Source organism: Urocitellus parryii, chromosome 10 (genome assembly GCF_045843805.1).
Source record: "Urocitellus parryii isolate mUroPar1 chromosome 10, mUroPar1.hap1, whole genome shotgun sequence".
NCBI classification, from domain to species: domain Eukaryota; kingdom Metazoa; phylum Chordata; class Mammalia; order Rodentia; family Sciuridae; genus Urocitellus; species Urocitellus parryii.
In genome coordinates, this window is record NC_135540.1 from 45,840,788 (window position 1) to 45,912,876 (window position 72,089).

At 39.5% G+C, this 72,089-nt stretch overlaps 1 pseudogene; it reads right to left on the reverse strand.

Annotated features, from left to right (window-relative positions):
* Nucleotides 1-17,792: 17,792 nt before the first annotated feature.
* LOC113192029 (MAP/microtubule affinity-regulating kinase 3 pseudogene) lies at nucleotides 17,793-19,790 on the reverse strand (annotated as a pseudogene).
* Between the last annotated feature and the right edge of the window lie 52,299 nt (nucleotides 19,791-72,089).

Below are 72,089 nucleotides of genomic sequence, written 5' to 3' on the forward strand. Positions count from 1 at the left end.
TTGAAGATACCATGCTGTTTTGTTACTATTACTTTGTATTATTTTAAAAATCAAGTATTATGAAGCCTCCAGCATTGTTCTTTTCGCTCAGGATTGTTTTGGCTGTTCAGAGTCTTTTGTGGTTCTAAATACATTTTGGGATTTTTTTTCTAGACATATATTAAACCAAGAAAATATTAAAAATTTAACAGATCAATAACAAGCAAGATTGAAGCAATAATAAAAGTCTCAAACAAAGAATAACCTAGAGGGGCTGGGGATGTAGTTCAAGCGGTAGTGCGCTCACCTGGCATGCGTGCGGCCCGGGTTCAATCCTCAGCATCACATACAAACAAAGATGTTGTGTCTGCTGAAAACTAAAAAATAAATATTAAAACACACTCTCTCTCTCTAAAAAAAATTAATAATAATAATAAAATAACCTAGAACCAGATGGACTCACTACTGAATTTTATGAATTTCATCAGACTTTTAAAGAAAAATGAATACTAATGTTCCTCAAACTACTCCATGAAATAGAAAGGGAGAAGCCTTACAAATTGATTCTACTAAGCCAGCTACAAAACCTGATAAGGAAAAAAAAAAGAACTATGGACCAATATCCTTGATGAACATAGATGCAAAAGTCTGTGATGAATACTTGCAAATTTAATTCAACAATACATTACAAAGATCAGACACAATTCCAGGGATATAAGGATGGTTGAACACATACAAATCAATAAATGTAATATAGCAAATAAATGAGAATCAAGGGCAAAAACCACATGCTCATCTCAATAGATGCATAAAAAGCCTTGGATAAAATTCAACATTCCATATGATAAAAGTCCTAAATAAACTAGATGTAGAAGGATCATTCCTCAGCATAACAAAAGCTGAGTATGACAAACCCATAGCCATACTGAAAGCATTGCTTCAAAAATCAGAAACAAGACAATGATGTCCACTTACCACTCCTAGTCAATATAATACCTGAGATTTTAGCCGGAGCACTCAGACAAGAGAAATAAAAGGGATACAAATAGAAAAGAAGGAAGTCAAATTATCCCCATTGTAGATGGTATGATTCTCCATTGAGAAGAAGCTAAATACTCCACCAGATGACTCTTAGAACTGATTAAAACAGTCAGTAAAGGAGGGCTGAGGATATAGTTTAGTTGGTAAAGGGCTTGCTTTGCATGCACAAGGCTCTGAGTTCAATCCCCAGCACTCACCCCCTGGAAAAAAAAATTCAGTAAAGGAGCAGGATACAAAAATCATGTCGCTTTTCTATACACCAATAAAAAACTCACTGAGAAAGAAATCAGGAAAACTAATCCACATTAACCTCAAGAAGTAAATAAACAAAATGCCTAGGAATAAACCTAACTGAGGAAATGAAAGATTTCTACAATAAAAATCATAAAACACTCAAGAAAGAAATCGAAAAGGACACCAGAAGATGGAAAGACCTTCCATGTTCATGGATGGGAAGAATTTACATCGTTAAAATGATCATACTACTGAAATTCTTGCATCCTTAAGAATACTTAAATTCATTCCTTTAAGTCTTGAATGCTCATCTTGTCTTTGAGAGTTTTCTACCTCATGATTTTCAAACTGAATAGCAGTTCTATTCTCAGTAAAATCTCATTTTGAATAATAGTATGTAAATAGTAGACATTCTCAATGGATTCCTTACCTATTGGTAAATACTTTATCCTTTTTTAAAAATTATACTTAGTTGTAGATGGACACAATACCTTTATTTATTTATCTTTATATAGTGCTGAGGCTCCAACCCAAGGCTTCACACATGCTAGACAAGCTCTCTACCACTGAGCTACAGCCCCAGCCCAAATACTTTATCCTTTGAAGAACTTCTGACCAGATATGATGGTACACACCTGTAATTCTACCTACTCTGGAGGCTGAGGTAGAAAGATTGCAAGTTTGAGGCCATCCTGGGAAACAGTGAGAGCCTGTTTCAAATTTTTTTTAAAAAATTAAAAATTGGACATCATCCTTTCTTCCCAAGAACCACTGCTAAGGCACAGTGAAATCTGGAAGCTTCATTGGAATCCATGCCATTTTCTAGTTCCAAAATAGGGGCAAGTTACTTAATGTGGCATCCACAGCTTCAGATGTAAAATGAGGTGACAAGAGTGCTGAGTTTAATGGGACAATACAGGTGGGGTGCATTGCACATAGTGAGAATTCAGTTATACTGGCATCTATTTATTTTTAATGGCATGCCTTTATTTTATTTGCTTATTTGTTTGTATATGGTGCTAAGGATTGAACCCAGTGCCCCACACGTGCTAGGCAAAAGCTCTACCCACCAGCCCCAGCCCCAGCCCCAGCCCCGACTGGCACCTATTTTTAACAGTGCTAGTCACTGTCTGGTTTGAGTTGTTGGATAGTTGTTTTACATGAAGAGATTTTGAAAAGCTGCATCTTTTATATCAGATTAGAAGGTTGGGACCAAACTTGTTGAACTCAGTTGAAAACCACATGTCACCTAACAGATTCAGCTCAGATAACTCCTCTTTAGATGCTTTGGTGTAACCCCTGCTGATAGAGTTGGCCCAATTCCTAGTCACTGTGAAGCTAAAACACCAACTGTACTCAATAATTAGTGATGCTTTGGATAATAAAACTATAATGAAAATCAGCTTTCTCTGTGTTGTCTTAAGATGTTAGTCTTTTGTTCTTGTCTCATTCCTGTATTCACTTCCTGACTTGCAAGTGGACTTCCTTGCCATATAGAAGGGAAAAAAACAACGCTCCCATGTATTTCTCTGCATTTGACTAGATAAGCAAGGTTATTCTGAGTGCCCTGCTCTGAGTGAAGAGCTGGTCAATGAAGAAAGTATTCCTATGACTTCTAATGGAAAAAGGACAATCCATAGGCACTTGAAAACACGGAAGCAGATTTGATAGGTAGAAAAATATTTTGCCTGGACATTATTAGTAAGATTAAAAATTGATAACCAATATTTTTAAAACAAGTAAATTGTGCCTATACATAACTGTAAAGTAATGACAAGAGAAGACTTAATTATGGAATCATCTTGGGAAGGTACTGGGAAGTCAGGAGGTAATCTTGGGGCAGGCGGCATCCTTGGGGCTCATGGTTATCTGGCTTCAAACTTCAGTTAGAGTTAAAGACAAAAAAAAATTAAACTTGAGAGTGCTTTGAAAACACAATTTACAATCATCTTTGTTTTATTTCCAATTTCCACATATCCATAAATCTGTTGCTAGGCTTTCTATTCTGTTCCATTGCTCCACAATGACTCTTCCCTGTTCACATTATCATAGATTTTTAATAAGCTGTGTAGTAAAATGAGCTCTTTTTTCTTTTCCTTGGCAAAATGTTCTTGGTTCTTTCTGGTCCTTTGTGCTTCCACATACATTTTAGAAATAACCTTTTAATAAAGGGAGAAAGGGCCCTTTTGTGATTCTTATTGGAATTGCATACAATTTATTCTATTAATCTGGAGACATTTGATAGCTTTAAGATATTGAGTGCTCCTATCCAAAAGCATGATGTATGTTTCTACTTGAACTTTAATTGCGTAATTATTACCAAAGGAGTCTTGCGCGTCTTTTGAAAGATTTATTCTTAAGTATTATTGTATTTTTATTGCTTTTTAAAATAGTATCTTTCTTAATTATGTTTTTATATGTCTATTACTAGTTAATAGAAATGCAATTGAATTTGTGCACTCACATCCAACATCTTGCCAAATGCATAAATTAGTTCTAATAATTAGACTGTAGACTTCCTTGGATTTTCAATGTAGACTATCATAGAATTTGTGAATAATGACAGTCCTGCTACTTTCTTGGTAATCTATACCTTTCACTTGTTTTAATTTAGTATTTTTTTAACTTACTCCACTCATAGGATCTCTAGTATATTAAATAGATTCAGTGCTACTAAGTATTTTGTCTTTCTAATTTATAATGAAATGCTTTTATATATTTTGTAATTGCATGTACTATTCTCAGTGAGTTTTGGTAGAAACTCTTTATCAGGTTAATAAAGTTTTTTTTATATTACTAGTTTTCTAAATTATTTTTATCATGAAGGAATACTCAATTTTATATGTAATGGTTTTTAAATTAGATATTGAGAGGATCATGCGGCTTTTCTTTTAAAATGTTAATGCAAAGAATTAAAACAATAGACTTTTATCAGAATTGTACATGGACATACCATTTTGCATTTCTACCAGCAATAAATGAGAGTCCCAATTGCGTGAACTCCTCATCCACATTTGGTATTTTTATTGGTATATTTAATTTTAGCTCTTTATTCGGTGTGAAGTGCATTTCATCTTTTATGAAATCATGAGCTCTTTAGTCCCTGCTGTGAGAGAAACTAACAAAAATTAGCTAATGTGGGCTGAATCACACCAAGATATTGGTAAGTTGGTACATCCATCAACTTGCCCAACTTGTTCAGTCCAAAGTCAAGACTAACAGAGATTCAAAAACTGGTGTGACTTTTCTAAGGACTTAGTGAATCCACCATCTATAAACTGTATCTGAAAAATAAATAAATAAACAAACTGTATCTCTAATAAATTTTAATCCATTATTTGTACATTAAATTAATAATATGATCATTTATTTTTTAACCTTGAAAAGGCTTTCTGGCAGTGAGTAAGAATATAGGCCAAGGCCTGGCTTTGAATCCTAGCTTCAGCACCTATTACATGTGTGACTTTGTGTAAATTCTGAAAGATGAACCTGAGTTTTCACATTTGTAAAGTGAGCATAGCAGTAAGATCCATAGAATAGGGTAACTTTGAGAATAAAGTTAAATAAGCCATATATAGTTCAATCTAATGTCTACTTCAAAGCAATTCCTCATTAATTTGTTATTATTTGTCAAAAAAGTCTGGATATTAGATACTTTAACTGGCAAAGGAGAAATATAGCAGTCAAACAAAGCCCTTTCAGAAATGTATAAAAACTAGACAAATTGAAAATAATTTAGAAAAAAAAAAGAACTAGAAAATGCCTTGCAAAAGAAAACGCCATGCATGGTAGGGCATGTATGTAATCCCAGAGACTGGGGAGGCTGAGGCAGGAGGGTCACAAGTTCAAAGCCAGCCTCAGGAATGGCGAGGCGCTAAGCAACTCAGTGAGACCCTGTTGTGGGAAGCCATTCTGACACGTGATTGGGTGGCTCCCGTTAAGGGTCTGAGGCGTTCTGGCTGTGTCGGAGCTTTCCCGGCCCTTTCCTGATGAGAGAACCCATCCGTGTGGGGGTGTGCCTGACCACTGACCCCGGGGGCCCAATCACTGACCCTGACCTTGGAGTGCGTCCCCCCTCAACCTTCATTGGATGGAATTCTCCCCTGAATCTCTTGTTCCCCAATAAAAAGCTACTCCCAGGCTGTTCACTCTCTCTCTCTCCTGCTAGCCCTGAGTAATCCTTGCTGCCCTGCTGGGCGGTTAGAGGAGGGAACCAGAGAGGGGAGCCGTCTTGGACCTGGCAATAGAAATAAGGTAACTGAGTCTGTGTGTTTTATTTCGATCTCTTCTAACTAACTTTATGCCAAAAACCTCATTAATGAAACCATTGCGCAGGCCGCATGGTGGACCCTGTCTCTAAACAAAATACAAAACAGACCTGGGGATGTGGCTCAGGGGTCAAGTGCCCCGGAGTTCAATCTCTGTACCTAAAAACCCAAAACTGGAAAATAAACTCTGTCTCAAAATCTAGCACTTTCCACCTGCCTCAAATCAGCACCTGCAACAGTGAGAGCACTGATCTTGAATTTCAACCTGTATCCATACACTTCACAGAGACGGTCCAGTCCATGCCTCTCAAATTCAGCTGCACATTAGAATTCCCTGGAGAACTTGAAGAGTTCATGCCCAGGCTATTTCCCAGATGGCTTACATTAGAATCTCAGAGGGAAGGATCCTGGCATCAAAGTTTTAAAGCATCCTGAGTGATCCTTGGTGTAACCAGGATGAGGAGTGATGAGCTACAGGAGCACCATCCTGGCTTAGTTGCCCCAGAACAATAGAAGGCTGCCTGATGTTCTCCCAGGGATCAAGAGTGTAGGCAGTCATGTTGAAGGCAGGCAGTGAGACCAAGCAGGCTGGAGCAGGAGTAAGACTGTAACCAACATCCTGCGCAGACTGCACACTGGTGGGAATCAATGCCTATTGGGAACTGTTTAGGGATAAATTGTGTCCCCTCAAAATTGATATGTTGAATTCCTAACTCCTAGTACCTCAGAATGGATCTGTATTTGAAGATGGAGTCTTTATGTTTTTTATTTGTTCTAATAAGCTATACATGGCAGTAAAATGCATTTTGACATGTTGTACACAAATGGAGCACAACTTCTCATTCCTCTGGCTATACCTGGTGCTGAGTCACTCCAGTAGTATAATCATACATGTATATAGGGTAATAATGTCTGTCTCCTTCTGCTGTCCTTCCCATCCTCACAACCCACCCTTCCCCTCACGTCCCTCTACACAAATTAAAGTTCCTCCATTCTTCCTGGTGATCAGCATCCGCTTATCAGAGAAAACAGTTGGCTTTTGGGTTTTGGGGATTGGCTTTTTTCACTTAGCATGATATTCTCTAGTTCCATCCATTTATCAGCAAATGTCATAATTTCATTCTTCTTTAAAACTGAGTAATATTGCATTGTGTATATTTACCAGATTTTATTTTTTTATTCATCTGTTGAAGGTCATCTAGGTTGGTTCCATAGTTTAGCTATTGTGAATTGAGCTGCTCAATCATATATCAATGTGGCTGCATCACTGTAGTATGTTGTTTTTAAGTCCTTTGGATATAAACCGAGGAGTGGGATAGGTATGTCAAATGGTGGTTCCATTCCAAGTTTTCTGAGGTATCTCTATACTGCTTCCCATAGTGGTTGCACCAATTTGCAGTTGCACCAGCAATGTATGAGTGTGCCCTTTCCCCTACATCTTCACCAACACTTATTTTTGCTTGTATTCTTGATAACTGTGTAGTTTTGATTTGCATTTCTCTAATTCCTAGACATGATGAACATTTTTTCATATGTTTGTTGATCAATTTATTTCTTCTTCTGTAAAGTGTCTGTTCAGTTCCTTAGCCCATTTATTGATTGTGTTATTTTTTTACTTTTATTTATTTATTTATTTTGGTGTTCATTTTGGGTTTTTTTTTTTTATGTATCCTGGAGATTAGTGCTCTATCTAAGATGTGTGTGGTAAAGATTTTTTTTCCCATTCTGTAGGCTCTCTAATCACCTTATTGATTGTTTTGTTTGCTAAGAAGATTTTTAGTTTGAATCCATTCCATTTATTATTTCTTGATTTTACTTCTTGAGCTTTAGGAGTCTTATTTAAGGAAGCCCGGTCCTAAGCCAACATGATGAAGACTTGGGCCTACTTTTTCTTGTATTAGGCACAGGGTCTCTGTTGTAGTGTCTAAGTCTTTGATCCACTTTAAATGACTTTTGTGCAGGGTGAGAGATAGAGGTTTGATTTCATTTTGCTACATATGGATTTTGAGTTTTCTCCAATGTATGTTTTTGGCACCTTGGTCTAGTATGATATAACCATATTTATGAGGGTTTGTCTCTGTGTCTTCTACTTTGTACCATTGGTCTACATGTCTATTTTGGTACCAATACCATGCTGTTTTTGTTACTCTTGCTCTGTACTATAAGGTCTGATATTGTGATGCCTCCTGCTTCACTCTTCTTGTTGAGGATTACTTTGGCTATTCTGGGTCTCTTATTTTTCCAGATGAATTTCATGATCACTTTTTCTAGTTCTATTAAAAATGTCATTGGGATTTTAATAATAGGCATTGCATTAAATCTGTATAACAGTTTTGGTAGTATGGCCATTTTGACTATATTAATTCTGCTTAGCCAAGAGCATGGAAGATATTTCCAAAAGATGGGGTCTTTAAAAAATTAATTGGGGGTAGGCATGGGCCCTACTCCAGTATGCCTCTTATAAGAAGAGGTGACCAGGACATAGATATATACAGAAGAAAGACCCTGTACAGATACAGGGAGAAGATAGGCATCTGTGTGCCAAGGACAGAGGCCTCAGAAGAAATTAACCCCACACTTTAGTCTTGGAATTCTAGCCTCCAGAACTGTGAAAAAAAATGAATTTATGCTGTTTAAGTCATCCAGTGTCTGGTACTTTATTATCATAGCCCTAGAAAATTAATACAGGATGGTAGGTACCATGTTGATAATTTGATTGTCAGAATATCTATTGTTGTTACTATTAATTAAATTATGATGTTTGTGATTTTTTTTTAAAAAAAAGATCATTCTAATAATAGGAAAAGGTATAGAATAGAATTTTTTTTCCTTTTCATCTCCATAATCATTCCCCTGTAGTATTTAATATTAACATTTTTTTAATTAAACCATATCCTGCCAGAGTGCCAGAACTTATATCTTTACTGTTCAATGAGTCCTGATTGGCACCCATGTGCCAGATATTGTGTAAGGGGCTGGCAGACAAAGAAAGAGACAGTGTTAATGCAAATCTTATTGCTGACAAGATGGAGGTGTCTGACTTCTGTCTGTGGGGTTAAGACTCCTAACAGGAATGAGAAGGCTGATGCTGGGGACAACCAGACTGAAATGAACATAGGAGCCAAAAGCAATTATAATCAATGTGCAAGTACCTGGTGCAGGGAAATAAACTTTGTGCTTAGTCCTGGAGGAAAGATACCAAGTAACAGATCTAGAACAGAGGGCCAGGGCATGGGTACCAGCAAGGAAAGAAGTCAGAGCTGGGACAGTCCCTAGCAGGACACTGATAGCATAAATTGCAGAAGAGAAGGGTTTTAGGTCCTGGGCTGGGAAAACAACTGAACAGGCTTCAAATCTTAGGGCCTCTCATGACAAAAATACATGTGGGGAACTGGGCAGTCATCAATGAAAAATTACAGCATGTAAGTATTAAGCCCAAACTGGCATGGGAACACTGGGGAGGGAAAACTGGGAAGTTGGAAGGGGAGGAGGTGAGGTTCAAATGGGATCTCAAAGAAGAATGTTTACCAGACAGGGGTGCAGAGGACCCTTCCGGGGAAAGGGGAGCACAGTGCAAAGCCATGATGTCATGGGGACGAGAATCTGCTCTGGGAAGAGGGCAGTCTGCTGTGGCAGGCATTAGTTGTTTACTAATGAGAGGAGGCTGGGATGGTACCAAAGTGAGGCTGTACAGCACCAGATGGAAGTGAATTCAGGCTGCACCCTGATATCCTGAGTTTGATCAGGGAGGAGACATGCTCAAGGATGGGTTGTAGACAATGGTTGGCTGATCCTACCCAGGGCAGGGAGGCAGACAGGGCGACATTCTGAAGAACTAAAATCTTTACTGCCAGCACAGGGCCCTGATCAGCCACTCCCTCACCTTCTCTAAAGCTTGCCTCCTTCCATTTTGCAGTTCCTTGTTTCATGCAGATCACTATCCCTGAGCAAGGCAGGTGGAGCTACAGGGCCTCAGGCCCCTGTGGAATATCCCACACAGACCACCCACCAGGAATGACTCAGACATACCTCTAAGATCTAGAACAGCTGCAGTCTGGCTTATGGCTGTGAGCCCTTCTCCATGTAGGGAAGCTCATGTGTCCCACTGTACCATCCCACAGCCCACTCACACTCTAGCAATTTGGAGCCTTGAGGGGAGGGCTTGGGCCTGAGGCCTTCCTCTCTCTCTCCAGGATTCTGTGGATGGCATTTCTCTCCGAATTCCCAGCATGTAGGAAAGAGCTCCTCCAGGGTTATCTCTGGTCAAGGATCAAACAGCTGCTCCCCACTGTCTCCGCAGAATGAATGGCTTCCACTGAAGCAACGCTGACAGTCGCACAGAGCAGATAAGCATGAGATTTGGGAGGGGGCAGCGTGGTTATCTGCAATACTTTTCCTTACCCGAGAGAGAAGCATTTATCTGAGGAGTACTGTAACCATGTACTTTCAGATAACAGCATTTCCTGGGGAATCCTGCATATCAGCAGTGATTCTCAATCCCCTGAACTTAAAAAAAAAAAAATCAGTATGTATTTCTTCGCCTTATATGGCTAAGAGGACATATGAATGCAAGTGGGTGAGGGGAGGAGGATTTAAGAAGAGCGCGTTCAAAAGTGTGTCCTAGTCTCTGCCCTTCGCAGGGTAAAAGAGACAGACTTGAGAGTTGTGGATGGGAATTGTCTTACAATGATTAGGCAGGCTTCTATAAAGTATGACTTGAAGGCCCTAAAGACCACTTTTCTGCTTCCCTTCCCCAGTGACATTGCCACCAATTCCCTCATTAACAAGTCCTTTGGGTGAAGTTCTCTGGGCTGCATGCAACTCTAGGGCTCGGGCACCAACAAGGGCTCCTTCTCATCCTTTAAATGTGGATGCTCCCAGCTCCTTTGTTACACATTCGACTCCCTTGGAGATTTCTTTTTTAAAATTTTTTGCTCTTGATACATGTGATGATTCATTTTATGTGTCTACTTGGCTAGGCCACAGTACCCAGATACTTGACTGAACACCAGTTTAGATGTCACTGCAAAGACATTTTTTTAAAATGAAATTAACATTGAAATCACTTGTTCCTGAATAAAGCAGATTCCCCTCCGTAATGTGGATGGGTCTCATTAGTTGAATGCTTTGAGGCCCCAGGGGAAGAGGAATTCTGTCTCCAGCCTGCCTTCAGATTCAAATCCCTGCAGCCCCTTTTCCAGCCTATTGATATGTCCCTCAGAATCTAGACTTACCAGCCTCTTTACCTATCATAGAAGTCAGTTCTATAAAATAAATCTAAATCAATCAATCCATCAATTTCTCTTTCTCTTTCTCTCTCTCTCTACACACACACACACACACACACACACACACACACACACACACAATTGGTAGTGTTTCTTTGGAGAACCCTGACTAACATAATATGTTTGTTAAATTTAGAGGTATGAGTGAAGCAATTTGGAAATAATTGTAGATGTAATACAGAACTCAGCAAAAGAATAAATGTGCTAATGTCCTCACTGTGGAATAAGCGCCATATAAGTAAGGTATGGGCAGGGTAAGAAAGAATTCTATGGGAATGGATGGAGAGTCGAGATATTTTGCAAAGTTAGGATTTCTAACTTTTGGTATGTATGTGTATATATATATATATATATATATATATATATATATATTCAAGTATGAGTTTATATACATTTTTATATTACCTAGTTCTCTCTCTCTCTCTGAAAGCACCAAGAAGCAACAAGCCTTAGTAGCAATGAATGCCCTAGTGCCCAGACTGTGGTCTCTAATGTTCCCTACAAAAAAGGACCAAGAATACTCAAAAGATATCTGGTTTCATCCCTGGAGCGTGGTGGGTGCAAGATGAGCCTAGAGTAACTTGTTAGGCTAGAAGGCTAGAAGGAATGCACAGAAAAAATAATGGAGTATGTTGCTCAGGAGAGAGCTTGAACATATTCCACTGACCACATTGGATGCAACTGGAGCACCAAAATATCAAGTCCAATAATATATTATAAACTATCAAAAAATCAAATCCATATTGATGGATAGGCATCCATGTCAATGATGTAAAACATACATAAATAAGTAGGTGAGAGGGGAGGGCTCTTGCTTACAGTACCATGCTGAGGGCTGAAGGGTCAACGTGGAGAGAGTGCTGAAGAGGGAGAATCATCATTTTGCAAACACAGGATAAAGATTAGGTCAGCAAAAAGTACCAGTAGATGCTAAATCCAGCAGGAGGTTTTGTTGAGAAACAGGATACTGCTGGGTGTGGTGGTGCACACCTGTAATCCCAGTAACTCAGAAGGTGGAGGCGGGTGGATCACAAGTTTGAGGCCAGCTTCAGCAACTTAACGAGGCCATAAGTCATAGTGACACATGTTTCAAAATAAAATTTTTAAAAAGAACTGGGGACATGGTTAAGAGGTTTGAATGTTTATTCATTCAAGGGAGAAAAAAATAAAAATAATCATTTGGTAGAGGTCAAAATTGCCTTCACAGGTGGGCATTGTGTGCCTCCTAAAGTGGTTCCCCATGAGGGACACAACCTCACCTCTCAACTTTATAGCTGAAACTATGTCTCTCTAGTCTAACCACAGAAACATCAGACAGACACAAAATGAAGACTTGTGTTTTTAAAAAAGAAAAGAGGAAACTCTGTCTTCAAAAATATCAAGGTCCCTCTGGTGGAGGATGTGGATAGTAGGGAAGTTTGCACGGGGAGGGGGTATAGGTGGTACAGGCTGTATTCTGCACATTTCTCTCAATTTAACTCTGAACCTAGAATTGTTCTAAAACTGTAAAGTTTTTTCAAAATCCACTGTCATAAAAGATAACGGAAGTCTGTGGACATGTTTCAGATTAAAGGAGACTAAAAGAGCATAATAACTAAATGCTATTGCCGACCCTAGACTGAATCCTGTACTAGAGGAGAAAGAAGTACCTTGGAGAACATTATTAAATCAGCAAACAAAATTGGAGTAGGGATGCCAGATTAGACAAGAGTATTTTGTCAATGTAAATTTACAGAGTTGATAATTGTACCATAGTTATGTAAGAGAATATTCCTATTCTTAGGATCACACATGGAAGTAATTAAAGGTTAAGTGCCATAATGTAACTTTCCTTTGGTTCAGATAAAAAGAATTCTTCATTCACATGCACATAGATGTGCAGCCAAAACACACACACACACACACACACACACACACACACACAGAGAGAGAGAGAGAGAGAGAGAAAGAGAGAGAGAGAGAGAGAGAGAGAGAGAGAGAGAGAGAGAGAGAGAGAGAGAGTAAAGTTCGTTGGGAGAAGAGTGTTACAGGGAAGAGAGACACTGGTTCTCTGTGCCTGTGGCAGAGTCCTTTCTAGCTCCTAGGCTAAGAGTAAAATCCAGTAAAGTCTGGATTAACTGGTTCTCTGTCCTGAAGAAATGACTACAACATCTGAGGTAAGTTTGGAGTGCTGGTTAGAATCAGCTTCCTTTCAGTGTCCCTGTGGTACATGATGCCCAAGTCTAGCCTCATCCCTTGTCAGTCAATTTCCCAAACAGGAAACAAAAACAGCATAAGGAGAGTAGACAACTGAGGACAGCTCTACAAGGGGCCATTTACAAAGACGAGGGGCAGAGTTCAAGAAACAAGAAAAGAAGGTGCAGCTCTCCACGGCTAGCAGCATGGGGAGCCAGTGCTGCCAGTACAGTGGGTGTGGAGGAGCCGTTGCAGAACCTACGCCCAGAGAAGAGCTGTGTGGAGACCTGGCATGGCCACCTCTCAGAGGAGCTGAAACCTTTGAAAGAGGGAGGCTTCTGACTGCGCAGCCAACACTCAGCACCTTGCAGGAACAACACTCAGCAACGTAGTAGTTATAGGGACAAATTTCCCGCCCTTCCTTTCCTGTACCCACTGGTCTCCTATGGGTTCTCCCATTGACTGAATCCACCAGAAAGTAAGCAGCCAAGAGCCTATTTTTTTAATTTGTTCTAATTAGTTAGTTATACACATAGTGCATAAATAGAGTATAACTTCTCATTCTTCAGGCTGTACATAATGTAGAGTTATATTGGTCGTGTAATCATATACGCACATAGGATAATAATCCGATTGATTCTACTAACCTTCCTACCCCCAAGAACCTGTTTTTGCAGTTCACAGGTCAGCCTCCCAAGGCATACAGGAGGTTGGAGAAGGGTAGGAAGAGAATCTGGAAGGGAAGATGGATTTAGCAACCAGTGGCATGTGGCTGCAGAGCCTGTTCAGCTTTGTCTGTGGAAGCATAGAGAGCTGACACTTGACATCACCAAACAAAAAAGTTCTAATTGTGTGTGGGAGATTCTTAAAACTGGGGTGGGGAAAGAGTTTAATAGAAAAGTTGAAAAAATAATTACAGCCTTCTTAATTATTGAAAATGGGGTTTAAACATCCTTATTTTCTTTAAATAAGTTGTTTTCCAAATTGTCAACCATACCAATAAAAAAATGAAAATAGGGAACTTAGTTAACAAAACAACAGTAAAATCAGCATGGATGGAGACACTCTCCCATTAACTTTTCCTGGAAAAAGAATACCTGTCAGCTTTGACCAGAAGGTTATAAATTTCTGAAGAACGCCACCAAATTGTGATGTAGGGTCTGTGGTGACCCAGTGGGAGTGCTCCTCAACCCTGTGCTGAAATAGAGGGCAGGGTGGACAGGCTGAATGATGACTGAAGACAGCTGGGTGAGGAAGCACATTTAACCGAAAACCATGGCCACAGACTAAAAGATGGGAGGTGGAGCCAAGCTACAGTGCGTCACAATGCAGGGCCACTAATTCAGTACCAAGGCAGTTAGAGGGCCATGTTTTAATTACTGTCTGCTGTTTGGTTTGGAGGCTGGACTATATAGAAAGCAAGAGGACGGATCTTATTTCAGCCTTGTTAAGACAGAGGCTGCCTCTCTACAGCCCATTAAGTTCATTCTTGTCAATAACCAAATCCTATTAAGAATTCCCTGCACCCAAAGCCTCTCTGATTCCTGCCCCTCTGGCCTTTCCAGCCCCACCTCCCGCCTCTCCCCAACCCATTCACAAGGATTCCCCTGAGCCTACTGTGCTGGTTCACACCACCGTGCCTTTGAAATTATGTTGGACTTCAGGTTAAGTAACAAAGGGACAAAAGAAATAGAGAGCCTAACTTGGAGTTTATTCTTCTGTCCTGGATCATCCATAGGGGAGTGTACAGAGCTGGCAGATCAGCGCTGCTCCACCCAGTCATTTGGAGAACCAGGCTCCTAACGTCTTGTTACTTTGCTGTCTCCTGGAGTATAGTCTTCATCCACAGGGTTGAAATGGGCTTGCCTTCATGTCTGGCCAAAAGAGACAACTGGGTTTGTCCCTAAGGAGAAGACTTGGAAGTTTCACACATAGTTGCTGCTCTCTCTGGGGGTTTGAACCCAATTCCACGCCCATACCTCACTGCAAAGAGGCTAAATGTATAAACTCCAGCTCAACCCAAATACTCAGTATTCATGAAAGGGGGATAATTAGACCTTTCTGCCATCCAAGGACTATTTTCTAAGCCTTTGCCCACCTTGATCACTTCCTTGATCTCCCCTCCCTGCCCTTTGTGCCTTGGTGATAATAGGCCTTCTCTGCTCCTCAATCTGGCATTTTGTTACATCCTCTCTGTTATAATTATCTGTGTACAACTTGGGCTGGAACTGAAGAAGCAGCCAGCAATAAATTATTGGAATTGCTCCTGAGTTTAACAACTTTTATAGTGTCTATAAAACCTCTCAGTTATTGAAGCCTTCACTTGGCCACTCTGCAGAACGGTATTGCCATTGAGGAAACACTGTTTGCAGACCTGGTCACACTTTTTTATATGCTTCTAAAACAAAGATCTTCTGTGACTAGGAAGTGTTCTATCCCAGGCACTGACATAACTCTTCTGCCTCCTTGTTGCTCTCTGCAGTAAGTGGCATCCTACTAAATGCTGTCCCTATGGGACCTGTTCAACTTCAAGACCAGAAATCATTGTAACCATAAGATTCTCTCATCTGTATATATATTAAAAAAAAATGTACACATTGACCAAAACTTGGCAGCTTGTTTGCTGCAGAGAGCCGAATTCTTGTAATTAAGAATCGCTGAAGTGTTACCATCAAGGGGGCTCAGGTTCATTGTCTCTGCTCAGCAAAGAATTAAAGAATAGGACAAAAAGCAAGCAGCAAGTTTACGGCAAGAGAAAAAGTAACAGATTTCTCCAAAGAGAAGGGGCCTGGGAGCCAGGAATCCCATAGTAAAATACTGACTTATTTTTCATAGATTTGGGACTTTCCTTTTTCTGTCTCCTCCCTTCTCCAAATTCTCCTTATACCCCCATCCCCCTTTCCCCATGTTATAAGGCTTAGAGCACTCTGCCCAAAGTCCCTGCTCTTTTAAACTCAGTATAGTAGGTATCAGTCCTTTCCTAGCTTCAGGTTTTAAGGGATAATGTTTTTGGTGAGGAAAATAGGAAAGATCCTTAAGATGAATCTCAACAGGTGTTGCAGTCCATGCCTTTCCCACTGTATTGTTATCTAACCAAACTGTGGGGATCACTTCTGTCTCTATTAAAGGTAGGCAGCTATATTCCCCAGGTGGCAACAACCTGAAACTGAATTGAGATATAGGTCTCTTCCTAAGATAGTGGTTGGGGTATCTGGCATAATGAGAAAGGAGTGACAGAAGTAGAAATCATCCCATGAACTAGCAAGAATTCTAGTAAAATACTGTTTAAGGGGCTAGCCCAGTAGGACCCAAACAGTTACTTTATCTTAGGACCAGGGTCCAGGAGAGAAGGACAGGACTGAGAATGAGATTCCCGTGTTGAAAAGAAAGTTTATCTGGCGCCTGTTCACAATCTAGTTTACTTGGGGCTCCTCAAGTTGTGCTTCAGGCACAGGAAACCCCTGGGAAACATCATTGGGAACTGGTAGGCAATGGTCTCAATCCTATCAGTTTCCAAGGACATCTAGCCTTTCAATAGTGTCCCTGACACAGCTGAAAAGGCCTGAGAGGAAGCCTAAGAGGTGACTAATGCCTCTGGGGACAATCCTTTTTAAAATGGCCTTCTTTCCCACATGAGAAGTAGGAAGTGGAGGGTAAAACTGAGCACCTGCTCATGTGGCCACCACCAATTCTTCAAGTCCTTTGTCCTTCTTTGTTGTCCTTTTTTGGGTCCCCACTATAGAAGACTGTTGTAGCAGCCTGAACCAACTGGTCCAAAGTTTTTCCTGGTTCCACAACCGGTTTTGAGAGCTTCCTTTGTATCTCTGGGGTAGATTGGGTTGAAAATTTGTCTCTAAAAATGATTTCCTCCATCTGTGACCCTGGCATAATAAGTTTTTGGTAATGGAGCTTCTGTAGAAAGGTTACCAGTGTCTCCTTTTCTTTTTTTTACTGAGAAAAAGTGAATTTTTAATCATCTTGTGAATCTACTTAGAAAAACACACACAAGTAATGCAAAAAAAAGTACATGTATAAAGACAAATTTGGTGTGAACATACTTTGTATATAAAGATATGAAAAATTGTGCTCTATATGCGTGATAAGAATTATAAAGCATTCCACTGTCATGTATTAAAAAAAAATAAAATCAGGGCTGGGGAAGTGGCTCAAGCAGTAGCACGCTTGCCAGGCATGCGCCGGGCTCTGGGTTCGATCCTCAGCACCACATAAAAATAAAATAAAGATGTTGTGTCCACCGAAAACTAAAAAATAAATATTAAAAAATTCTCTCTCTCAAAAAAAAATCAATTTAAAAAATAAAAAAAACACACAAGCAATGTTCACAACTATAAACATTTTATACTTTAAAAAACCCTACAAAACAAACAAGACAAAAAAAACCCTATAAACCTATATTAATTATCAACGAGTCTTAAGCTCAACTCAGCAATAATAAAGTATCTTCCTCCTAGGTAATTGTAATGTTTCAGCACCAAATGATCTCCCACAGACGTACTAGTAACCTTGCACACACACACCTTCCACTCACACCATCAAAGAGACACGTGCAGGTGGTGTTACAGGCTGATTCTAGGGCAATGGAAACAAGACAGAGGCACAGGGTTACTCGTGCATTCCTAGAAAAGGCCAGCTTCCGCTCCCAGGCATGCGCCTGTCCTCAGACTTCATTGTCATTATTTAGAAGATGCAGACTTATTTGCCTAAATATCATTCTATATTTTCCATCAGTGTTCAAGAATCCACTAAAGTGCTAGTTAATTTACACTATAATGACTGAGTTACAGCTTCAGTTATTGGCAATTTTGGAAGCAATATTTTTGAAAGCCCTGGATGTCTCCGATTTCTGCTTGAACAGGACCGGGTTCCGAGAGTCTTGGCCGCTTATACACCTCCATCTCCCACTGCATCAGGTTCTGTGCATGCGGGTCGCCAAGGATGCAGAAGAGCAGGAAGCGCTCGCTCCCCTCCCCTTATAGTCGCAGCTGTTGGGGTCTAGTACTTCGCGGATTTCCCGCATCTTGTCACTGGGATCCGTGGAACTAGTGGTTTCTATGCTCCAGGTGAAGTGCAAAAGGAGAAATATTTTGCTTTTTTTTTTTTTCCTTGTCCTTTTGCTCAACAGAGACCTTGCAACTTGTGAGTTTTGAAGTTAATTTACTAAAAAGAGGGGCTGGGATTGTGGCTCATAAAAATGAAATAAAGATATTGTGTCCACCTGCAACTAAAAAATTCACTAAAACGATTAGTGGAGCCTCTGCTGGGTCAGTGGCATAGCTTCGTGGGACAGGCTGCGCGAGGCAGGAGGGCCGTTGGATGTTGCGGTTCGCCGTTCCGCCGGGCGGTGGAAAGTGTCCCTTAGGAGATGGATTCTGCCCAGGGTGGCGACACTGCTAACCCTGTGGGTTGGACAACTGGAGTTGTCTGATCCGGAAGGGTGCTGTTTTCCTTGCCATTCTGGATCGCTGAATGTCTGTCCGCTGTGGTACTCCGCGGTGTCATCCCTCTAGATGCAGTGCTGCTGCTGGGGACAGCGGGGCTTTTCTTGGGTTCAGGGATATCTGCCTTGTTGGGATTACTTGTGTTCCCACGCATGGGCCTGACTGGAGCAATTCCCTTTCCTCCCGCCGCACTGCCACCTGATTTCCAGGCGGGCATTCCATCTTCCTTGAGGTCACTATCTGCAGTGCTGCTCTGACTCCTCTTGGGATATGCCACAACTAAAGGAATAGCTGGTCCCGCATGGTCACTGCACCGTCTGGGCTCCTGGCTTGAAGAAACACTTTGTGGTGAGAAGACTGGCCGGTGCTGTGGCTGAGGTCGCTGCTTGGCTGCATCTTAGCAAATGAAAGGTTTCTGCTAGATCTGGAGATGTCTAGCTCTGGTTCAACAAAGGGTTTAAGTTCATCTTCCTTACGCCTGCGTTGATCCACCTGTCCTTCATGATTTCCTCTAGAGTTCCTCGCCTAATTGGGTTTAGCACCAGGAAGCGTTTGAGAAGGTTTTCACAGTCAGTGGACATGTAGAAAGGGATTCTGTATTTCCCTCATAACACTCTCTGATTCCTTCAGATTTTACCAGTCACAGGGAAGCAACCTGCTGACCAAGGTGTACACCATAATGCCAAGACTCCATATGTTGACTTATGGTCTATCAGACTTCTTGCCCTGGGAGATCTCTGGGACTGCATATGGAGGACCACCACAAATCGTGTTTAGTTTACTGCCAAGAGGAAACTCATTGGTAATACCAAAATATACTATTTTAACATTCATATCCGCATCTAACAACAGATTTTCAGCCTTGAGGTCCCTGTGAATGATCTGCTTTTGGTGGCAGTACTGTGCTGCAGACACCATACGTCTAAATTTAGCTCTTACTTCTTCTTCCTTCATTCTTCCATGTGCAACCAAATAGTCAAATACTTCACCTCCACTTGCATACTCTGTGATTAAGAAGATTGTTTTTTTCAGTTTCAATGACTTCAAACAATTTCACTATATGTGGATGATTTAAAATCTTCATTATTCTTAATTATCTGAAGAGGTTTTGTAGACTTGTTGAATTGAACTGAGTTTTATCAATTATTTTTATTGTAACCCTCTGCCTGTGAGGATATGTCATGTCAATTTCACTTTTGCAAAATTCCTCTTGCTGATCATTTTCAAACAGTCTGTAGTTTCTGATGTGAGGCTGCTCATCTGCACAGGAAGCTATGGAGTTTCTACATTGTGGTCCAGAGTTCCCAGTGTGGGAGGTGATTTCTTTGTTGCCTATCTCCATGTGAGGTATGCATGGTATGTGCAAGATTCTTCAATGAAAAGAACAAGTCAGTACTTTCTTATGGGACTCCCAACTCTGGGAGCTCTTCGCTTTGGAGAAGTCTATTACTTTTGCTCTTCATGTCTTTTGATGATTTAACAGAAGTAAAAAATAAACTCCTAAATCTACTCAACTAGTAAAGCTAATAAATGCCTGTGGGTAACACTGGCAGGCTTAGGACAGGAAAGGGCTAGGCAAGGGAAGGGGAAGCAAGAAAGGAGTTGGAGATGAAAGGTTATAAAAAATAGCCTCACTAATTAGAACAAAATTTTTGAAAAAAAGAAAAAAAAATAGCCTCAAATGTCTTCCACAACAAAAGATGCTTGCCTGGTTTAAAATTATCCTCCTAGGTAACTCTGGATGCAGAAAGTAAAGGAGGAGTGATTCTAGGTTTACTCATTTCCAAGATTCTCATTCTAGAAGCTGTTATGTAGTCATAAAGGTACTAAGTACATAAAGAATGGTTATATACAATGCTGGGATCAAAAGTTCTGGATTCAGCTCACACAAACTTCATTATCAAATTTCTGTCAATACAGATTTTCATGTCAAATGTCCATAACAAAGCCCCCTACTATTTAGACTCTACTCAAAAGCAACTGCCTAGCTATTAACAAGAAATGACAGAAAAAACATATCCTGCTTTGTTTGAGCTTCTTTGAACACCAAGATCCCACAAAACCCACAGAAACAATGCCTTCACTAGTTTACTAAAGCTCATATAAGGGTTGGGGTTGGCTCAGTGGTAAAGTGCTTGCCTGGCAGGTGTGAGGCACTGGGTTGGATCCTCAGCGTCACATGTAGATAGATAGATAAATAGTTTTTGATAGATAGATAGATAGATGTATTGTATCCATCCTCAACTAAAACTTTTTCTTTAAAAAAAAAAGAGAGAGAGAGATTAGTTTTTTTTTTTTTTTTTTAAAAAAGGGTTATATAAGGGTACAAACCATCCATGAGAAGTTTAGGCGGCTAGAGTACAGTGCTAAAGAACCCTAGGTTGAAGAAAGAATTGGATCCTGTTAGTTAGCTGTCACTCTAATGAAATGCCTGAAATAATTAACTTATTAAGAGAAAATGTTTATTTAGCTCACAGTCCTGAAGGTTCCAGTCCAAGACTGGACTGAGCAGAAACAGAAGTAGAAGAAGGGGAAGAAGAAGAAGGTCCTTTCCCCTTTCAATCACAGTGGCCAGCTGGGCATAATTGAAAGGTTTGATTTGAGCCCTTTTTAGTTTTTCCAATTCACAGTACAAGAAGTGATGTCTGTCCCAGTCATCCCTCTCCCTGTCAGTATTCCAAAGGGATTCTGTGACCTGGATGGCTTGGTCACCATTATGGATATCCCAGCTTCTTCCTGACATTGTCACCTTTCCTCTCTGAGATGTATAGTAATCCTTTCCAGTATTAATGGCCTTTTCTAGGACCCTTGGTCTTCCCAGAGAAGGCAGAGTTTGTTTTGAAAGTAGCATAACATCTTTTTTATGCTAAGTTTTAAAGATTTGACAGCTGTTGGGAGGTTTGAATATGTTGTTTCAGGTTTTTGATATAGTTACGTAGGTTCTTTTTTATGACCTTTAGTTCAGTCAGTGGGAAAGGAATGTGTATCATCTCTGGTCTAAATTCTTCCAGCATTTGCCTGAGGGGAAATACACCCTGGGTGAGGAGCCTCTTGGGAGTCCCCTAACCAAGGGAAAGGTTTGCCCCTGGTAAGGAGGGCATGGTTTTGAGCATGATTTCTTTGTCTTTAGTCCCATTAGACTAGGACAAAAGGGGAGAGTGGGCTTGGGAACTGGAACCTCCTCTTTGAGTGGAGCAAGTGGGCTCTCCTTTTCATCTGATGAAGGCTTATCATCCCCTAGTAAGAGATTTTCCCTGGGTGGGTCTGGGGGTTCAGTTTAGAGCAGCATACAGTTGCCAAGGTCTGAGTGTCAAGTTTACAATCTTTTGCTAGTTCAGGGTGATCTCTCAGACAACAACAACAAAAAAATGTAGATAAGGAACTTCACTCTATTTACCCCCCTGTTTATAGAATAAGTCTAGTTGTTGAATGGTACTATAGTTTAGAGTCCCCTCTGGTGGCCATTGTTCTCCATCTCAGAATAGGTACTGAGGCCAGGCTTCAATGCAAAAAAATCAAGGATTTTTGTTTTAATGGAGGATCTAACCCATTCCAGTTTTTGAGCAGACAGAAGAGAGGTGAGCCTAAGGAATTCTGGAAGACTTGGATCCCATTTGAAAACAAAAAGAAAGAGGTCTTGGTGGGGGTCTCACAATGCCCATCTCACTGTTTTTTTAAATTCGGAAGGGCAGCCCTGGTCTGGAGATAGAGACGAGCCAGGCTTATTCATGGCCTGAGGTCCAGATCCCTGATATTTCTTTTTGTAACCAAGATATCTTTGGTGTCTCCATTCCTTGAATACATGTATCTCCCAAAGTACAGCTGATGCAAAAGGATGGATGGCTGCCAGGAGGGAAAGGATTGGTAGAGAGGGCACCCTCTGGCAAACAATTTTTGTCACCTTTTACCTAGGGAATCACTTGCCAGCCCAGTGCAAAAAAATTCCACCCATGAATGTGGTGGTGAAACCCACCTAGTCCTTACTTCCCAAAATGAAGAAGATGGCCAGCTACTATCATAGCTGCCTCTTCCTTTCCCCCTCCCCATTCCCTTTTTATGTCTCTCATACTTTTGTAAGATAGGAGAAGTTGATAGCTTAAATATCTCAGACAGGAGGTTCTTCTATACTGGGACAGCTCTTCTCTTCTTGCCATGGATAGTTACTCCAGCAGAAGGGACAAGCAATTAGTGGAGGACATAAATAACCGAGTAGGAGCCTTACATCTGAAGACAGCATTCTGTTCCACAAAGAGAAGAAGCTGTACCAATGTTCTCTAGCACAGTGGAGTCCATCATTTTGGACCCCCTCGGGAGTCAGAAGGAGTCAGTCTGGTAATTCAACCATGCTAACCATGGGAAGGGCCTTCCCCAGCCTCAGAGAACCAAAGAAGTACAGGATTATCAATGGTCACTTTCCCAGTCTCATCAGACTTTTGACATGACTATTATAGACCTTTGAGCTGGTCCCTGATTCCAGATGAGCCCCCAGTTTTGCTACCATCTAGGGATTTCTTCATTGTCTGTGCTCAGCAAAGAATTGAAAAACAGGACACAAAGACAGCAAGCAAGCAGCAGGGTTATTGTAAGAGCAAAAGTAATAGACTTCTCCAAAGAGAAGGGGTCCCAGAGTTGGGAGTCCCATCAGAAAGTAGTGACATGTTCTTTTCATAAGTTTTGAGCCTTCCTCCTTTGTCTATCTCCTTCCCTTTCCATGCTTCCCTTATTATCACTCTTTGGTACCTCCCATGTCCATGGGTCTATTTTAGTCCTTCTGTTGGATACCCTGCTTATGTCCACCAGTAAGGAAGTGCACCTGATTCGGTCACTAGGAAGTTGACCTTATGGGGGACCTCCCCTGGTCTCTTACTGTCTGGACCTTCCCCTACCTCCCTCATTGCCATCTTGTCCTGACTGCCTATGCACTTCTAAATCTCCCTCAGAAGTAGGCACTGAGTGGTATAGGATGAATGACTCACTCATTCATCAAATGAATGAATCAGTAAGCAAAAAGATAAATACAGTTGGCCAACATTTGATCCAAGTCAGTGCCAAAGACTCTGGCTATTTCAGTCATCTTAATAATCTGATGTCATCTGCAGGCTGAGATTCTGGTCATGGGCTTCCCACTCAGCAAAGTGGATTGAATCTGACTATGCACAGAATCTGATCTTCATGAGGGGATAGGACAAGTTCCATGCTTTTTAGAAATCTTGGAAATTAAATGGAATTAAATCCTATAGACTGCATGAGAGGAAGGTGATCAGAGTAGATTTTGCTTTTTCTGATTCATAGGGAAGTCCTGCTCTGGCTACCCCCAACCCTTTTACTATGGTCTCTGTTTAAGAAGAGGGGACAGCAGAACCCACTGGCCTGCTGACACTTCAGAACCAACCCTGCACCCCTGCAGGTGATGGAAGGCCCCATAGCCATTGTAACTAATGGCTGGCATTGCCACCCCAAACAGCCTGGTCTGTACCTGGATGGTTAGGAGGACAATACAAATAAGAAAAACAATCTGATGATATTTAAAAACAAAACGACCAACTGGCTACATCTGGACCCAATAAAGACAGCCCAGTCTTTTGTCCTGTATACATTAATATCCAGTGACCTCTATGAGGATCAGTGTTTCCAGGAACAATGTCTCAGAGGCTCTATAAGATCTAAAATCTTCCTAGAGTCAATCATGTTTAGAGTTCTATTCTTTCCAAAACTGGAAACATAGACTTTTGTTTTTATAAACAAAAAATCTAAATGAAAAATTCACTTTACTCTATTCCCTGAGTTTCCAAAGTTCATTCCATCATAAAATCTGGTTTCTTCCCATACAAAATAGGGTCAGAAGCCTGGTAAACTTCTAAATCCCTAATCTAAAGAAATTCTATCCATGAATCATTATCAAATATGGTGTTTAGAATATTTCTTTTTTCTGAGAGTAACAGGAAATATCCTAAAATGTGAATTTTCATACTTTAGGGCCATGCTAACAAAATCAATCACAACCTTTGAGTCACTCCAAAAGCATCCATTGAATTATAATAACATATGTGACACTTTCAACGAGGGGAGAAAATATCATTGCAACTGGGAAGATTCTCATATCCATAGAAACACATAAAGTTTTGTTAAAGTGAAAGAACAAGTTGTTGAGAGGAAGGAAGGCCCAAAATGTCTTGTAGCAAGATTTTCAATCTGGTAAGATAATCCACATTATGACATAGCATTTTAGCTGGTGTCTGACTTTGGGCCCAAATAGGACTCGCACACATCTGGATTGATCTGGTGAAGGGTAGACATATCTAATGAACATAGGTTTACATAAGAATTGCAGTTTGTGGCTGAAAGAACAAAAGAGATCACATGTACAAGAGGGATCAGACTAGGAACAGAGCCCAGTATGATGCCCAGCAGCTGGTTAGACATGAGAAACTCAGAGGACACCTGTTATTTAGTAAAATGGACACTCTGCAAGGAGAAAGCAAAGCTGATAGGAAGCATCGTGGAGTGGAAGCTGAGGTCTCAGCTTAACCTCTCTCCATGTAGATGTTGCTGCTCCACTCTTCCATTTTCCCATTAGTTGTAGAATTGGTTTGGGCTAGATGATCTCTCTGGAGTTTCCAGCTATAATGTTCTCGGGCTCTCAGGAGAACTGTGAGCAGAAAAAAAAAAAATGTGGTAAGATGGAACATCAAGACCAGGAAATGAGTGGAAAGAAAGAAAGGCATAGGAAAGAAATAGGTGGGATATCTCCTTTATCAAAAGCAAACAGGTCCTGAAATCCATTTCTCTGGACACAGAGGGCAGCCGTTGCAGAGGAGTGGTGGATTTCTGTCATGTCTGTAGATTCCCACAAACTCTTGTTTCCATGGGAATGAGAAAGCAAGGCTGCTTCCAAACAGATTGGTGGTTTTAAAATCCCATCTCTTCTGAAACTTTTCATCCATCTGTTTCTATTGTGCTGAACTCTGCTTTGGAGCATCAGAATAGAAAGGCAAGTAACAGCAGAAAGAAAAAGACATTGTTCCTATTCTGTCACTATATTCTATTCTAAAGGTGGAAAATGGGGAAAAATAAAACCAAATAATATGATACTGAAAAATTGAACATCATTATTTTCATATACCATGTGTATTTACAAACATGTTGTGATAGGTTACCAAAACATTCTTAACATTTGTGTCTCCCTCCAATCTTTACTTACCCCTTGTTATTTCAGTGGGTGTTATTTTTGTTTCTTTTTTTTTTTTTTGTATAATTCCCCTAAAATGCTCCCGTTCTTCGATTTTTTTTCTTGATTTTTCTTATTACCTGCAAAACAACCTATGTAGCATAATAATAAAGGAAAAGGTATATAGACAATAAGAGAAAACATCCTCCAAAATATTCACACAATACTAAATTCTTTTGGGTGTGTGTGTGTGTGTGTGTGTGCGCACCCCAGGGATTGAACCCAGGTGTGCTTAATCACTGAGTCACATCCCCCGCCCTTTTTACATTTTATTTAAAGACAAGGTCTCACTAAATTGTTTAGGGCCTCCTAAATTGCTGAGGTTGGCTTTGAACTTTCAATCCTCCTGCCTTAGTCTCCCAAGCTGCTGGGATTACAGGCATGCACCACTACACCTTGCAATACTAAATTCTTAGCATACTAGAGAAAGATTAGGAAAGACGATGATGGAGAGAATGCCAATCATATTTTTGGCCTTTTGATAAGCTACTCTGTGTGTTCTTTATTATGAAACCCAATTCTTTTAAGAAAGATAAATAATCAATAGTCTTCTTTTTGCCATTCCTTGTTTGTTTTATTCTAACATGACTGACATGGTCTGAAAGTAAGTATATGTGAAAGAAAGATATAATTTACTTGAGTTAATTGCAGAATTAAATACAAATAATGGTGATAAACAAGGGAAATGTATATTGAAAGTACTACTAAACCAATCTTTCATATCTTTTTATACCCCTGCTTTTTGGCAGTGCCTCCCAGCCTGACTTCCTGCTTGGTTATGTGACCTGTCTTGGCCAATGAGGTTATAAACAACGCTGACAAAAGAAAGAGCTTCAAAAATTATTCACATGATTAAGAGAGCCATTGTGGAAAATGGTATGGTGGTTTCTCCAAAAATTAAAAATATATCTACCATATAGTCCAGCAAACACACTTCTAGGTATATATTACAAAGGAAATAAAATCAGTATGTCAAAGAGACATCTGCATTCCATGCTCATTGCCCACGATCCACAATAGCCAAGATGTGGAACCAACCTAAAAGTCTGTCAGCAGATGAATGGATAAAGAAACTGTGGTTTATATGTGCCATGGAATCCTACTCAGCCTTAAATAAAGGGAAAATCCTGCATTTTGTGACAACATAGATGAACCTGCAAGAGAGTATGTTAGTGAAATAAGCCAGGCACAAAAAACAAATACTCTATAATCTCACAAGTGAAATCTAAAAAAGTTAACCTCAAAGAAGCAAAGTAGAACTGTGGCTGAGTGGGGGAAGATTGTCAATGAATACAAATTTTCAGTTAGGAAAAATTAGTTCAAAAGATCTGTTGTACAATGAGATGACTATAGTTAATAACAATGTATTGTATACTTGAAAATTGCTAAGATGTGTTCCAAACATGTGGATGAGAACATATGTGCCCAGCCTCTCCAGAAGACATGTCAGACAACCTGTAGACTGAGGGGAACCAACAGTTGTTTTCTACCACATGCGTTATGTGGAAGTAATTTGTTATGCAGCAATAGCTAGCTGATACAGATTAATAATTGATTGAGTATTCACTACATACCAGGCATTCTTTTATGCTTCTTTCATGCATCATTTGATCTTTGTAAGAAGTCTGGCAGTATTACAAACTCCATTTTAAGATTCCATTTTTAAATTCAGTACATTAAGGCTAATGTATAAAATCTTCAAGATGATTTTAATATGCCTTTAATGTCATAAATATTCTGTGCCATAGAGAGGGAAAATAGTATTTTTTTTATTTTACAAATGAAACTCAAGGCTTGCAGAAGTGCTGAAGATTATGAAGGGTACAGTAAATGGCAAAGCAATGCCTTGAACCAGGACTTTCTGATTTAAAATCATTAGTGCTCCTTCCACCACATGCCTTATCAGAGCATACTGGGTTTGGAGAAGGTTATTCAGGACTGAGGAAATACAAAATAAAATGACATATGAATATTTTTGTCACCTTCTGAGTGGGTTTTGTGTTGTGTAGGTTTTCTTTTATTGAAAAGTTCACCTTAATAAAGATGGAAATGAAAAATTATTCCTGTTCTCTTTTGTTCAAAGTGTGGCAGAATAAGGCTTGGCCCATCTAAAAGAACCAGCTCTTCCTATTGTACAGTTTCTTCTTCCTTCCAGAGCACCATAAACATGGCATTTAAAAATGATCTGAAGGACTATATCATTCATTCCTTTAATCAATGATAAAATTGTGCTCATAATAGCTTTTATTCTAGACTTAGATGACTTCTGTTTGGCAGTAATGAAAAATTAATATTGGGCCTGCCCTCCCATTATAAACAACTGTAAAACTAGACAAAATATGTGTCCCAACTGTTTTCAGGCAGGAGGAAAGAGAAAATGGACTGGGATTCTTGAGACACAGAATATGTAAAGAGTGAGCCCATGTTCACACCCACTTTTTGCTTAGAGACACTTTCCAAACCGAAGCATGAAAGATGGAGCCCAAGTAAAAGGAAGTGGCCATACTGACCTGAGGAGGCAGAGTAAGAGTGTGGGTCTGTGCATGTGGCTGGAATTTACTGAACAAAGTACTAGACAGGACAGAGTTGTACCAAAGGGAAGCCATGGAAGTCTGCATGAGAATTCACCTTGTGAATTGTGCATGGGCATGTGGGATGTCATGAGGCTTAGCAAGGAGTGGCTACTGAGGACTGAGAGCTCAATAGGGTTACCAGGGGTTGTACAATTCTGAAAAATATTGGAGTTCTATCCCTACTAAAGTGCAAAGAATAGCACCTTGGACATTTAGTTAAGACTTAAGAAAGGCTCCACCTTAGGAATAATGACCATGCATCAGGAAAAGGGCCATACCTTAGGAGTAAGGTAAACTGTCAACATAAATATAACCTAACAAAGCCTAAATCAAATTTGAAAATATTTAGAGGATCCTCCAATAATTTGCCTATCTGGCAGATCCACACTCCAGCCCTTTCAAAGGAGAATTCATAATTTAAACTCCCTAAAAAGGGTCATCCACAATGTTCAGCACACAATATAAAATTTGTAAACATTCAAAAGAACAAGAACAAGATGTTGGCCCATCATCAAAAGAAAGTCAGTCAATAGAAACATATTCCAAAATGATCCAGATGTTTGAGTTATCAGATGAGGACTTGAAAACAACTACTGTGAACTTGTTTTAATAATTATGTAAAGAGATATAACCAATTGGGCTGGGGATGTGGCTCAAGCGGTAGCGCGCTCGCCTGGCATGCGTGCAGCCCGGGTTCAACCTCAGCACCACATACAAACAAAGATGTTGTGTCTGCCAAAAACTAAAAATAAATATTAAAAATTCTCTCTCTCTTTTTTTCTCTCTCTCTCTAAAAAGAAGAAAAGATATATTCTTAAAAAAAAAGAGATATAAATAATGAGTAAACAGATGGGAACTTCAACCAAAACATGAAACTACAAAAAAAAAAAAAAAAGGAAAAAAGAAAGAAAGAGAGAGACAAATGGAAATTCTAGAACTTAAAAACACAACTTCTGAAATGAAACATTCCTGGATGTGTTCAACAGCAAATAAGAAGCTAGAGAAGGGTCAGTAAACTTGAAGACAAATCAATAGAAATTATTCCAGCTGAATGAAAAAGGAGACAATATTTAAAAGAATGAAGAGCAACTTAGTAACTTAAGAGATAATATCAACTGGTTTAATGTACATGTGTTTGGAGTCTCAAATCAAGGGAATAAAAAGAATATACTTTTAAAAATAACAGAAGAAATGTTCAAATACTTTCCCACATTTTGTGAAATACATCAACAGATACAAGAAAATCAACAAATTATAAGCAGGATAAATTCAAAGAAAATCCTATGTAGACACACCATAGTCAGACATTCTAAAAATTGAAGACCAAAATCTTTAATTCAGCTAAGAAAAAAAAATATTATGTTACAGAGGATCAACTGAAATTATGAAGTCTAACTTTTCATCAGAAACTATGAAACCAGAAGACAATGAAAGTGCTAAAGGAGGAAAAGGTCTATCTTAAATCATATATACAGTTAAAACGTACTTCAAGAATGGAGGGTGGGGCCAAGGTTGTGGCTCAGTGGTAGAGCGCTTGCCTAGCATGCCAGAAGCCCTGGGTTTGATCCCCTGCACCACATAAAAATAAGTAAAATAAAGGTATTGTGTCCATCTACAACTAAAAAAAAAATTGGAAATAAAAATGAAGGTGGCTGGGCACAATGGTGCACACCTCTAATCCCAGAGGCTTGGGAGGTTGAGATAGGAGGATTGTGAGTTCAAAACCAGCCTCAGCAGAAGTGAGGAGCTAAGCAACTCCTTGAGACCCTGTCTCTAAATAAAATACAAAATAAGGCTGAGGATGTGGCTCAGTGGTTGAGTGCCTCTGAGTTCAATTCCCAGTACCCCAAAAAAACAACAAAAAAATGAAGGTGAAATAGACATTTCCAAGTACATGAAAACACAGAGAAGTCATTATCAGCAAACCTCCACTATGACAAAAATTGAAGAGAGTTCTTCAGGCTCAAAGAAACTATCATCTAGAAAGAAACACAGCTCTGTAGAAGTAAAGAGGAAATGTAAATATGTTGGTATGTTTCCTTTTTTAGGGAAAAAAATGCTGTAAATGGACACAATATCTTTATTTTATTTATTTACTTTTATGTGGTACCTCATATGTGCTAGGCAAGCACTCTACCATTGAACTACAACCCCAGCCCCTTGCCTTTTTCTTAATTACATTAGAAGTGTTAAAAGTTAAAAAAAATGTATTTTGGTTTGCAATTTGTGTGCACATAAAAATATGTGACAACAGTACATAATACATGATTGTGAACATACTATAGACTTTAATTTCTGATGTCTAACATTTATTGTAATTGAATGTCTTTTTAGCATGCCTACAGTTTGCCATTTACTGTTATTAGCCAATCAGATGAACAGAAGAAATAAAAGGCATGGTCCTTGACCTCAAGGAACTTATAAGGAACTCAGAAATGTGCCACACTAAAATACCTTAATAGTAATTCCAAGGTACTAAGTGAAAGACCACATGAGTTAAAATGTCTAGACTCTCCTAGGCTTTATAACACCAGGGACTGATAACACTCACTCCTAGCCCTTCTGGAGATACTTACGAATCAAGAGGAAAGGGACTAGGATTCTCCTCATTTCTGGAGTATGGACGTCAGCCCCACCGGCCAGGCATCTGTGTGCAATGAAACTACATAAAAAAAACCCGCAAAGCCTCTGATCCAAGTGGAGAGGAGGTGACTGGGGAAGAGTTGCAGAATCCTGAGTTGTGCATTAAGTAACTTCATGAACCCGGACTGTTCTTAGACTCAAAGGAAAAAAAAAAAAAAAAAAACATGATTTCTGCATCTGTTTTCAGGAAAAACTTCAAAGAACCTCAATTCTGGTATGTTTTTGAAAGTTTTATATCCAGCTTGGCTAAACTTTTCTTGGTCTTTCTGTTCCAAAGAATCTTTTTTTTTTTTAAATTTTTAATTTGTTTTAATTAGTTACACATGACAATACAATGATCTTGACATATCATACATTTGAATCAGATGGGGTATAATTACTCATTTTTCTGAGTGTACAGGTTGCAGAATCACATTGGTCATGTAGTCACGTATACACCCACAGCAATAATAATGTCTATTTTATTCTGCTGTCCTTCCATTCCTCCCTCCCCCTCCCCTCCCCTGGGAATGTTTTATATTTACATTTCTTCTTAAATTTTCAAATTTTTAGGGAAAATTATAATGTCAGGTGTTCAAGTAAAGGATAAAACATAATGGTTTTTACTTATTTGTTCATACTGAATATTAAATAGCCAAAGAATATTACTAAGCAGTAATTCTCTGGAAGGATTTTTGAAGGAGTCTTTCCCCCCCTTGCCACTGAACACATTCACATATTCATGCACACACATCCATCTGTGCTAGTATAAATATTAATTTAAAATTTGGCAGCATGATTATCTTAAAAGATGAAACAAGTCACCAATTGCCAAATTGGGAATTAATGGCTCCTGCCACTTAAAATTATAATTAGATTTTTTTGAAAGGTATAGAAATTTTATTTTAATTTTTGTTCTAGGAGAAAATTATGTAATTTATATCTTAAAGAAGGTAAAATAAAATATAGGATAATTTTTATAACTGTGTCCTCAAAATTCATGTTTCATAATTATTGAAGTGTCAATATACATTGTAGAAAATTTTGAAAACACAAAAATAATTAAGAAAATTTAAACATTCATAATCCCCTCACTCAAAATTAAGCAATGCTAACATTTTTGTTTTCCCACGTGGTCTTTTCAGCATACACAGACATATTCAGACAATAATATAAAAAGTTATTTAAAAATAACTTTTAGATTATACTGCATGAACAGTTTCTAATGTTTCCTTTAATGAAACCTATCATAAAAGATATTTCAAACACATCATGTTAGGTATCTGTCATAATTATTACCTATGTGCCATTATGGTAGCCATACTCTAGATGATTACTGTATTCATGATCCTGTGCAGCTCCCTCCCACAATAAGTACAGCTAATCTGTGTAACCTACAAGATACTAAAGCAACTTCCTGATGGCGCAGGAAGGCACTAGTCTGCGTGTTCCCTTAGGAATTTGCATAGCAGTGTGAGACAGGGTAGGTAGGACACAAGGAGAGTGCTGGGAGCCACAGCCAGTCAGAATGGCGGTTGAGAGGCCAGCCACTAAGATGATGCTGGGTTGATTCAATTGTATATTAGACCTTTACTGCCTGCCTCCCCCGCTACTTTGGAGCTCTCAAGGGGATTCCTGAAGAGTTCCAGTTGGTTGGTGAAGTTCCGGGGGTGGGAATTCCGGTTGGTGTGTGGTGTGTTCCTGGAGGAGCGGTGTGGGTGGCGTTCGGGAGAGTTCCCGGGGAGCGTGTGTGGAGTGTGCTGGTGGAGTTCAGAAATAAAGTTTGTTCCTGCTTGAGTGGCTCGTGATTTGTGCCCAGCCAGACTTCGGCAGGAGAGGGGGAGTGACTGGAAAGCTTTGGTTGATTAAGAAAGGGCACCCATAGAGTTGCTCAAAGGGACTAAGGCCCGAGGCAGCTCTAGAGGCTGCCTGAATTCGGGTGAGGGTCAACAGCAGGAAATTGGGCCAGGAAAGCCTGAGTTCAATAGCAAGAGTAGTGAGGCCTTTGGAGACTAGTTGAGCAACCTGAGAAGTGAAGGTGATGGTTGTCTGACTGGATGGAGGTGGGAAGTCCGAACCTGGGAATGATCTGCTCGATGAGGATGGAGGTGATGGCGCCAGCAATTTCCCTGGAGGTAGGGAAAGCATCTATCCAACCTGAAAAAGTCTCAACCGTATCAAAGTATCAAAGGTGAGGCCATAAAGGACACCACAGGTCCCACCATGCTCTTTTCTGGATTATTTCACTATGGGAGAAGAATGGCTGACAAATCCTGATGATTCAAGCATTCCTGTGGAGACCACTTCAGGTGGAGGAAATCTAGGCTTCCTGTCAACAACCAGCATTAATTTCTCAGGTATTCAAGTTGGTCACTATGAAAGTGGATCCTCCCACCCAGGACAAACTTTCAGATGACTGTAACCTTAGCCAACTGAATGTCATCACAGAAACTGAGTCAGAACCCCCAAACTAATCTGTTCCCACAGAAATCGTGTGCATTAATAAATATTTATTGCTTTACACATCCATATTAGGGCTAACTTGTTGCACATAGATAACTAATGGTTATGTCAGTACCATGAACGGGATACTACCCTAACTAAAACCCAAAATGTAGAAGTGACTTCACACCAGGGAAGAGGCAAAGACTTTGAGAAGCAAAAGTATAAAGTATATTGAAGAAATTTCTAACAGGAGCCTGATGACCTTCAAGAATGCTGCTGGTGAGGGCTAAGAGAAAAATCTGGAAAATGTTTTCAGAAACTAAAAGATAAAAGGTTTTTGTTATACAGTGATATTTAACAACATTGTCACATGAAACAAAAAAATGGAAAAAAGAAAATGTATCTAATGAACCAGTTACCTAGCTAAGCAGATATCCAAGCAGTATTGAAAGAGCTGCTTGAATTCTTCTTGCTGCTTATAGCAACGTGTGAGAGGAGAGGTAAGTTACAGGAAAAAGTGTTAAACCAGAAGGAGTCAAGACATTCTGGTTCTGAAAGTTTCCAATGACAGACAATGCTAAAATTGTCTATGTAAAATGGTATCCAGTCAAAGATCCATCCAGGGAAACGTGGTCCAAAGATGAAACTGAGGTAAAGGCTGCAAAATTTTATTTTCATGATCAAGAAAAATCTAAGTGAATGATTCATATAACTATATAATGCTTCCATGAAGCCTAAAGGCATTGTCCCTCAGCAGTTTCAACAAAAGCCCAAAATTTTAAAATGGCCTATCTTGAAGAGATTTATTGGTGTGCTTTTTGCCTAAATGGAACAAACCTTACTTAAAACCCTTTTGCAGATAACCTACAGAATTTAAGAAATACATGTCAGCAGAAACTCTGTTAGGTCGAACCAAATGAGCAGAAACCATACAAAATGAAAAAGTGCCTTCAGATACCCAAATTTTGATAGGTAGGAATTAGACTGAGGTTATAAATGATCAACTATAAAATATGGGTTAACTTTAATGGAACAGGAAGAAAAACTCAGAAAGTTAAAGGAAGAGCCAGAAGTTACAGCCAACAGCTGTGGAAAATCATTCCCAGGAAAGAGTAAATCTGAGTCCTAAATAAAGAACTTCCAACATTTGCCTAAGCGGATGTAGAATTATTATGGCATGGGGTTGGTTGGGGATTTAGCTCAATGGCAGAGCACTTGCCATAGCACACATAAGGCCCTGAGTTCAGTCCTCAGCCCTTAAAAAAAAAGAAAAGAAAAAGAAAAAAGAATTGCTGTAGTAAGAGGCTGCCTCCCCACCCCACTTTCAAGTGGGAATATCCATAGCCATCATCCTACGACAGTCCATTATTTTGTGTCAGATGTGAGAGGAGGAGATAACTTGTCTCATTAATTCACAGGTCTTCGGATTGAAAGGAACTGTCCTGGAAGGTATATATTGAAATAACTCTACCTGAGGAGGTTTATCTGCCCCAGACCTGCTTCAGTGATGAGATTCTGGATTTAGAACCGATGTTGTAATGGCACAAAACCCGTTGGGGTCTCATGACGGTGAATATATTTTGCATGTGGGAAGGACATGAATCACTGGGGCCTAGATAACAGATTACAGTAACAACCTCCTCTGTCACCCTTAGTAATTCTTGCCTCCTGGTCTTCATATCATTATTTAACCCCCTACCACAAGGTATAGGATTGATCTGTGAAACCAAAAGGGAATTGTAAAAACAACAGTGTGACTTCATAATAGGCATTGTAGCCTCTGCTTTGTTCTCTCTTGGATCATTCACTGTGGGAAAAAGCCAGTTGCCATATCATGAGGACAGGTAAGCAGTCCTATAGAAGAGGTCCCTAGGGTGAGAAATTGAAACCTCAGTAACCAGCCCTAACTTATCAAGCCCTGTGTGTGAGAGGCTTTGGAAGCAGATCCTCCAGCACCTACCTGTCAAGCCTTCTAATGACCTCGGCCTTGGCTGACATCTTGACTGAAATGTCGTGATAGATCCAGAGACAGAGCCATGTAGCTGTCTCACACAAAAATTGCGTGAAATAATGAATATTTATTGTTTTAAGTAATTTGTTATGTATTAATAGGTAAAAAGAACATACTTTATTTCATAATGTGAATATACCATAAGTTATTGACTTATTCTCCAGGGTTGAACATTTAGATTGCTTCTAATTTTTCTTCATTACATGCTACAGTTTGGAGATCATTTGAGGGTTTCCCCTAAAAGGCTCATATGCTGGTCCCAGAGTTGCAGTGTTAGGGGGCTACTTGAATCTTTAAAAGGTGGAGTGCAGTGGAAAGTAACAGGGAACACTTCCCTCAGAAAGGATTAAGCTAGTTGTCATGCAATCCCATGTAGTTCTAGTAAGATGAGTTGTTATAAAACAAGAACAACTCATTCATTTGCCCTCTTCTGCGTGCACCTGTTTCTCTTCTCACTTCTCTGCCTTGTTGTGATGTATTATCAGGGCCTTGTCAGAGACTAAATATATGGGTCTGCCCAATATTGGACTTTGCCTTTGAAATTGGAATCTAAATAAATAAATAAAGTAGCCAACTTTAGGAATTTGTTACAGCAATAGAAAATGGGCTCAAACATTATCCAGAGAGAGCTGGGGCTGGAGCTCAATGGTAGAGTATTTGCCTAGAATGTGTGAGGCACTGGGTTTAATCCTCAGCATCATGTACAAATATATAAAATAAAGATGCATTGACAACAAAATATTTTTTTAAAAAAATTACAGAGAATACTGTTATGAAGAACCTAAAAAATAATAAGTTTAATAAGTGCACGTAAACTGAATTCTTAGAAGTGAAATTACTAGATACAAACAATGTGTGTTTCCACATGCATCACATAAAAGAGTCTGCATTTCACATAGTTACAGCAATGCCTTAAAATTATAAGACAAGGATAATTACTATCAGTATTCTTCTTTAACACTGGAACACTTAGAAAGGAAAATGAAAGGCAGGTGCAGCGGCACACACCTCTAATCCTGGTCACTTGGAGGGATGAGGCAGGAGGATCACAGGTTCAAAGCAAGCCTGGGCAATTTAGCAAGACCCTGTCCCAAAACAAAGAAATTAAAAAGGTTTGGGAATATAGTCAATGGTTCAATGAATTTTCCTTCATTTCTGTAGTGTCCCACACATTGGAAAGTTGAGTACGACTGTCAATAAGCTTCTTGCGTAAAACACACAGCCTTTTCCTCAGTCTGGAAAAGAAAGAAAGAAATTGAAATGAAAGACATAAGAGGAAAAATTTAAACTGCCATTATTTTCATTTAAATGGTGAATATTTGGAAAATATAAGAGAAATTATTGGAAAACTTACGAATGACAAGAGAATTCAGTAAAGTGACAAGAAACCAAAGACCTATGCTTTTACCTTGAATGCCCTCAAGAGGCTTTGAACTGAAACCTGACCAAGTTCACTTAATAGACATGGGTAGGAGAAACATAGAACTGTATATGGATTGTATCATACTTAATTCAACAAAGTTATACTGATGCATACAATAATTTCAGCTTAAACACCGCATGAATAACCCTTCTATGTTTGCACATGTGCCTATGGGAGATTTTGAAACTACAATTAGCAGGAGGGGAATAATGGTGCATCCATCTGGCTGTTGAACTTGTTGTTCAACCTGAACCACCTCATTCCTTACTTCAGTCCCTATCCCTTCTCATACTCCTTTAAATAATCTCCTTTGAGCTAAATAAACCAGGGCTGGGCTGATTATCATTTTGCTTCCTGGGCCACGGTTGAGTTCCTCTCCCACTCTTGGCAAGCCCTTGCTTATGACAGTTTCTGCTAAGTTAGCTGGTTCCTGTCTTTTAGAATATGTTCAAGCTCAAAAGCCAGACTAGGTTTCTTCTGGAAGCTTAAATGTGCAAGATGGCTTGTCATTAACTCTCAACTCCCATGGTTCCAAGTCTCAGGAACAGGTGGATGCTGTCACTAACCCACAGACTGGATTCTGCCTATCATAGATTCAATGGGATGTGTTATCTTTGCTCACTGTGTCACATGCTCCCCAAAGAAGACCTCAATGAGGAGAAAAGGGGATAAAAATGGGGGAAAGAATAAGGAACAAGTCAAAGCAATCCTTTGGAGCTAGAGAGACTGTGTAATCTCACTTGGCACTTAAAAGTTTATCTCCAGGCTGAGCTCTTGCAGTAATGTTTTATCCCCGTTTGACCTTCCTGCCACATTTGACAAAAATTCCTAAGGCTAATGTGTGTTATAACGTGGGAAGATACTGAGGTGTTCATTTCCTTCGTCTCTGTAGTGTCCCACACCTTGGAAAGTTGAGTGCGATTGTCAATAAGAGGAGACTCTGCGATGCCCATGCTGGATTGGCATGGGCCCCCTGTGGTGAGAAAGCTGAGAGATTTTTAAATACTCCTGAGGAGGGGGAGAGGGGTTGGGGAGGTTCTCTATTGACAAAAGACAAGTTGCCAGAAGCCAAAATGCAGACTGTCACAGTAATTTGTATACTTTCTCTGAAATGAACTACAGAGATTCTACCCTTTGATTTCAAAAAGTAAAGGTAGGGCTTGGGAGAATTTCTCTTTCTTAGATTGGAGAACTCCAAGCTGAAGCTTGTGCTCTGTTTACTCAGAGTAAACAGCAACCTACACCTACAGAGAACAGAGCAGTTGAATTAGAGAGAGGGATTAGAGAGAAAATATGAGAAAGTTATCCTTAGTATTCGCCCATCTACGAAGCTACTAAAATATCACATCCTGGAATCTCCAGAGTGTGAATGTTCCATCATGGTTTCAAATACTTTACAGTATCTCCATTTATTTCATGAGGTACTGAGTAATTTAAAAAAAAAACAAACAGATTTACAATTAATTTTACTTCAAATGAATGTATAGCATATCACATTTGGTGAGTCAGAGAGGAAATTTGAAATAAAATAAAAATAGTATGCTGTGAACTAAAAAAGAAGTTGAAAATCATAGCTCTATAGATAACTCTAGAAAAATAAGTGGATATGCATAGAAGAGTGGATTCACATCCTTTTGAAAAATCAGTGGTACTTGTAATTCTTTGGGAGTTTAGCATTATTCATACTGAATTTCAAAAGCACATATCCTGAGTCCATGAGTCAGTTCCATTCAGGTTCTATATGTGCCTTGCACTGAGCTGGGCACTGGTGGTATAGAAGAATAACACATGTCTTCCCAGAGAAAAGTCTAGAAGATGATGTTTTTACTATTTTACTAACAAAAAGAATACATTAAATCCATTCAGCAAATATTATGGAGAGTTGACTGTGAGGTCCTATGCAAAGCCCTGATAACCCCCCGAAGAATGTCAAGCAGCAAATTAGTTTTTAAAGCCATATTACATATTGACTTTGAAATGAATAATGTGCATCTGGCACAGCAGATTTACTTTCCTAATTATGTTTTGCTTATGGCAATATTAAAATTAGCCTCTATTCCCTGATTACCTCCAGAGGAAGAAGTGGTTGCAGACACATGCTGGGCAACAAGACAAAAAAGGATTGAAGCTACCCAAGTGTGAAGAATTTTGTAATAGAAAGATTAATATCCATGAACTCTTAAAGATAAAAATGACTTATCTTGCCAATCACAGTGTCACATGCCTGTAATCCGGCAACTTGGGAGGCTGAGGCAGGAGAATTGCAAGTTCAAGGCCAGTTTCAGTAATTTAGCAAGGCCCTGTCTCAAAATAAAAAATATAAAAAGGATTGGGGATGTAGATCAGTGGTAAAGCATCCCTGAATTCAATCCCCAGTACGAAAAAATAAAATAAGATTTCTCTTCCAACTCAGTGCCCATATTTTTGGAGAAGTTATATATGACTTCTTAAAAATATGGAAAACAGGGCTGGGGATGTGGCTCAAGCAGTTGTGCGCTCGCCTGGCAATGCGTGCGGCCAGGGTTCAGCACCGCATACAAACAAAGATGTTGTGTCCGCTGAAAACTAAAAAATAAATATTAAAAAATTCTCCCTCTTAAAAAAATATGGAAAACATTTGTTGTGATCTTTATGAAATTGTGAATCATTGGAGGAGAGAGAATATTTTTTAACTTATTGAACCCCTACTAAAGGCTAGATAAATTATCTGTCTTTGTCTTCTTTAGAACTGTCAAGAAGGCATTTTGTTATCAGTTTAGACCTGAGTAACTGATGCTGGAACATATTCACATAACTATTAACAGGCTGACCCAGAAATTGAGTGTTGGTCCAATGACTGTGCCTCTGCCTTTCTACTAACCTCCCCCATCTGCATACACCAACAGTCAACAGAAAAATGGTGAAGGTTAGGAGAAATGATGGTTCTCAGAAAAGGAACTAGAAATGGTTCTTACACATATTTTTTTTAGATGTTCAATTATACTCATAAGAAAATGCAAATTGAAACATCACCTACCAAAATAGAAGGGATGAAGAACATTTGGTATCACACTGTACTGGCAAGGGTGTGGGGCATACAGGCTTGCTCATACACTGCTGGTGATAGTGGAGATTAATGCAACTGGTTTGGAGGGCAGTTTGGCAATTCTTATCAAATTTACCCTTCTAAAATTTTATCTTTCAGATGCTTGTTTGCATTTATGAGAAATGACATGCACAAAGATTATTCATTGCAACATTGTTTTTAATAGCAAACACTGAAACAAACTTATACCTATTAATGGGAGACATAAATTATGTTCATCCCTGCAAAGATTTATATATGAACTATTGAAAGGAGAGATTATTGTTGGTATAACTTGTTAAATGAAAAAGAAAGGTGCAGAACACAAGTGTTATGGTGTTATGTATTTCTATTTGTGTGAAGGGGAAAACACATGTCTTTGTATATAAAACTAGAATACTAAGAAATTAATAATTCCAGTTGCCTCCAAGTAGGGATCAGGAACACTGGTGTGGAAAGGAGATACTGCTGTTCACCTTCGTGTCACTTGAATTTTGCGCCAAGTAAAGGTATAACCTTTTTTGAAAGTAAAACTTAAAAATTAAGACAGATACCAATGAATTTCCTTTGATTTAAGAATATTATATGTAATTATTATATGATAAAATAGTAACAAAAATTATGGGAGGTCATTGTTTTAGACTGAACTCCTGTACCAGATCCCAGCAGATCAAAAAAACAAACAAACAAACAAACAGATAAGTAGTTTGAACTACAATGCCACATAATTAAACTGAAACTTGAAGGAGCAGAGTTCCCAAAACAGACCAGTTTTTTCTTGAAAGCAAAATTCCAGCGTGTGTAAGTCAGTGATAAGATAATCCCCTTTGCTTTAACCCTTTCAAGAAAAGTAGCCTGAAGGAACCTGATTCTAAACCATCAGCTTTTTTCTACTGTTCTGTTCCCTTGTTCCCATCAAATAAAACCCACTGTTCTGTCGCTGGCCAGTGAGAGCCCTCATTCTATTTTGTAGAATGGAGGCTGCCCCATTAATCAATTGCAAACAAAAGCCAATTTGATTTGTAACTAAATTTTTAATAATATTTTCATTTGACAAGAAGGATGAAAATGACATTTTATGGGGTTGAACCTGAAAGTTGTGTACATTGATACACAATCACTGATAACTATCTTTTTCTTTGGTCACTCATGGCTTTGGGACTAGGACCTTTAATTGTTTCTAGGACCAGGAATTGAGGTCTTTATTTTTCTTCCTTCTAACAGTATGTTACGAAAATGATGAGAACAGCCTATGGGAGTTCTGCCATTTGTAAAGCACTGAGCTTAGAGGTGTGGATATATGATCTCATGTACTCTTCATGATAACCTAATACACTGGGGACATCAGCCTTATTTTCATAGTGAAAAAACAGAGACTTATACATATTAGTATTTTATATTTGAATTGATCTCCAAATTGATGCAACTATTTTCTAATATCAATGATTTGAGAAGGAAGAGTCATTAAAAAAGAGGAGGAGGAGGAGGAGGAGGAGGAAAGCCTTTAAAAGTCCAACATGCCACACAGAAAATAGGATGCTGACAAGAAATTAATTGCGTAGAGTATTCTAAAGAACCCTCTTCAAATTCTGGTGCTACCTAGAAAAATAGCCCCTGGGTTATAAAGGATTATAATGTTTTAAAAGATGAAAAACCCCACAAAACTGCAGCTGCCAGACTCCTCTGCCCATTCATCTATTTCTCAGACACAATTTTTACAGGGTAAGTTCTTTTCTTTTACTACAAAGAGTACTAAATTCTCTTCTCACCACATATAAGAAAAATCATATATCATATCCCCTTCATCATCCCTTTTCCCAGCCTCAAGCATTTTCTCCCAAGCTTTTTGAATCCTGCTAAAAAGGTACAGTGGAGACTTTCCACTAAGATACCCTTGATATGTTAGAAATGAAGTAAGAACAACAAAATCAACCATGCAGCCTTGGACTTTCCCCCCCCCATCATTGTTTAGAAGGTTTGAGCTGAAGTTATATTGCTTGCAAGAAATGCTCACAAAACTGACCTTCAATTCCCTGTTGGCCCAGCTGATATCTTCATTACAACAAGTTCTCTAACCTTCTGTCTCTTAGCCATAAAGAAGCGCATCAAACCTCCCTTGGTGGCTCCCAAGAGAAGGGCTACTGCATTCTCTTTCAAAAACAAGAGAGATTAAAAACAGTTTTCTCACAAAATTGGTATTTTTGCTCTTCATGACTTTTCTGTGTGCTATGAGAATTCAGATGTCTAGATGATAAAAGTTGGTGTTGATATTGGTGAACTGGAGTGACTGTACTGCTCCCCAGAAGCAGAATTTGGTGTGTGGAGCACAAGATAAAGACATTGTAAAATTATTCATGTCTCCTTTGGGCTTTGGTGGATATGGGTTTTTTTTAGCTTGTTTGTTTGTTGGGTTTTTTTTTTTTTTTTTTGCTTTTCCACAATTCAATCCAGAGGGACATACTCTAATTATAACCTGTCCATGGCAAGGCATTGTTCTAGACACTGAAGATAAAGGCAAATACAAAACCAACACCTGTCCCAGAAATATAGTGATACAGAAACTATACAAGTGATTACTTATAAGGTGTCAGGTAAGTGATACATCTCTCTCTCTCTCTCTCTCTCTCTCTCTCTCTCACACACACACACACACACACACACACACACACACACACACTAATCTATGTTAAATAAAGGACAGAAACTAATGAGTACATTTCTGTTAGGGTGGGCAGGGAAGGGGTTTCTATGGAAGTGACTTCCACAGAGACCTGAGCAAAAATCTATGGCTTTCCAGGGAGTGAGACTGTAGAGAACAGCAAGTTTAAGGCCCTGAGATGAGAGAGAGGTTGGCAGAAATGTCAAAGGCCTACAGAGTGGGTGAAGGAAGCAGAGCAGAAAAGGGAAGGAAATGTGATTCGAAGAAGTAGCTGAGCCCCCTGATGCGCCTTGAAGGTCGTACTAAGGACTCTGGGCAATGGGAAACCATTGAAAGTTTCTGAGCAGACAAGTAACACAATCTGATTTACATTTTAAAATAACATCTCTGGATCTGTAACGATCTTATAATAAAATGTTGAAAAAAAATAACTCTAGCTTCTGGGTGGAGAGTAAATTAAAGGGGCTGCTGTGGGTAAAGTCTAAGATGGCCCCAGTGATTCCCACCTTCTGGTACGCCTGCCCTTGGCTTCCTGTAAAGTCCAGGCTGGACTTACTGACTCACTTATAATAGGAGGAACATGACAGCTGTCACTTCTGAGATCAGGCTACAAAAAGACTGTAGCTTCCATCTTGAGCATTCAGACCCACCCCTTCTCTCATGACTCCCTGTGGGTGACAGCAGCTGTCACACCGTGAGCTTGTTTATGGAGAGGTCCACACAGAGTGGTGAGCAGCTGATGCATGCAGTCCAAAGCCCATGAGGAGCCAAAGTCTGTGACAGCACACAAGTGATCTTCTCCTCAGCACGTGAGTGGATCCTTCTGCCCCAGCCAAGTCTTGAGATACTGTAGCCCGACGGTATGCACAGCAACTTCCTGAGAGGCAGAAAGGACCTACCTTAGTGGCTCTGCTTTTCCTGACCCATGAAAACTGAGTAATAATGTGTTCATTATTTTTAAACCACTATGTTTTGGGATAATCTGTTACACAGCAAAAGACAGCCAATACAAAGCTGGGTATGACGGTGCACACCTGCGATCCCAGCTATTTGGGAGGCTGAGGCAGGAGAAACCCAAGTTACAGGCCATCCTATGCAACTCCTCCAGATCCTGTCTCAAGAAAAAAAGAGAGAAAGAGAGATAAAGAAAAAAATAAAGAAAACCAATAGAGAGGAATAAAATAGAAGCAGAAAGACCAGCTACAGGCCAATTCTGTGATGGAGATGATGACTGAAAAGGGGGTAGTAATGGTGCGGGTGGTGAGAAGTGGCTGGGTAGGAAAGACAAAGGAGATGGGAAGCGCAAGGTGCTCTTGGTGACCTGGAGAAGCAAAGCAAAAACTGGCTGATTTTGACGCGACGGAGAATAACCATCAAGCTCCACAGTAGATCCGCCTGCTTTCAGAGGGGAGAATAGCTCTAGCAGGATTTTGGCTCCTATGGAAATGTGTGGGGACAAAAAGTCCAGGACCATTGTCTGAGTGCTGGCTAGGACTAGGTGGCAGGGACTAAGAAGCTGATTTTAGGGGGCCAAAGAAGTAAAGTGATGAGATCTAGCAACAGTCTGATCTGACACAGCCAAGGTGACGGTGACAGAGCCAGACACCTTTGGTTGAAAGAAACTCACATGAATATGTATTCCAAGTGGCAAGGATTAAAAATCATTAAAAATCCCATCTTTCTTAAGTTCCTCTGTCCAGTATCGGTCACCTGGCGACTGTAAGTACAGGAAGTCCGCCAAGCTGGGCAGTCCCAAGCACTTAATCACCAGTCCCGAGGCAGTGTAGTATAGTAGTTAAGACTAGGGTTTTAACGTGGGGAGCTGAGAACAGGAATTCTAGCTCATCTCCTGCTGCATGACCTCAGTAGGCAGTTGGAGGGATTCCATAAGACAGCATGTCTATTTTCATTAGCTGGGCACACAGTAAGCTCACAATATAGAACCTCCACCATGTGAATAGTCGCCTGCCACTGCTGTTCCCACCCCCTGGAGAAGCACACGGGGCCATTGAGGGAGGCATCAGTGCCCTTTATCTCAAAGCAAAGCTGAGCTGCTGTGTTGCAGATTACAGGGAGGTAGGAAAGGCTGTGATCAAACGCCCGCTGTACCCCATCAGTGCACACAGCTGTTGGTTCCGTTGGCTCCCTTCCCACCCTAGATAAGTGAGTCTTTAAAATGCCTTAAAGATAACTCCTGCTGCTGAGATGAAGGGGGCCTGAGTGGGGACAGGGCCCATTCACTGGAGAAACAACACTGAGATCTATGCACACTGTGTCACCACATCTGCTCCCCTGGTAGCTCCTGTCTGCTTAATGACCCACTGATACGCAGAGACAACCCACAGAATAAGCTCAAGATGTTGGTGGGTCACTATTCAGGCTAAGCCTAGGGTCCATCTGTCATACCACAGTTTTAAGACACAGGCCTGCTTAGAGGGTGCGCCCCTATGCCTGGACATTTGGAACCTTGTCATTTGGTGCTGTCATATAGTATCAAAAACAAGTCTGGCTCAGCAGCAGAAGAGTTCAGGGACAAAAATCATCACAAAGTAAAGCTTCCAGAACAACTCTGCTAGAAAGAACAGTCCTCACCATGGACGATAAGACCACAAACCAATAGCACCAGGGAACAAAGAAGAACCATATTATCCGCAAGTCAAACAAATAGGTGCAAGTACATTTAAAGGCACATCAAGTTATCAAAAAACAGATACTAATGTAGTTATGGCAGGCAAGATCAGCTGGAAGAAAATGTTCTTTTATGTATACATCTTATCTCTAAGTCCACAGTTTAATTAAAAATATCCACTTGAATCCAGTTTAATGTCATCATCTTAGCTTCCTGTTCTAAAATGAAAGACTTTAGAAAATCCATAGGTACCTGTGAATCCAAATGTATTTCATTTAGGCCACAACCTCATAACACCCACAAACCACTATATTTAGAAATCGAAGTATCACAAGTTACACAATTTGCAAATTTTCTCTATATTCCTCCCCACAGTGGATCTTTGCCAGCATTCTGTCATTTCTAATCTATAGTGTCAGTGTGACAGTTAAGCCAAACAAGAGCTAATGTTTGTGGCAGGAGAAAGTAATCAGCACATCCATTCATTAGCATCCTGCTCACACATTCATTGTCAATTATAAATATTTGCTTGGGTTAAACTCTGCCACCATCATTGAAACCATTACCGCCTGTGACTAAGTGATAGATTTGAAGAGTCAAGCTTCTGGCATTTTGCAGCTGGTGCTCAAGAATAATCAAAATGTTCATGAACTAACACTGGGTTCCAGCAGTGTCTTCCTCAAGATAACAAATTATTATCCAAGACAATGAAAATACAAGTCAAACTCTGATTCATGAGTTTTATAATGATGTTCCTGGGCTATATCCATTAGTTTTTGTTAAAAGGCTTTTATATTGCTATTTGGGGGAATTTTTAGGAGACAATTAAGTGTAGAAAGTTTCTGATATAGGATGTTTCAACTTAATGATTTTTTGACTTTATACTGGTGTGAGAGTGATATGCATTCAGTAGAAACCACCTCAAATTTTGAATGTTGATTTTTTTTTCCCAGACTAGCTGCGTGCAGGACAATATGCTTTCTGTTTGCTTAACAGTGGCAGGAAGCTCTAGCTCCCTGACAGCCCCTTGACCATAAGGGTCTACAAGTATTATAAATGCACTTTACACTTGATATTTTCAACATGTGGTCAGGATCCTGGTTAGGTTTTTTGTCACTGTGACCAAAATACCTTCCAAGAACAATTCAGAAGAGGAAAAGTTTATTTTGGACTCATGATTTCAGAGGTTCATTGCGTAGTTGGCTGACTCCATTACTCTGGGCCCAAGATGAGGAGAATATCACTGTGGAAGGATGTGTTAGAGGAAAGTCACTCAGCTCATGATGTCCAGGAACCAGAGAGTGAGGGAGGAGCTAGGGGGAAAAAGATACAATACCCCAGGTTATGCTCCCAGCAGCCCACCTCCTCCACTCACACCCCACCTACCACAGTTATCAATGAGTCCATTCAAATGAGGATTGGTTAGGTTACAGCTCTCATAATCCACACCATCCCTGAACATTCCTGCATTAATACTGGAGCTTTGGGGGGGGGGCAACTCATATCCAAACCATCGCAGTGGGTGTACGGGAACATAACCAATAAATCCATCATAAATTGTGGAGCATTTGCCCATTATTGGACTTTTACATTGGCAGATGCTTAGGATTCTGGGGAAAGCACTTGATTCCACTAAATGAAAGTGGCTGGTGCCCCATCCAGATTCTCTTTTAGGGTCAAGTGCACCTGTCCCTCAACTAACAACTCACAATTTTCCCCCTTCTCTTTGCTGAATGGGAGCTTCTTGCTCTGGATGCTATGTCACCCCCCCTCACCTCCAGACCTTAGCCAACTAATCTAGACTACAAAGGGCAGGCTCCCTTCTCTCAAGGGAAGGACCAGCTCTGTGATGTATTTCATGCTTCAGAGCTTTCTCATGAGTCCAAGCCAAAGCTAGTCTCCTGAGAGTACCATATCCTTGTTTTAATTAGCGCCCCCCACCCCCCCCACACACACACACACCTATCCTGGTTTTCTCACTCATTTTTCCTGAGAAGACTCCCCCTCTCCCAACAAAAAAAAAATCCCCATCTCAAGGTCTGATTCTAAGGAGCCCAACTTAAGATACAAAAAACTTCTCTTTAGCCAGTAGAAGACTGCTCCTGCCAAGGCGCCTGATGAACCCTAAGCTCCACCAATAATACTGGTTGCTATTTCCCAAATACTTGAGGGAAATGGGATTTTTCCTTGTGGTCGTCTGGATGTTTTCCCTAGAGACTGCAAGGTAGCTAGTCTGAGGGCTGTAGGGCTGTGTCACATTCATCCCCAGTGCCCTGCACAGCTCTGTTGGGAGTCTTCATCTCAGCCCTGATTGACAAAAATTCTTCTCAACCTTTCTTAGGAATCAATTTATAAAAACCAAATCCCCCAGTGGAAGAGTAGCATCAAATAGGAACAAATGCAGCTCACTGAAATGCAGAGAGGGACATGAAAACATGAAACAAGCTCATCCTCCCTCACACATAATGAGTGAAGTATGAACTGAAACTACGTGGAGTTTCTAAAAACTACATGGAGTCATTTTTTTAGCCATCAGATCAGGAAAAATCCAATATAACTTTTCAATCTAGTCTTACATCTAGTCCAGTGATGGTGGGTTCTTTTCCCCCCATTACAAAGACATTGTTACCCCCAAAGAAATGGCACTGTGGGTACCCACTGTTGGGAAATGAACCTGATTAAAGCTCTGTAAATCCCTTTAGAGCTGCGAGTAAAAGAAACGTGCAAACCTTAATTAATAGTCTTGCTCACACGAGGATCATGCCTTCAGTTTGTCATGATTTCCTACCAAGGTGGGTTAAATGCAGTAGGTATTTCAGTTTATCAGTGTGTCTTCTAGCTAAGTGTATGTGTCTGTGATCTATGTGGTTTATGTTCCCACAAATTTGCCTCCTCTCTTAGTAGAAGGATCATACTTCTCAGTGGTATCAAGTTTGGTCGGTGACACAAGAGCACAAATGCATGGCCACTCCCTATCAGAAGCTTTCAGACCTAGCATGTGGTTTAACTATCATGTTCTTTCCTCCATTGCAATACCATCCTGAAAACTTGCCTATCCCAAAAAGGGTTTTCCTTCAGTCTGGGTCCTAAAAGTAAATGCAACCTGAAGGGGAGACACAAAGGACATAAACATAAGTGAGAAAACAATTTATTAATCTTTGTGGTCCGAGCCCCTGAGTTTTGGCAGTCATTTGCCACTGCCATATAACCAGCCCAGATGTCTGCTATGAGCTATAAGCTCCAGTACATCTTATTCTCCTTTGTATCCCCAAAACACCTCATATAATCATTTGCCCCCCAAATATGGAAGACATTTAATTTAAATTGATTAAATAAAATTCTTCTCTTTCTTTTTTAAAATTTCCCTTTTATTCCTGAATAATTCAATCCAAAATCCATTAGGAGGAGTCAAGGAAGGTACGTGTTTGGTGAAGGGCTGGAGAAGAGCTGGGGTGGACCAGAGTAAGGTGGCAGGGCTTAGCAGGGTGAAGACATTTGAGGAAACAAATACACTAAATACACTAAACAAATACACTAAATACACTAAACAAATACACTAAATATAAATATGGATTATAGAAGCCATATTTCTCACCATCAGAGAAGGGAATTACAAATAGAGAAAAGTAAAAAGTGTTAATGACCCCTAGTTGAACTGGAATTGGAGATGTTAATGTGATGGCACCTTACCAAAAAATAGTCGTCCTTATCTGACACACTCTCTATCACCAATGAACTGAAGCAAGACTGGGGATATTCAATATGTGCTATGATCTGAATGTTTATGTCCACCCCAAATTCATATGTTAAAATCATAACTTCCAAGATCATATCAGGGGGTGAAGCCTTTGGAAAATGATCAAGTTATTAGGGCAGAGACCTCATGAATAGGATTATTGCCCTTATAAAAAGAGTCCCCAAAGAACTTATTTGCCCTTTCCATAATGTAAGGACTCAGAAAGAAGATGGCATTTATGAGGAAGTGAGTCCTCACTATACATCATACCTGCCAAAGTCTTGATCTGGGACTTCTCAGCCTCCAGAATTGTGAGAAATAAATTTCTGTAGTTTATAAGCCATCCATTTCATGGTATTTTGTTATAGCAGTCTGAATGGACTAAGACACCATTCTTGAAAGTCCATGGAAAATCACAATGCACTCTCCTTTCCTCCGCAGCTTGAAAGCATTTTAAGCAGATTTATTAAATTGATTTTCTAATAGTAGGATGCCACAGGAGCATCATTGATTCAACAATTCAGCTGCAGCAGCAAGATAAGAACCCACTGTCAATAGACTGCATATATAGGTAGAATAAGACCTCATCTTTTTTGGATTCCATCTCATTCACTTGGTTTCATGTCATTTAGTGATGTGTATATTTTTATCTTAGGGGCTTTTCAGTCTTTTTTTTTTTTTTCCTGGAGGAAAAGTGGCCTTGAGCACCACCAAAGTTTAAGACTTGTTGTACCTTGTTTGAATAAATGAATGTCAGAGTTTCTTACTGGGCATTACATGGAGCAAAACATCAAGGACCATCCTCTCTGCAGATCTGAATCAGGAAATACTATTCCCAGACCAGGTCTTAGGCGAGCTAGAAAGACACTGAAAGGTATAATAATCATTCTGCCTGAATTTATTTAGGCCCATTAACCCATTCCCTATAGGAAAAAAAAAAAGGAGGTCAATGAAGGCAGAAATGTCAGTCATGCTTATCCTGCTGCCAGGCACAGAAATAACCTTCATGTCTTGGACTCAGCTTCTGTTCACATGATCAGGAGCAGGAAATCGTTAAGTTCGTCCCTGATGGAACTGAGAAATATCTTTGCCCTCACTGTTTCCTAGTTCTCTCTTTCTCAGGATTATCAGCTCTGGAAGGCTATTTATCTCACGCAGGGGAATACTGACCTGAACCCTCCATAACCATGACAATCGGGCACTAAATACTGATCTGGTATTAGGTGCTGTCCTAGGAACAAGGGAGATGAAAAGACAAAACAGCCCATACCTTAGCCTAGAGGAACAGACAAATAAATGAGTCATTGTGATATATGAAGTTAGAAAGCTACATGGCAAGAGTGACTAAAAACAAAGAAAGAAGTGGTAAACACTGTCTAAAGGGCCAGGAGGGTTTCACTGAGGAAGTTGCTGGACCTGCACTTAGGAAGATGCTGGAAGAGTCCACAGGAGGAGTTAACAGAACCAGAGGGGTCCAGAAATTCACAGGTTTGGTTTTTTTTGTTTGTTGGTAGGTTAGTTAGTTGACTTTTTGTACTTATTTCTGATTATTAAAGTAATAAATACTCATTTTTAAAATGTGGAAAGTACCAAAAAATAAAGTAAAAATTAATGGCCCCCCCAAAACAACAATGAGGATAATTGCAATATCTAGAGGCAATAAATACTATTGCAATAATTGACATTTGCCATAATTCCTTGTTTTCTTTTTCTACATGTTTTAACACAGAATTGTATTTGTACTATGCATATTTACAAGTTTCCATATTATTCACAAACCAGTCTATCATTAATGAACTTAGTAAACTAATTATTTAAACTTAATATCCCATCAAATAGATTTATCATAATACATGCAAGCATTAATCTAGTATGGATTATTTTGCTCTACGTTTTAAATCATATTAAAGATGTCTCTATGTAAATTTTTTGTCATACTGCAGAAGCTAAAATCCTGGATTAAAGTACATGAACATTATTAACATGCTTGGTAATTTTCCATATTGCTTTCTACAAAGTTTGCACCAACTTAAATTACAGTGCCTTTGTTACTAAACCTTTACCAATGTTAGATTTTTAAAAAATTGGTTTTCATTAAAATTAATCCTAAATATGCCACACTAGAATAAAGTTATTTTTAATTTAATAATTTAACTGGTGAAATTTTGCATTTCTTCTTAGAAAAATTAAGTGTTTCTGATGCTGATTAAATTATGAAGTTTGTTTTTGTCATATTTGCTATACATATTTTCCCCCAGTTTGTTGGTTCTTTTCATTTTTTTATGATATGTTTTGACAATAAAGGCTTTACTGTTTTCATGGTAAATTTTTTCAGTCTTTTCCTTTGTGGATTTTTCAATTGGAATTCAAAATATTTTTAGATCTCTTTGAGACTTTTTTGACTCATGAGTTATTTAGAAAGATATTGTTTTATTTCCAAATATTTAGGGGTGTTTTCCAGCTATTTTTGTGTTATTGATTTCTAGTTTAATTCCATTGTGATCTAGAAACATTATTTATATGACTTCTATGCTTTTAATATTGTAAAGGTATGTTTTATGGACTAAAATGTCATCTATCTTGGTGATTGTTTCCTAGAAGCTTGAGAAGGACATGTATTCTGCTTTTGTTGGATAAAATATTCTATAGGTATCAGATTTTTATTTTTATTTTTTTTTTACTGATTTGCTGCCTGATTATTCTATCTACTAGTGGTGAATTCTCCAATCATACTAATGGATTTGCCTATTGCTTCTTTAAGTTCTATCAGCTTTGTTTTTCCTTTTTTTTTCTCTTTTTTTTTCTATTAGCTTTTGACTTACATATTTTGATGCTTATTGTGAGGTGCATGTATGTTTAGAATGATTATGCTTTCTTAGAAAATTAACACCTTTATTATTATGTAATTTTGTTCATGATAATATTCTTAGGGGGCATGGGGACAGTGAGCATCTCATTGGAGGGTTCTTCTGCCCAGAGGAATCCAAACCACCCTAAACAGCCACCCTAAGCCATAATATCTCAAGTAATTAAACCACCCTAAATCTTAATATCTCAAATAATTAACAAATAATAAAACACACTCAGAAATATATTTACAAACGTGAAACCCTGATAGATCTAGTCCACATGGGTTTTTGAACTAGATAAAGACAAAATGGCTCTGGGGGTACATCAAAGGCAGGGTTAAGGTTTCAAAGGCGGAGTCTGGAGTATGCAGTCGAGGGGGAGAAATAAAGAATGTCTACATGCTACTGTCCCTGTTCAATGTTTTATTCACTCAAATTATTCATTACAATTTCACTTTGTAGGTTCTTAATCAAGAAAACGACAGTCCTTAATGCTAGGCACTGCAATAGACATAATCAATTCACAGCTAACAATTCTAGATTAATTAATTCACAGCAAACAATTCTAGATTAATGCTAAGCATTGCAAATGCAATTAATCATGACAGGCTAATGACAGACATTCCCTCTGTGTGTTAAGTTCAAAAGTCTCAAGCCTCAGGCTTTACGTCTAGCAGATGCACACTCACTCAGACCACAGTGATCAGGTCCGGAACCAAGGCAGGGTTTTCCTGGTGTGGAATGGACAGCCTGCTGAGGTCGTAGAGAGAAGTTGTGGCTCTCACCAAGGTCCAGATGAGGCTGTAAAGTTTGAGAGCAGTGAGGATCATGCAGAGGATCAGGAAAACAATGACAAGTGATGGGATGTCAGCCCAGGTCCTCATCAGGCTCTCCAGCTGGAGTGCATCCTTGTTTCGGCTGGCTGAATTCCTGTTCATTAGCTCTATAATTTATACTAAATTTTGGGGCTTTTGACCCCCTTTTCAATCCTTATCAGCTACCACCAGAATTCTCCATGACGTCATTTACCCCGGGGTCAGAAACATCTGGTCTGGTGGTCTCCACCCTGATCTTCTTGCCTTTCCCTCTTATCAGACAAGGACAGCCTGGCAGAGGCTTCACTCTGTTTATCAGGGTGAGGGGAAGTAACTGGTTTGAGGCCAATACTGGAGGGATCTGTTAGGTGTGCCTGGTGAGACTGGAGTTTTCAAACTGGAGTTTTTAAAATGGAGTTGCTTAGGCTCAGGCCTATGGTCATCATTACAATATTACTGCAAAATTCAAGTCACAACAAAATTATACTAATAAACACAGTAAGGTACTGGCTTATGGGTAGAATTACAGATCAATGGAACAGAGTTGAGAATTCAGAAATAGATCCTTACATTTTCAACAAGGGTGTGAAGACAATTCAGTGGGGGAAAGAATAGTATTTTCAACAAATGGGGCTAGGGAAAAGAACGATTTGGACCATTATCTCACAACTCTCACAACGCATATAGAAATTAACACAAAGATGATCAAAGACCTAATGGTAAACTAAAACTATAAAACTTTTACAAGAAAACATAGCATTCATCACTTTAAATTAGCAATGGCTTCTTAAATAGAACACCAAGAATGCAAGTGACAAAAGAAAAAAAAACAGATAATTGGACTTCATCAAAATTTGAAACTTTGGGGCTTCAAAGGACACTAAAACAATAAAGTGAAAACACAATACAAATAAAGGGAGAAAATATATAAATCAATGTGTATATCCGTGATCAGAAACTTGTATCTTAATATATGAAGACATCTTACCATTCAGGGATAAAATAAAAAGAACACTAGAACCCAGATCTTGTTTTCTAGTACCAACAAAAGAAACAGGGTTCCTTAGAGAAATAAGTAGAAGTAGCGTCAAGAAATATACAAAATGAGCCTGGACCATCTGATAGTGTAATGCCAGATTCGTGGGACCCCAATAGACCTCCAGGAGCCAAATCCGATGCAATCACCAAGAGTCTTTATTGCTAGCTCGAGCCTGGACTCACAACCGTTTCTGATGCCGTGGTCCCAAGGAATGAGTCCTGGTCCTTAGTTCAGTGAGGATTTATAGGGTTTTTTTTGGGATGTTATGCTTGAGTTTGAGACCCCCAAAAGACCACCAGAGACCAATATCGATGTAAGCAGCAAAGAGGTGTTTATTGTGAGCTAGCTCCATCCTCCGCACACACACAGCAACTGGTGACACTGAGAGGCCCCAGCCCAGGGTTTGCAGCAGTTTTATACACTCTTTGGGGAAGGCAGGGACCCCCACATACATCATAGTATCTCTTAGCAAATCATCACACACCACGGGAAAATCATAAAACAACTCGAAAACATGATTAGCACAGTTGCTGGTGGGAACAAGCTGGGTAGGGGTGATTGGTTAGTACAAGAGGGGATTCGTTTGAACTGATTGGTTTAGGCCAAGCAGGGTGTTCGTGCTGAACTACATGGTTTCCCAACACGTTATCAACCACCATAAACTACTGGGGTCATCTGGCATCCCAGGTATTTCCCTGTCTCAAGATTGGTGGTTGCTAGGGAGTTGCTATGGGCCCTCACCTAGCCTGACTGAGTCAGGGACACCTGGTGTCACAGATCTCTCCTGTTATTTGCAGACAAACAACTCAGCAGGGTGGGTATGTGCCTAGGAGTGCTTTTTGTTGTTGTTGTTGTTGTTGTTGAGTGAAAGAGAGAGAATTTTTTAATATTTATTTTTTTAGCTTTTGGCGGACACAACATCTGGTGGTGCTGAGGATTGAACCCGGGCCTCACGCATGCCAGGCGAGCGCACTACCGCTTGAGCCACATCCCCAGCCCAAATCAAACAACTCTTAATATTGATTAGCACATTCACTGGTGGGAAAAAGTTGGGTAAGGGTGATTCAAGTGGTGGATATATTTGAACTGATTGGTTTAGGCCATGAGGGGTTGCAAGAGGGTATATGCTAAACTGCAGGGTGGCCTAATCATGTTATCAATCACTGAAACTAGGCCTCAAGCATTCTTTTGGTCTTTTCAGGAACTTGCATTTGCTGAGTCAAGGACATATGACAAATGACTCAGCAGGGTAGCTATGTGCCTAGGAATGCTGGGTCACCCCCCTCCACACCCACCCTTTGGACAGGCCCTGTTCTGAGGTAGAGGCTGGTGTTTTCAAAAATGGAGTCACATCAGTTTCTCAATAGTAACATAAAGTAAGGAAGCGGTCACACACACACACACACACACACACACACATACACAAACGGGAATATATCAAATATATCAAAGGGACACAGTAGCCAACTTTAGGAACTCCCAATGACCAAAGCTGAAACAAATTGAGCAACAAGATGAATTAGTACTGAATTATATATCAGAACATAAAATAAATATCCATAAGTCCATATTAATATAAGTAAATAACAAGGGATAAAGACAAATAATCACATGCAGAAGAACTCCAAATAATGTATATAGAAATTCTGCCCTCAAGAGGTGGCATATAATTTCTTAGACCTTAAATGAAGGCTGTGGATAGTGACTTCCTTGGGAAAGTACAGTATGGAAAGGGAGCACGAAGGGATCAGACTGGACACACACTGCCTCAGCCAGGTGAGTGAGATCTCCATCAACAATAATAGGGCATGCTGAGAGTGTGTGATGAAAATGACATCATACCAGTGTAGTCTTTCGTCGTAATACATGTAACTCCAGTCTAATCATGACAAAGGCAGGAAATCCTGACAGCACCTTCTGCTAAATCTTTGCACAGTGCTCCACAAAACCATCAATGGATGGGGAACAGCTCAATAGTAGAGCCAGTGCTTAGCATGCACATTGAGCCTGGGTTCAATCCCCAGCACCAAACCAAACAAATCGAACAACAGACTCTGCTAAACATTGCCAAGGTCACCAAAAACAAAGAAGATTTGAGGAAATTTTACACCCAAGAAGAGTCTAGGGAGACATGACAAAGAAATGTAATGTGGTGTCCTGGATGGAATCCTGGAGTAGAAAAAGAACACTGGATAAAAACCAAATCTTAATACAGTTCAGGTCTTTGTTGTTGTTGTTTTTAGAGGTTTTGCAGTTTGGGGGATTGAACCCAGAGGTACTTTAGTATTGAGCTACATCCCCAGCCCGTTTTCTTTTTTCTTTTTAGACAGGTCTTTTTAAGTCGTTTGGTGCCTTGCTAAGTTGTTGAGATTGGCCTCAAACTTGGGATCCTCCTGCCTCAGCCTCCTGAGCCACAGGGACTACAGGTGTGTGTCACCATGCCCTGCTCAATAGAGTATGGCCTTTAGGTAGCAATAATACATCAATATTGATCATCAATTGTAACAAACGCACCACACTAATGTAAAATGTTAATAATGGGGACAATTACCTACATGGTATAAGGGAACCATTTGTATCATATTCATATTTCTGTAAATCTAAAACTATTCTGAAGAATAAATCTTACTCTTAAGAAGATATAATAAATAGAGCTGGAGGTGTGGCTTAGTGGTAGAGTGCTTGCCTGGCAGGTGTGAGGCACTGGGTTTGATCCTCGGCACCACATAAGACAATAAGTAAATAAAATAAAGGTATTAAAAAATACAATAGGTGTCAGCCCCAGGGGCTAGGACGAGGGGCACGGCACTCCGCGGGCTGCCGGGAAGGAGCTGCAGCGGGCAGGGCAGCAGCGGCTCTAGCAGAGTTGGCCAGGCTGTGGATGGGAGCCCAGGATAATAAAGAAGAAATAAATTTATAAGAAGCACTTTATTGAAGAAATGAGAGGATCCAACATGGCGGTAGGTGGAGAGGCAGCGCTTTCAGTACCCCCTCAGTGATGGGGTCAGAGAGATGCATAGATACGCTTAGATTCTACCTGTGGAGAATCTCCTAGCAAAATTCCACTGAAGAGAGACCAGCCGGCAGTTACTAGGATATTTGGAGGTGACAGTTTGCCCCAGACGAGTGAATCCCCACCACGAGACGCAGAGGTCCAGACCCGCCAGCCGCTGTCCGCGCGACGTGGCGCAGCCGCCCGCCCGCAGCTACCGTGACTGGGCAACTAGTCTCCGACACGAAGCTTGGCAGGAAGAGGTCTTTAGCCAAGCCTTCATGAAATAGCAAGCCGGGAGCTGAGGCCAACCCGGGACGGACCAGTCCCATCGCACCCTTCGGACACTCCAGCAAGGAGCCTGGGGCCCACCATAGCAGAGACGTGACGTCACCGGAGTTCGGCTGATGGAATTCCTTCCCAGCAGAATCCACTTTAGCAGGTGTGTGACTCCCACCCCATCCAGATACAGGCAGCCAGGAAACCTCAGGGATCTTTCCCGGGGTGTGTCTGTAGAGAAGCAGAGGAGATTCCCGATCCCCAAACTCCCATATCACCAGCGGCGACCCCCAAGGTCTTAGCCGCCAGTTTACCACAGCACTGGGGCTTCAATGGGACTCACAATGGGGCTGCAAGTGTAACTAGATCCTTGGGGAACCGCTACCGGTGAACAGGACCTGGCTGGCTGGCTGGCAGAAGGAAGGGGGGGAGGGGCCAGAGAAGTGAAACAGCTCTGGACTAACAGGATTGAGAGACTCCCAGGAGCCGCCTTACCGGGATTGCTATTGGCACATAGAGGGCAGAAGCTCGGCTCGGGGGGCACAGCTCCGCCTACTGGAAGAGAAGAAAATGGATCTCTAAGACTTCAATTTTTTTTTCGTCTCTCTCTGTTCTTTTCTCCCCTTTTCCTTTTTTCTTTCTTTCCCGTTTCAAGTTTTATTGTTCATTTCATTCTCCTCTAATCTATCTCTCTCTCTCTCTCCTTCTTTCTTTTTAAGAGCACCTTCCTTCCCCTACCCCCCCAAATTTTATCCCAAGCATTACATCTTCCATTACGTGTAATTGTCTAAATGCAAATAGGTGAATGTTTCAAGGCTGTCTATAGGGCTCCTAAATACCTAGCTACTACCAACACCCTGATCCAATCGCCTATTAGAATCCCCCTTCAGTAGAGCAATCTTCTAAAGTAGCCAAGACATACTAACCCTCATACCATCATAGCACCTAACCTAAACATATAGTCCTAAGAACAAACAACAAATCACTATATGCATACAGAATCCGGAAGCCTTTTATGAATTGAATGAATCAGCTTTAAAGTACAATAAAGCCCAACATTTCTAGGCATAGTCTCCCACCACAAAGGAGAGACATCAGAGATATACAAAACCAAAACAAATTTATAGGAGAAAGCAGAAACACAGCAGTCAAACAGAGCTGGAAAGTAAAGTGAACAACATGAAAAAACAAGGGAAAAAAGGATTACAAACAATGCAGGACAACTTAAATCTACAGGAGGACCTAGAAGCATCAGAAACATGGACAGGGAAAGAACTCAAGGCATACCTAACTCAGATGGAACGGAATATTAGAGAACACATGAGAGAGCAAGTCCAAGCAATGAAAGTATATTTTGAAAACGAATTAAACAAAAAAATTCAACTGGCAAAGAACGAGCTTTACCAGGAGAAAGAAATTTAAAAAAAAAATCAAACAGTAATCCTAGAAATGCAGGAAACCATAAACCAAATTAAAAACTCAAGCGAGAATATTACAAATAGACTAGATCAAGTAGAAGTCAGAACATCAGATAATGAAGACAAAGTTTATCAACTTGAAAAGAATATAGTCAACACAGAAAGGATGCTTAAATCTCATGAGCAATCTATCCAAGAGATATGGGATGTCATAAAAAAAACAGATTTGAGAGTCATCAGGATAGAAGAAGGCATAGAGATTCAAATCAAAGGAATGGACAACCTATTAAATGAAATAATCCTAGAAAACTTCCCAGAGATGAAAGATGGAATGGATTGCCAAATCCTGGAAGCCTAAAGGACCCCAAACATTCAAAACCGTAATAGACCAACTACAAGACATATAATTATGAAGATAGCCAACATACAGAACAAGGAGAGAATATTAAAAGCTATGAGAGAAAGGAGGCAGATTACATTCAGGGGTAAACCAATTAGGTTAACGACTGATTTCTCATCACAGACTTTGAAAGCGAGAAGATCCTGGAACAACGTATTTCAAACACTGAAAAATAATGGATTCCAACCAAGAATACTGTATCCAGCAAAATTAAGCTTCAGATTTGACAATGAAATTAAAATCTTTCACGATAAACAAAAGCTAAATGAATTTGCAGCCAAAACACCAGCACTGCAAAGCATTTTGAGCAAAATACTACAAGAAGAGGAATTGAAAAATAGCGCCTAAAACTAACAGTGGGAAGTATCTCAGTAAAGGGGGAGAAAAATAACCAAAGAGGAAAAACTAGCCAAACTAAAATAAATAAATAAATAAATAAACATGACTGGAATTACAAACCATATTTCAATTGTAACCTTAAATGTTAATGGCTTAAATTCACCAATCAAGAGACATAGGCTAGTAACCTGGATTAAAAAAACAAATCCAACAATATGCTGCCTTCAGGAGACTCATATTATAGGAAAAGACATACACAGGCTGAAGGTGAAAGGTTTGGAAAAATCATACCACTCACATGGCCCTCAGAAGCAAGCAGGAGTTGCCATACTCATATTGAATAAAATCAACTTCAAACCTAAGTTAATCAAAAGGGATAAAGAAGGACACTATGTACTGTTAAAAGGAACCATCCACCAACAAGACATAACAATTATCAATTTGTATGCACCAAACAATGGTGCTGCAACGTTCATAAAACAAACTCTCCTCAAGTTCAAGAGTCAAATAGACCACAACACAATAATTATGGGTGACTTCAACACACCACTCTCGCCATTAGACAGATCCTCTAGACAAAAGCTGAATATAGAAACTATAGAACTCAATAACACGATCAATAACCTAGACTTAACCGACATATATAGAATATATCAACCATCATCAAGTGGATACATGTTCTTCTCAGCAGCACATGGATCCTACTCAAAGATAGACCATATATTATGCCATAGGGCAACTCTTAGTAAATATAAAGATGTGGAGATAATACCATGCACCACATCTGATCATAATGGAATGAAACTGGAAATCAATGATAAAAGAAGGAAGGAAAAATCCTGCATCACCTGGAAAATGAACAATATGTTACTGAATGATCAATGGGTTACAGAAGACATAAAGGAGGAAATAAAAAAATTCTTAGAGATAAATGACAATACAGACACAACATACCAGAATCTATGGGACACAATGAAAGCAGTTTTAAGAGGGAAATTCATTCCCTGGAGTTCATTTCTCAAAAAAAGAAAAAACCAACAAATAAATGAACTCACACTACATCTCAAAAGCCTAGAAAAGGAAGAGCAAAACAACAGCAAATGTAGTAGAAGACAAGAAATAATTAAAATCAGAGCGGAAATCAATGAAATTGAAACAAAATAAAACCATTGAAAAAATTGATAAAACTAAAAGTTGGTTCTTTGAAAAAATAAATAAATCGACAGACCCTTAGCCATGCTAACGAAGAGAAGAAGAGAGAGAACTCAAATTACTAACATAAGGGATGAAAAAGGCAATATCACAACAGACACTACAGAAATACAGAAGATAATTAGAAAGTATTTTGAAACCCCATATTCCAATAAAGTAGAAGATAGTGAAGATATCAATAAATTTCTGAGGACCTTAAAAGAGCGTACTATAGGGATACTGCCACATCAATGATCATAGCAGCACAATTCACAATAGCTAGACTGTGGAACCAACCTAGATGCCCTTCAATAGATGAACGGATAAAAAAAATGTGGCATTTATACACAATGGAGTATTACACAGCACTAAAAAATGACAAAATCATGGAATTTGCAGGGAAATAGATGGCATTAGAGCAGATTATGCTAAGTGAAGCTAGCCAATCCTTACAAAACAAATGCCAAATGTCTTCTTTGATTTAAGGAGAGCAACTAAGAACTGAGTAGGGAGGAAGAGCATGAGGAAAATATTAACATTAAACAGAGACGGGTGGTGGGAGGAAAAGGGAGAGAGAAGGGAAATTGCATGGAAATGGAAGGAAACCCTCATTGTTACACAAAATTACATATAAGAGGTTGTGAGGGGAAAGGGGAGGAAAAACAAGGGAGAGAACTGAACAACAGCATATGAGGTAGAGAGGGAAGATGGGAGGGGAGGAGAGGGGGATAGTAGGGGATAGGAAAGGCATCAGAATACAGCAGTCACTAATATGGCATTATGTAAAAATGTGAATATGTAACTGATATGATTCTGCAATTTGTATTTGGGGTTAAAATGGGAGTTCATAACTCACTTGAATCAAATGTATGAAAGATTATATGTCATGAGCTTTGTAATGTTTTGAACAACCAATAAAAAAATATAGAGAGAAATGACTGGTTTTGTAAAGCCACTCATGTAAAAAATTCAGACACTTTAAAATAAAAGTAAAAAGATCACTCACATTATATTTTCTACAAAAATATTTTATGTACCATTTTAGAAAAATATAAAAGAATCAAATTATTTCACATACATATAAAAATTAACCTTAGATAAAACTTATATACATATATACATTTATACCATGGTCACAAAGAAAAGCAGAATGAAAGTTAGAATAATTGTTGTCCTACCTCTATAGTCATGGATTTTCAAAATACCACAACAAAAATAAATCTCTTGCCAAAAGCTTCACTCCAACTGGGCAAACATGCAGAGGCTTGTTCTGTGTTTTGCCTCACTCCCTACATCCTGGTAGTTTAGCTATATAATAACTTGTTACAAATTTTTGAGAAAGGGGTTGGGGTTGTGGCTTAGTGGTAGAGTGCTCGCCCAGCACGTGTGAGACACTGGGTTTGATCCTCAGCACCACATAAAAGTGAAATAAAGGTATTGTGTCCGTGAGGGCGGGGTTTGTGGCTCACTTGCAGAGTCCTCACCTAGCATGTGCTGGGCACTGGATTCCATTCTTAGCACCACATAAAAATAAATGAATAAAATAAAGGTATTGTGTATAACTAAAACTAAAAAATAAATATTTTTTAAAAGATATTATGTCTACCTACAACTAAAAAATATTAAAAAGAATTGAGAAAGAAAAAAAATACAATAAAGTTTTTAAAACAAAGAATCCAGGGGTGGGGGGCTGGGGATGTGGCTCAAGCGGTAGTGCACTCCCCTGGCATGCGTGCAGCCCAGGTTCGATCCTCAGCACCACGTACAAACAAAGATGTTGTGTCTGCTGAAAACTAAAAAAATAAATAAATATTTTTTTAAAAAAAGAATCCAGGGGCGGGGTCTGTAGCTCAGTGAGGCACTAGGTTTGATCCTCAGCACCACACAAGAATAAATAAATAAAGATATGGTGTCCATCTACAACTAAAAAAAATTAAAAAAAAAAAAAAAGAATCCAAAGCCAGGCTCAGTGGCACATACCTATAATCCCAGCAGCTCAAGAAGCTAAGACAGGAGAATTGCAAGTCTAAAGCCAGCCTCAGCAAAAGTGAGGCGCTATGCAACAAAATGAGACCCTGTCTCTAAATAAAATACAAAATAAGGGTGGGGATGTGGCTCAGTAGTCCAGTGCCCCTGAGTTCAATCTCAAAAAAAAAAAAAAAAAAAAGAATCCAATTTTAAAATGGGCAAAGTTTGAATATACATGTATCCCATGGAGATACACAAATCAGTGGCTAATAAGCACAAGAAAAGATATTCGATACCATCAGTCAACAGGAAAAGCAAACTAAACCCACACTGAAATACCACTAACAAGATGAGTATAATAGAAAAGATAAACATTAACAAATATTGGAGAGGCCAGGCATGGTAGCACACGCCTGTAATCCCAGCAGCTCAGGAAGCTAAGACAGGAAGATCGAGAGTTCGAAGCCAGCCTCAGCAAAAGTGAGGTGCTAAGCAACTCAGTGAGACCCTGTCTCTAAATAAAATATGAAATAGGGCTGAGGATGTGGTTCAGTGGTTGAGGGCCCCTGAGTTCAATCCTAGGTACAAAAAAAAAAAAAGTTGGAGAGGTTGTGAAGAAACTGGAAACTTCATATATTGCTAGTGGGAATGAAAATGGTGCAGCATATTTGGGAAAAAAATTGTTTTATCCTCAAAAAGCTAACAGAGTTGCCATGTGGCCCAGCAATTCCATACCCAAGGGAATCAATAAATGTATATTCATATGAAAATTTTGTCCATGAATATTCATAGCAATATCATTCATAATAACCACAAAGTAGAAACAACCCAAATGTCCATCAAATGGTAAATGTATAAATAAAAGCTAGTTTAGCCATAATGTGAAACATTACTCAGCTATAAAAAGGAATGAAGTAATGACACATTCTAACACATGAACAAACCTTAAAAATGTTATGCTAAGTGAAAGAAACCAGGCACAAAAGGTTATATATTATATGATTCTGTTTACATGAAATGTCCAAGATAGACAAATCCTTACATATAGAAAGTAGACCAATGGCATTTGCAGGTAAATGGATGGCATTGGAGAAGATAATGCTAAGTGAATTTAGCCAATCCTAAAAAAACAAATGCCAAATGTTTTCTCTGATATAAGGAGGTTGACTCATACTGGGGTAGGGAGGGAGAGCATGCGAGGATTAGATGCATTCTAGATAGGGAAGAGGGAGGGAAAGGGAGCGACCAGGGGATTAGCAAGGATGGTGGAACATGATGGACATCATTATACAAAGTACATGTATGAAGACTTGAATTGGATGTCAACATAACATACTTTATATACAAACAGAGATATGAAAATTGTGGTATATATACGTATTAAGAATTGTAATGCAAAAAAAAAGTACACGTGTAAAGGCATAAATTGGCGTGAACATACTTTATATACAGAGATATGAAAAATTGGGCTCTATATGTGTAATAAGAATTGTAATGCATTCCACTGCTGTCCTGTATTTAAAAAATAATAATAAAATCAATTAAAAAATTTTTTTAAAAAAGAAAGTAGACCAGTGGTTTCAGAGACTAGGGATCAGGGGAGTGAGAATTGACTGCTAATGAGTCCAGGGTTTCTTTCCAGTATAGCAAAATTTTTCTGGAATTAAATAGCAGCACAACTTTATGAATATACTAAAACCTCACTGAGTTGTACACTTAAAAATTACTAAGATCCAAACCACGTGATACCTTCACTTTGTTCTTCCAAACAAGAGAAGAAGACATATGTGACATCACACACCTGCCACTTACAGAGAGACTAAAGCACCAAGCGGACAAACGAGCTTGATCAGCAATTGTGGAGCACCTGGTTTAGATAGGGCTGATGCAAACCTTCTCCTGGCAGAAGAAAATGTAGGAAAAGGCAAGGACCATCCTCTCCCTATGCAGCACGTGAGACTGGGATGAACAGAGGTCATTTCCACCAAGATAAAAACAGTGAGTGGCAGCTCGACTTCTACCACTGGTTTAGAAAACTATAGGTTTATTCCTTGTTCATGTCAGGACGGCTGTTAATACAGCTGAAAACCTCGGACCTAGTCGATGTTCACCATTTATGAAGCCATGCAGGGGTGGCCTTGCTTCCCTGGTGAGTGCAACAGAATATCATAAGCCAAGTCTGAGCAACAAAGACCTACAAGAGATGCTTTTCATCTTGGTCAAGGAGAAGAGCCAGTGTTTCAAAGCAGCTTTTCCCTGATTTCCTGCCTGCGGAAAGCAACATGATTAGAGAAAAGAAGCAGAACATACAAACACTATACGAGGAAGCAATTAAGAAGAACCATGTGGCGTCTCACAGTGCAGTAAGAAACCAAAACACGACCGTCCTGCTTCTGCAGGTGCTGGAGGGCAGAGAGCCCACCTAAGGCAACAGTGGGAAGGCCCAGGGGGGAAGACTTGAGTCAGGGAGGGGGGCAGTGGGGGTAGGGTCGAAACTCCTGACCTAGCTCTGACTGTATCAGAATCTGAGAAAACAAGTCAGCTGTCCCTGACCCGAATCAGGAGGTCACTGCTTGTGAATAGGCTGGGCTGGGTAAGCATACAAACTGTAAAGTACTTTCTCAGAGCAGAGAGGGAAAGGCAAGTGCCCAGAAGTCTGTGGGGGAAACAGAGGTCAGAGGGGTCTGATTTATCTTCCCTCCCAGCCTTAGTATGACAACCTCAGAGCTTCTTCCCACCTGGCCTCTATGAGGAGACAGAGTATGAAGTAGAAACTTAGCAAAGGCCTTTTTGTTCCTCATTTCATTGACAAAATGCCCAACAGGAACCAGAACCTTGCTATGTCCAGAAGCCTAAATGAGAATTTTTCCACGTTCTAGTGCAGAAAAATTCCCACTCGGTAGAACTATAAATGGCTACACATGTAATAAAGTGGACGTACAGAACACCTGCAGCTTAGAGCTTTGCAGCCACATTCCCTCCTGTAACTGCTGAGAGCATCCCGAGTCTTCTACGGGACATCACCGCTTCCTGAGCTTGGGTGGATGTGACCCATGTTTAGCCATCTCCAGCCCATGAAATCAAGAATGGGATGGCCAATGGAAGAAGCACAGTGATTAATCCACATGATCCAAGTTACACCAGTGAGGATCACAGGACTGTTGCCAAGTTTAAGCAATAAATTTGGAGCTACCAGGAAATAGTTAACCTCAGTAGAGAAAGCTCACCTGCCCTGAGAAGAAATAAAGTAGAGCTGAAAGAGAAAGCCCTGACCCTCCATCATTAGACTCTCCATCCTGCTGGACCTGAAGTCAGTTACCTACAGATGTTTCAGATACACAAGCCTATCAATTATCTTTTTATTCAAGCCAGATTAAGTTATATTTCTACCTCAAAGAAGTGTAAGAGCTTATTAATACAGGGAATAAATTGGATCACAGCTGTGCTGAAATTTCTGACAGAGGACTTGGTATAAGCATCTCTGCATACAAAATGGACCTTGTTGAAGCCTGCGTATGACCACCAACTGACCAATTACAGAAGGCATATGAAATCTATAGAAATGACAAAGAGGTTAAGCTTTAAAATTTAAAAAGAAGTGTTCAAGTGATTTGCCTTTCTGAATTATCTAATGACCAGGACAACAATAGTATTGATGATAAATAAAAAGTTGATCAATTTTTGAATTATTAATATCATCAACAATAATTATAATTATTTTTTAAATTGGCATTTTAAAACCAATTATTATGTGCTAGTACTAGGTGAATTTCTTTTATATTCCTAATCTTATGTAAACCTCACTTTACTTGGGGAACTATAACTATTTCCACTGTACAGATGAAGAATCGGGGCTGAAGTAGTCTCAAGCTCTGACAGAAGGCTTTGTCAGGTGCTCTCTGAATCTAAGCATTTGAAGATGACTGCATAAAACTCCCCAACCTGCTGAGGGATGTTGCTTTAAATTCACGATCACAAATCTCCAGAGGGCCTCCAGGACGCATGAGAAATCCTATTTCATTTCCCTTGTTTACTTACTCTCAGTTTCCTCTACAGCTGTCTCACACTTTCTCCCCTCTTCTTAAATTTCCAGCCTCTTGGCCTTTCTCACTCTCACTGATGAACTTGCTTTTTATTTCACTGAGAAAACAGCTGCAATCAGAAAATAACTTTTGCAACATCTCTCCAACAAATCTACCAACTTACCTTTCTCTGCATGCATATATTCGGCCTTCCTCTCCATCACACAGTCAACCAACTTCTCCAGTAGGAGAGAATACATAACAATTACGAAAGTTTTGAGAAGAGATTTAGACAATGATGAAGAATTTTGAGATTGTTGGTGGAAAGTACACAGAAAAGTAATTCTAGGGCCAAATTCTCCATTTGTGTGTTAGACCCCAACCCCTCTTCTATTCAGCAAATATGTGACCAGCAAAGGAAAAATAATCATACCTTACCAACAAGTTCATCCATGGATTTTGTTTACATGGTAATATAAAAGTAAACCCTTAACATTCATCCAACCAAAATTATAGGGTTAGGTATCATTTATTAGCTGCTATCCAGAGACGATAAGAATTTACCTTTAATCTTCCCCATGTTTTCTCTGATAAAAATAAAAACTTTAAAAAGTGATCAGTTCTACTGTCATCCCTTGCTCTCTGTTTATGGGACAGTCACACCAGAGAATTTTTGAGCATTTTCTTTCATGAGAAAAGCTTCATGGGTACTTCTGGAAACAAACAAAAAAGATCCTTAATGCCCCTCCTTCCTTCAAACCACTGGGATCTAGAATGTTCCCTCCCCTGGTACGGAGACTCTGGCTTTCCCTCCATTGCTACAAAATGCAGTTCAGTAACTATCACTTCACCTGCTTCCCAATCATATTCTACTTGAACCCTTGAACCCAACATTTATTCTGAAAAAGTCAGGTGCAAGATAGACAAAGGCATTTTTAAATAAAATTCACAGACTCCATCACATACTGTGGTCCAAGTGGGTCACTATTAGGGGAACTTTGGTGAGCAGTGTACTCAACTATATGGTTGTTACAGTTTAGATATTAAGAGTCCTCCCAAAAGCTTGTGTGTGAGACAATGAAAGAAAGTTTAGAGGTAGAATGATTGAGTTACAAGAGCCTTAACCTAACTGGTGCGTTAATCCACTGAAATGGATTAACTAGGCAATAACTGTAGGCAAGTAGGGTGTGAATGGAAGAAGTAGGTCACTGGAGACTTGCCTTTAGGCTTTATATTCTGTCTCTGGTGAGTACAGCTCTCTCTTTCTCTCTCTCTCTCTCTCTCTCTCTCTCTCTCTCTCTCTCTCTCTCTCTCTCCTTCCTTATTACCATGTTCTGAGTTGCTTTCTTCCTCCACACCCTTCCACCAAGATGTTCTGCCTTACCTTGGGCCCAGAGCCATGGAGTAGGCCATCTATGGACTGAGATCTCTGAAACTATGAGCCTCTAAACAAACTCTTGTCTCTCTATGTTGTTATTGTCACATCTTTTGATCACAGTGATGAAAAAGTTGAATAAAACAGAGGTTACTACCTTATGGTCTACGACCACATCAGTTCCAAAAGAAAATCTCAGTGCCTGAATTAGAATCAGGTTTGAATCCCCTGTGCCCCATTTGGCTAGCTGCCTCCTGGAGGGCGTACCAACCCAGCTGGCACCGGTGCTGAAAATGGAAAGAAACATCATGCCCAAGAGTAGTCAGGATAGAATCCCAATAAGTCTACAAAACCTCCCATCCCCAATCACCACCCAGGGAGAGATTGAGAAGTGATTCCTTTCTGAAGACAGCTGCATTCCGTGACCAAACTGCCTTAGTAAAGTGTGTAAACCACAAGGAACTGAATGAGGGAGAACTGGAAATCTTTTTGAGTAGTTTTTTAAGGAGGATATTCCCACACTCAGCAATACCAGATGCCTATGGATGATAGGAAACGTGGACGATCCAACAAATTTCTTAAAAATCAGCCCATTGCTGAGGGGCTTTGAAGATAAAGATACTGTTATCAGACTACAAAATGTCAAGAAGGCCAAAGAGATGACCCAGATAAGTTCCAGAGCTGCGATCCTGGACAGTAAATTATTTTCTCCTGTCCTCTGGAAGAAGGCACCAGCTATACCTTCCATAGCTGTTCAACAACATGAAAAGAGTGTCTGGTCAGAGGTAGACAGGGTCTCCTCTTGCAGGATGTGCACACTGTGAGAAACCCCTGTCTCTCAGCAGATAGCTGGGTACAAAATTAACACCAGAGGCAGTGACAAATAGACACATATTCCTACACATTCAAATATACATAAGCACACACTTATTATCTAATTAGAATATATAACAGAAGAAACAAACAGGTTAAAGATCAAAATTAATATGCCAAAATAAGAAATAATGAACATAAATGAGCCTATGGCTTTGATACCCTTAGAACATAATAGCATTTATCTTTTTCAGCCAAAAGTCTATATACTGAACCTTACTGTGAGAACGCCGCAGATAAACCCAAACAACTGATGTGTACACTTCAAAATATTATTTTATGTAAAATTGAGGATTTGGTAGAAAGTGAAGAGTCATGACAAATGTAACGTAATCCTGGATGGATCTGTCCCAGCAAAGGAAAAATTTACTACAAAAGACATTTTGAAGACAATTGATAAATTAAATAATAGTATTGTTTCCATGTTAATTTTCCTAAGTTTTATTACTGTACTGTTATAATATGAGTAATATCTTTGCTTATAGAAAATATATAGTGAAAGATTAAATGGAAAGGGAACATGATAAAAGCAATCACTCTCAAATAGTTTAGGAAAAAGTGTATCTCTATTGAAAAAGAATAAAATAAATGTGGCAAAATGTTAACAACTGGTCAATATGAGTAAAGATAAAAATAACAAATAATTGGGGATAAACTCGAGAATTATTAGAGATGTCTATGAAGAAAACTTCAAAGGAACATATCACAAAAAGAGATAATGTATCAATAAATTTAATCTTAAATCTCAGTTAAGATATAAATAGCAAAATATTAGGAAATCATTTTTTAAATACTATATGTTAAAAAAATAAAAAAGAAAACATACTAGATATTAAAATGTATTGAAAATGTATTGAAAACTAGATATTAAAATGTATTGAAAAGCCACAAGTGAGTGATGCTGTATTATACAGAAGATTGCTCAGTTGACTAATTTTGAAGACAGAAATGCATTTAAATATACATGTAAATTTTTGATCCAGTAATTCTAATTGTAAGATTTTTGTCAGCTAGGCAATATTTCCATGTATGAAAAATTACATGTGTAAAAGATCATTCATTGTAGCATATTATTAATAGCAAGATATTGGAAATAGCCTAACTCTTCATTAACAGGGGACTGATTAAATTATTATGATCTTTCCACACAATGGAATTCTATGCATCAATAAAGAAAAATGAGGATATTCTTTATGTTCTGATATAAATGATCTAGATGCAGAGTGGTATATTTAATATACCACTACTTTTTTTTTTTAAAGGAAGGGAGAGAAAATTTTATATGTATCTACACCTCTGGAAGAATATGTTGTGATTAACAAAAAACAAAGAGTGTCATTGGGGCTTTCAAAATATTACTTATATTTTTGATAAAACCCTCATCTGAGAACACAACTCAAGCATAACCAACAGTGGATTTTCTGATATTAAACCCCAGGGACAGACAGTCTCATGCTCCTAGGTTGGGCCCCCTCAAGCCTTTCCACATCAGGATGTCCCTGTACGCTTCTCAGCGTGGCGTTAGCAATAGTTCTGTTAGATGGAGTCATCTTGGCTCCCAGAAGGAAGGAGAGGACTGAGCTCCACACATCAATCTTTCTCTCAAACTCATCAATCATATACCTCACTCCATTTTGAAGGGAGGATAAAGGGATGAGGTCAGAGGCCAGAAGTTGGGAAAAGTAACCCTCTTCAGATAAACTTTGTGGGAGAGCAAGAAGCAAGCCCCCTCAGCCCTGGGTTCCCTTGATGTTTTGAAATTTTGAATAATGGTATTTTTGTATTCAAATACAGTAGTCCCCTCTTTATCCATGGGAGATACTTTCTAAGATCCACAGTAGAAGTCCAGAAGCTGTGGATAGCACTGGACCTGTGTTTTCTTCCTGTAGATAGTCTATTCCTGTAGATAGACTAATGGGCAGGTAGCATGTACCATGTGAAAGCCATGCAGGTCAAAGGGATACTAGTGGGATGGAGTGAGATCATACAAGATTTCATCAGAATGGCAGACTTTAAAGCTTATGAATTATTCATTTCTGGCATTTTCTACATAACATTTTCAAACCACAACTGACTGTGGGTAACCAAAACCCCTTGCAAAGCAAAATCACAGTTAATTGGGACTGCTGTGTAAATTAAAACCCCTCTTTATGATACTTTGCACATAATTAAGAGCTCTAAGGAAAGGATAAGGGAGACAAGACTGAATTCATGTTTATTTGCTTCCTGCCAGTGAGAGGGATGGAATTTGACCCAGTTTGATATATAGTTAGAAAATTTTTCCGAGGTAACCTTCCGAAGAAGTATGACCTCTCCAGTCATGTATTTGGTTCTTTTGCGTGAAATCTGTCCATCAAGAGGCCATAGAGGAGGTTTAGAAGGGTAGCTTCAAGCATGATCTGAGAATAATCCATGATAGGGAAACCCCTTCCCAGCACCCGGGGCGGGGGTTTTGGGGGAGGGGGCAATAGCTTCAAATATGTTCTGAGAGCAGAGCTCCTGCTAATCAACGTGTATAATGTGAAAGAATGACTTTTCCAGGCTCCAAGTGGTGCTCTCCTTCTCTGCTAAGGTTGGTCATATAGTTGTGTTGCCTATACGCAAGGAGCAAAATGAACTTGTGTAGGCCCCATTTGGTGTCTCTTTAGTCTGACCTCAGCTTTTCCTCTTGGACACTGACCAAATGGAAAAACCAAGATACAGCTCAATAGCTTTTACCTTGATGCTGCTAGTCAAGATCAGAGAAGTCTAGATTTTAAAACTACCCCTGTGTGGTCAACACACACACACACACACACGCACGCACATCATACTATTTGGGGTTTGTTGTTTTTATTTTTTTTGTATGATTTTCATACCTTTTCCCACTCATGTTCCCATATTTCTAATAGACTCTGAAGTGTCAAACCAGGTATATTTTTAAAACGGGTACTATAAATAGGTCGTGAGAGGCAGCCAAGGAAAGTGTCACCAACTCACAGTGGCACTGAAAGAAATATTTCAAGGAATAATTGACTCAAAGTGCTTCCTTGCTGGGCATGGAAAGTCTGAGACAATGGTGAAAGAAATTTAAAGTGTCAGATTGAAAAAGGGCAGTTAGGACAACCATCCCACTTGGCTGGCTCTTTGTCCCTGACTTCTTCCCATGGAGAAATCAGCTTCTCCTTGGCTTGCTGTTTTTGGAGGAGTGTTGCATAATTTTAGTTCTGAGTTGTCCAGGTCAAACAAAGGATACAAGAGAATGGATTATGTATCAATAAAGGGTCGGGGGAAACATTGGTAAAAAGAAAGAGAAAAATGTAAAAGAAATAGCAAGTAATGTTAAAAAGAAAACTACTAACAAACAAAACCCAGCTCTTATCCCACACACTGCAGCTTAGACGTGGCTTCAAGAGAACACCTGCCTGGGCAGGGCAGGTTCAAGACCCCCTGCCTGGGCGGGTCAGGTTCCTCCCAAGACCTTGGTCTTCCAGGTATGGAAGCCCTCCATGCTTAACTGAAATCGTGGCTGGCCCCTGGGCCAAATGAATTTTGTGATGAGGATTGTTCCTCATCTATGTGAAACTGGTGAAAGTTTTATGACGTTAAAATTCAATAAACACTTTTTCTATTCTGATGTTGTCATTTCTAAATGATGTTAAAACATTTTTAAATTTTATGGTCATAGTAGGTGCTAGTTGCTTCTTCTCCCCTAC